This window comes from Theropithecus gelada, chromosome 2, assembly GCF_003255815.1.
Source record: "Theropithecus gelada isolate Dixy chromosome 2, Tgel_1.0, whole genome shotgun sequence".
In the NCBI taxonomy this organism is placed as follows: Eukaryota; Metazoa; Chordata; class Mammalia; order Primates; family Cercopithecidae; genus Theropithecus; species Theropithecus gelada.
The window spans coordinates 88,318,658-88,390,521 of NC_037669.1; the positions used below are offsets into that span (position 1 = coordinate 88,318,658).

Genomic DNA, 71,864 nt, shown 5'->3' on the forward strand with positions numbered 1-71,864 from the left:
AGATGGCGTTGAGCACCTGGCAGTATCGCCAGTGGACGCGCCACATACGGACCAAGGACTGGAGCTTGATCACTGCCCTCTCTCTGGTTGCGTAGGCGATCAGAGCTGCCCGCCGTTTCTTCTCCAGCACCCTGGACAGCGTCATCCGCCACCAGGACTGAATTATCCAGGCCCTGAGGGCTGCATGCAGCAGGGTCCTGCGCACCAGGGTGCCCCGCCACCAGGCCTGGATCTTTACAGCTGCTTTTGTTATTCTAAGTTTTCCCTAGGCAGAGACAAGAGAGATCACTCAGAAAACTTCCTGCCACTAACTTCTAGGATCTTCCTGGAAGGAGCCTGGATTTTCTCTCTCAACACACAGCCCTTCCTCAGAGTTCAGGGGAGTTAGCAGGACACTGACTAGGAGCCAGCGGACCTGATGGTGACCTTCCTCTGCCACTGTGGACACATCATCTCAATCTCAGAGTCACAGAGTCCTTCTCCAGACTATCTCTGCAGTGCATGGATCAAGGGAAAAACCATTAATAACTAGAAGGGTGCATTAGTGATGTGCAGGACCTTGTTAGTCACACTGGGTTTGGAAAGGTCTCATAACCTTCTGGCTGGTAATTCTCTGCTAATTCCAGCCCCAAACCACTACAGGCTGATTTCTGTCTGCCACGACCAATTTTTAATACTGTGGTAGATTTTCAATACCCTGACCACATGTTCTACTCCAAGTCTTTCCATATTTTGAACAGTCTACTCCCTAATTCTAAGTTCTCACATTCTCACCTCTCAGCCTCATGCATTTCTTGATGGTTTTCATTCTTTCCAATCACTCTCAATGTCTCAGTCAGGCCCAGATCCAGACAGCCCAGGCTGAGAAGGGGATGGAGGACAAATGAGCCAACATTGAGTTGACTCCTAATTAGACTCTGGATCCATAAGAGGCAAAGTCCCACACCTCATGATGTAGATATAAATGTTCTGGATTTCTCTCAACTACATGGAATTCTTCTCACCTTGACTTTATGCTGTTTTTTCTTCTGCACTGTCTTCCATTCAATGCTTTCTTCGACATCCTCAATTATAATTAAAATTAAATTGCCTTTGGTCTGTCATCAGAATTAAATGGGAAATACATAAATGAGTTAAGACTGTTTCTTTCTATGGCTCTATACAAAGACAATTACTACTTTAACATCCTCTCTTTTCTCAAGTCCTGTAAAGCCCAGGGAGATACCCACCCACCTCTGGTCCACCTAATAGATCTGGCCATGTCTCTTACACAAAATCGAACCCTCATGGCCTGTCCTTAGATGGTTCATTAGCCCTGATTTCTCTGCTCCCAAGGTCTGGCATGAGTAACATGAGTGAGGAGAGAGCTCTGAATTCACAATTGCATTGTGACATAGGGATTGGTGCATCTGCCACAGAGATGGGTCTCTGTCAGAAATAAACTCCAGGGGAACTTGTACTGTAGCAGGATGAGCTGCAGACAAAACCCCTCAGACACTGGTTTAAAGAAGGAAGAGGCTTTATTTGGCTGGGATCTTGGCAGACTTGTGTCTCAAGAACCAAGCTCCCCGAAGAAAGAGTTTCTGACCCTTTTAAGGGCTTTCAACTCTAAGGGGTCCACGTGAAAGTGTTTTGACAGATTGAGAACACATGTGGTTAGAGTAGGGGGGTTAATCTTTAAACCTCAGGCCTGGTCAGTGGCACTGGTTGGTCTTGCCACTGACTTCATTCCTGTTGTTCTTCAGCTTTTACTTCCTCCTCTTCAGAGACAGGAGACAGTAAGAGAAATGGCCTCTCTCCTCAGTACCACCTGTCTACTTGCCTACTGTCAGAGATGTGTCAGAGCTGAGGGTGGAAAAATAGAGCACTTGAGTGCCATTCCATAGCAGGGCTCTCCTCATGTGAAGTCCATCCACAGTCCCTTGTCATTATCAGCGGCATGGCAAAGCAGGGAGGACCATGACAGTGCAACCCCATATTGCTCTCCAGTGTCTGGTGAGATTTAGCACTTCCTGTCTTCCCTTGACTCAATGCCTCACAATGCCTTGGGAAACTAGAAAAAGATACACCAGATGAATCCAGAAAGCAGTCAAATAAAGATCAAAACTTAAATTAATGACATAGAAAACAAAGATGGGTAGTGGAAAATAAATTTAAAAGAGTGTTCTGACAAGACTAGTTTTAAAGATACACAGTTCACCAACCTGGGTAATCAAGAAAGAGAACGAAGTGGAATGAAAAAGGTGAAATAGCCACAGGGAAATTTAAATAAGTACAAGGAAATATTAATGGTGACAAATTTGAACACTAAGAGAAAAAGATTTTCTTTCTTTCTTTTTCTTTTTTTGAGATAGGGTGTCACTCTGTTGTCCAGGCTGGAGTGCAGTGGCACAACTTTGGCTCACTGCAGCCTTGACCTTCTTGGGCTCAGGTGATCCTCCCACCTCAGCCTCCTGAGTAGCTGGGACTACAGGCACATGCCACCATGCTTGGCTATTTATTGTTTTCATTTTTTGTTCTTTTATTTTTAAAAATATGTATTTATTTAGATATCGGATCTCACTATGTTGATTGGGCTGGTCTCAAACTCCTGGGCTCGAGTGATTCTCCCATCTCAGCTTCCCAAAGTGCTGGGATTATAGGTGTGAACCACCATACCTGGCCGATTTAAAATTCTAGGAGTTTTATAGCTTTAGCTCTTACATTTAGATCTTTGATCCATTTTAAGTTTTGTGCATGGAATGAGGGTAGGTTCAAATTCATTCTTTGATTGTGGATGTCCAGTTGTTCTGGCATAATTTGTCAAAAAGACAATTGTTTTCCCATTGAATGGGCTTGGCACCCTTGTCAAAATTAAATTGACCATAGATATATGGGTTTCTTTCAGACTCTCAATTCTATTTCACTGACCTATATGTCTGTCTTTGTGCCAGTACCAAACTGGTTGGATTACTGTTGCTTTGTGGTAAGTTTTGAAATCAGGAGGCGTGGGTCCTCCCACTTTATCTTTTTCAAGATTGCTTTGGCTATTCTGAGTCTCTTGAGTTTCCATATGAATTTTAGAACCAGCTTGTCAATTTCTGCAAAAGAAGTCTGCTGAATTCTGATAGGAATTATGCTGAATCTGTAGATCAATTTGGGGAATATTGTCATTTTAGCAATATCAAGTCTTCTAACCTACAGACACAGATGTCTTAATTTGTTTAGGTCTTCTTACACTTCTTTCAACAATGTTTTGGAGTTTTCAGTGTACAAATCTTGCTCTTTTTGTGTAAAATTTATTCCCAAGTATTGTACTTTTTTTGTTGCTGTTGTAAATGAAATTGTTTTCTTAATTTCATTTTTGGCTTTTTCATTGCTGATACAGAAATACAACCATTATTTGTTATTGATTTTATATCCTGCAACCTTGAATCATATAATCTGCAAATAGTGAGTTTTACTTCTTCTCTCCTAATCTGTATGTCTTTATTAATTTTCTTGACTAAGTGCTCTGACTGGAATCTCCAGTACAATGTTGAATACAAGTGGTGAGTGGACATTTTTGTCTTGCTCCTGATCTTAGGGAGGAAGCTTTCAGTACTTCACCAGTAAGTATGATGTTGTGTCTGGAACTGGTTCCTTCCAGTGGGTTCTTGATCTCGCTGACTTCAAGAATGAAGCCGTGGACCCTCACAGTGAGTGTTACAGTTCTTAAAGATGGTGTGTCTGGAGTTTGTTCCTTCAGATGTTCAGATGTGTCCAGAGTTTCTTCCTTCCAGTGGGTTTGTGGTCTTGCTTGACTTCAGGAGTGAAGCCGCAGACCTTTGGAGTGAGTGTTACAGCTCTTAAAGGTGATGTGTCCAGAGTTGTTTGTTCCTGCCAGTGGGTTCATGGTCTCACTGACTTCAGGAGTGAAGCCACAGACCTTCACAGTGAGTGTTATAGCTCATAAAGGTAGTGTGGACCCAAAGAGTGAGCAGCAGCAGGATTTACTGTGAAGAGTGAAAGAACAAAACTTCCACAGCATGGAAGGGGATCCAAGAGGGTTGCTGCTGCTGGCTCCGGGTGGCCAGCTTTTAGTCCCATATTTGGCCCTGCCCACATCCTGCTGATTGGTCCATTTTACAGAGTGCTGATTGGTCCATTTTTACAGAGTGCTGATTGATGCATTTACAAATCTTTAGCTAGACACAGAGCGCTGATTGGTGTGTTTTTACAGAGTGCTGATTGGTGCATTTACAAACCTTTAGCTAGACACAGAGCACTGATTGGTGTGTTTACAATCCTTTAGCTAGACAGAAAAGTTCTCCTAGTCCCCACCTGACCCAGAAACCCAGCTGGCTTCACCTCTCAATCCCCCCTGTAAACAGGACACCCCAACTGCTTTGGGAATTGGGTGATGACTATTCTAGTTACTTCCTGATGGATAGGGGCAAAGAAGGGGCCCTGCAGTTGTAAAGTCCTCCAGAGGGGAACTCTTTAGGCTAGTGAAAGGGCCAGCGGGTTGGTCCAGGGGTCCTTGGTAGAAGTTGTTAGTTGAGCTCATTTGGGGTTCCATTTGTAAAACCATCTGTAGCTTGATGGCCTTGATCCTAGAGGAAACGAATTTGACGAGGTTAAAACTGCAGGGCCTGAAGGTGAGTAATAGCAAGATGGCTGCTATGGGACCTAGAAAGGGGAGAGGTCATGTTGCCCAGCTCCAGAGGTTGGTATAAGTGTGTGAAAAGTGTTGCCTGATTTCAGAAGCCTTTTCCTGTAAACACTGGGCAGCATCTTGTACTATCCCTGACTGGTTAGTGTAAAAGCAGCATTCTTCCCTAAGAAGGTGCAGAGTCCTCCTTTCTCAGCAGTGAGGAGGTCTAGCCCTCAGTGGTTTTGGAGAGTCACTGCTGCCAAAGAGTCTATTTGGGATTGTAGAGTAACGATAGATTTCATTATTTCTTGCAAACTGTCTGAGAAATACTTTGAGACTGTGTGGTAGTAAGATAATGAAGTAGATAAACAGGCTATTCCGGTTCCTGTAGCAGTAGCCATTCCTAACCCTATAAGTAGGGGTATTAGTTGTATGACTCTGTGCTGACGGACTTGAGTTTTGAGGAGTAGTGATAGGGTCTGATTTCCACAAGATCAGAAGTTAGGATAATATATGTTTACACTGTTAACCTTTAGCAAACTTTACTTTTGTTGAAAACCTTGTAAGTTTGGGATTTCAATTATTCTTTGTTATTAATAAGGCCTTGTTCAGTCCATATTAACTTAGAATTGGTATAGATGGCTCCTTCCTGATTCTGTAAGTACTTTAAGGTTTGGCTGAGTGCAAACAGCTCTCACATTTTAGCAGACCAATTATTAGACAATTTTCCTAACTCTGCTTCTACAAGAGTTTCCTTATCATTTACTGAATACGCATTGTGTCTTTTTTCCTTAATCGCCTGGGAGGAACCATCTGTCTCCTGTCCTGAAGGGAGTTCCTCCTAGATCTGGTCGGACCTTTGTATGGTAATTAATTAAGATTTGGATCCCCTCTTATGAACTCTGCTGGGTTAAGGATTTTTGATAGGAAGGCTACGGGTTGTCAGTGGCCTCAGTGCTTTTGGGCTACACCTTTGTTTACACTGAAAACAAGGTGGTATTAGAGTGTTATAGGATTACAGAGAAGACCTTCAATTATCAATTACAGGTTTTAAATTTACCCTGGCTTTTAAAGGAATAGGGTACACTGTTTTTTCTTTACTACTTCTATCTCCCTTCTCTTTGACTTCTTCTTTGTCTCTCTCTTTCTGACTCCCTCTTTGTCTGTCTCTTCCTCTCTCTCTGACTTTCTGTCTCTTTCTCTCTTTCCTTTCTGCTGGTCTTTCCCTCCCTCTATCAGCTGCTTATGTTGCTGTTCTGTCCTCTTCTTTTGATGGCTTTGGCAGTGTAAGACTGCCACCTCCTTGGGTTTTTGCACTGCATGCAATAACTCCATGGTTTTCTTGTGGTATTTAACGGGGGTCCCCCAGAGGTTAGGAACTCCCTTTCTTTCCATATTGCAGCACAGGCATGTAGGATTAGATAAGCATACTTGCTATCTGTATACGCATTTATTCTTTTCCCTTTCCCAGTTCTAAGGCTCGGGTAAATGCCACTAGTTCTCCTAACTGGGTGCTGGTCCCTGGGGGAAGAGGCTTACTTTCAAGTACGGTTACATCACTAACTATGGCATAACCTGCCCTTTGCATCCCATTCTCCACAAATAAACTTCCATCGATATATAGGTTAAGGTCAGGATTAGCTAAGGGGACTTCTAAGAGATCATCTCGGGCAGCATAAATCTGGACTATAATTTGTTGGTAGTCATGCTCGATTGGTTCCCCAATCCTCTGGGAAAAAAGTGGCAGGGTTGAGGCCTGCACACATGCATATTTGAAGCATTGGTCCCTCAAGGAGTAGCGCCTGGTGTCTAAGCAGGTGGCTGTCTGATAGCCATAAACTTCCTTTGGCACCTAGTAAGCCATTTACATCATGAGTAGTCCAGACAGGGAGATCCTTTCCTGGTATTATTTTGATAGCCTCTGACACTAAGCCACCACCCCAACTACTCATAAACAGTGAGGCCAGCCTTTTGCTACTACATCAATTTCCTTACTTAGGTATGCCACTGATGTGGGGTTGTCCCACGAGTCTGAGTAAGGACTCCAAGAGCTATTCCTGCTCTCCCTGTGACGTATAAAGAGAAGTTATGTCCTGTGGGAAGGCTTAAAGCTGGAGCTTGAGTTCATTCCTTCCAATGCCCAGACTTCAGGGTTGATTCCCTCCTCAAGCAGGGGACAACAAATGGGTAACTTGTTCCCCATATTCATGTAGATAATAGCTCCATGTTTGGCTAATATATCCCTCCCTAATAAGGGTGTGGGGCTTTCAGGCATAACAAGAAAGGCATGTGAAAAGAGCAGTCTCCCAATTACAACTGAGAAGGTGGGAGAAATATCTGTTTACAGTCTGTCCCAGGATTCTTTGGATGGTAACGGACCTTGAGGACAGTCATCTGGGACAGGAGATTAACACTGAGAAGGCTGTGCCAGTGTCCAGGAGGAAGTCAATTTCCTGGCCCTCCATGGTTAAATGTACCTGGGGCTCTATGAGAGTGATGACATGAGCTGGCGCTTGCCTCAGGCACCCTCAGTCCTGTTGTTGGATCATCTGGTTGGTGGCTTCTGACCCAGAGAACCTTTGTTCTCTGGTGCAGTGTGCCTTCCAGTGATTGCCTCGGCATAGTGGACGTGGGTGAGGGGGCAGCTTGTTTCTCGTTGGACAATCTTTTTAAAGGTGTCCTTGTAAACCACACTGGTAACAAGCCCTACTGGGTGATTGGACTGCTCCATTTTCTGTCCTCTCTGAACCACCAAGGTTTGTTTGTCTGAGAGCCATGACTAAGGCTGCAGCCTTTCTCTGATCTCACTTTTCCTTTTGGGCCTGTTCCTCTTGGTCCCTATTATAGAACACCGAGGTTGCCAGGTTTAATAATGCCTCCAGATTTTGTTCAGGGCCCAGGGCTCAGAGCTGCTCGAGAAAGGCAGAAGGATTTTCTTCCTTTCCCTGAGTTATGGTAGACATCACTGAATAATTAATGGGCTTTTCCCTAATTTTCCTTAGTCCTTCTAGAACACAGGTCAACAGATGTTTACAACTCCAGTCCCCATGATCTGCGTTGAGGTCCCAGTGGGGATCCATAATGGGGATGGCTTGCTGACCAGTAGGGAATTTGTCCCTTTCTTCAGATGTCATTCTATCATTTACTTGACTAAGATACCAGGTATCACCGAACTCTCAGGCTGCAGCTAAAGCCGCATTCTTTTCATTAAAGGTCAGGGTTTGATCTAACAATAGCAAGACATCTCTCCAAGTGAGATCAAACTTTTCCCCTAGACCCTGAAGGACATCTATGTACCTATCAGGATCATCTGAAAACTTCCCCAGGTCTGCCTTGATTTGCTTTAAATCAGAGAGGGAGAAAGGGACATGTGCCCAGGTTGGGCCAAATTCCCTTCCCCCTACAGCTTGAAGGGGACATAACCGATAGCCCAGGGGTTTTTGTGGTACTTTGGAGATTTCTTTGCTTGTTTCCTTCTGAGTAAGGGAGATTAGAGGAGGCTTATCATTAATAGGAAGGGGAGCTATAGGGAGGCCAGGATATGGGGTAAGCTGAGAGGTCCTCCTGTGGGATGTAAATTGCAAGCTTTGCATAGTTGTATATTCTTCAGTGAAAAGAAAGCTTGGACATAAGGTATTTCACTCCATTTGCCTTCCCTCTTACAGAAAAGGTCAAGCTGCAGGATAGTATTGTAATTTTTACTTCCCTCAGGTGGCCACTTTTCCCCATAAAAGAGAGCATACTGGGGCCAAGCCGTAGTGCAGAAAAAAATGAGCTACCTCTTTTTCTGGGTTTGCAGGTCAAATCTGCCCCAATGGCTTAGGATGCATTTCAAGGGTGAGCCTGTTGATGCCTGAGTGTTTCCCATCTGAAAGACAAAACCACCTGTGGTTTTGGTTTGTTTGTTTCTCCCCCTGCCCAAGAACCTGCAATGGTCCCTGGACCCTGCTGATCGGAATAGTTGCGCTCACTGAAACAGCAGCAGAAACACCTCTTGCCCAAGAACCCGCAATGGTTCCTGGACCCTGCTGATCGGAATAGTTGTGCTCACTGATGCAGCAGCAGAAACACTAGTTTTCCTCCTAGACCACAAGGAGGACCAAGGAATGTCGGATTTAGTGGCCCTTACTGATGCATTCTTGAAAACCTGCACCCTTGCCTGTCATCCTAGACCATAAAAAGGACTGAGAAAAATTGGATTTAGTGGCCCTTACCAACGCCATCTCAAAAACCTGTTAGAGTCCTAAGTGTTCTGTTAGTATTGGGACCTTACCCCTGTCCTATAAAGATGTTATGCCCCAAAAATGAAGTGGAGGGCCATACCCTGAGGGAGGGGAGGGATCTCCAGATTTGGAAGAGTGATGCTTTTTTGTCCTCACTGATATGAATAGGAAGGATATCATTTCTGAAGCTCCCCATATCCTGCTTCTGGAATAGCTTTTGTTAGGCCTGTTAGTGTGAGGAGGGATCCTAAAATTCCAGATAAGATAGTCCCCTGCCCTGATGGGGCTTTGGGCAAAAATTATGTCTTTCTGACAGGTGATCCCAGGTACCTAAAGAAGGTAACAGAGTCTTGGAGTTTATCCTAGAAATCATTTTTATAGGAGAAACTAGAAAAGCACCAGAGACAGGGAGTGGTTTTTAGAAGCAGGACCAGCCTCAGAGAAGAGAGGTGAGAGGAAGTTTGTCTGACAAACATTAGGACCCAGGAGGCAAGAGTCAGCATAGATAGGATAGATGGGCGAGTCTCGCTTGGGCAACATGACTTTGAGAGTTCTGCTTATGGCCACAGGGTCAACCAACTTGTCAGGACCCTAGAGTTGAATGGCTTTCCTCTTTTGTCGACCCTTGGCTCAGCCCAGAAGTATAGGAAAAGTAGAAGCTGGTTCCAGGCAAACTAATGCTCCCAATTCCGAAGAGTCAGGGGTTGTTAGAGAGCCCTTTCCCAGAAAGCCTGACACCTGTGTCTTTAGTCCAGTGGCTGCACTAGTCGCTTTTAACTGGCTGACAGATGCCCAGTATTTAGTCCCCAAATTCTAAGGAACAACAAGACAGAATAGCAAGTGAAAGGGGTCCGTTGGTATGCACCACTTGGTGATAAGTGATAGCTCCATGTTGGGCGTCAAAATGTGTCTGGAATTGGTTCCTCCCGGTGGGTTCTTGGTCTTGCTGACTTCAAGAATGAAGCTGCAGACCCTTGCAGTGAGTGTTACAGTTCTTAAAGATGGTGTTTCTGGAGTTTGTTCCTTCAGATGTTCAGATATGTCCAGAGTTTCTTCCTTCCAGTGGGTTTGTGGTCTTGCTTGACTTCAGTAGTGAAGCTGCAGACCTTTGGAGTGAGTGTTACAGCTCTTAAACGTGGCACATCTGGAGTTGTTTATTCCTCCCAGTAGGTTCATGGTCTCACTGACTTCAGGAATGAAGCCGCAGACCTTTGCAGTGAGTGTTATAGCTCATAAAGGTAGGGTGGAACCAAAGAGTGAGCAGCAGCAACATTTATTGTGAAAAATGAAACAACAAAGCTTCCACAGTGTGGAAGACGACCTGAGCAGATTGTCGCTGCTGGCTCAGGTGGCCAGCTTTTATTCCCTTATGTGGCTCCACCCATGTCCTGCTGATTGGTCCATTTTACAGAGCACCAATTGGTCCATTTTACAGAGCACTGATTGGTCCATTTTACAGAGTGCTGATTGGTCCATTTTTACAGAGTGCTGATTGGTGCATTTACAAACCTTTAGCTAGACACAGAGGGCTGATGGTTGCATTTTTACAGAGTGCTGATTAGTGTGTTTACAAACCTTTAGCTAGACACAGAGTGCTGATTGGTGCATTTTTACAGATTGCTGATTGATGCTTTTACAAACCTTTAGCTAGACACAGAGCGCTGATTGGTGTGTTTACAATCCTTTAGCTAGACAGAAAAGTTCTCCAAGTCCCCACCCAGCCCAAAAGCCCAGCCGTCTTCACCTCTCAATGTTAGCTACCAATTTTTCACTGGTACCCCTCATCAGGTTGAGGAAGTTCCTTTCTATTCCTAGTTTGTCCAGTTTTTTTTTGTTTTTGTTTTTTGACAATAAAATGGTGATAGATTTTGTCTAAAGTTTTTTTCTAATGTATCAATTGAGATGATTAATGGGGTATTTTCTTTGTTTTATTAATACGGTGGCATAATAATTGTTTTTTTGTTTGTTGAACCAATCTTGCATCCTTTGGATGAATCTCACCTGGGTATGGTATAACAATTCTATTTATAAGCTGCTGTATTTGGTTTATTAACATTTTGTTGAGAATTTTTGCATCTTTATTCATAAGAAATATTGGTCTGTAGTTTCCTTTTCTTGTGATGTCCTTGTTCAAGTTTAGTATCAGGGTAATACTAACCTCATAGAATGAGTGGGAAAGTGTTCCCTCCTCTTGTGTTTTTTGGAAGAGTATGTGAAAAATTGGTGTTAATTGTTATTTAAACTTTGGTAGAAGTTACCAATGAAGCAATCTGGTTTTGGGTTTTTCTTTGTGGGAAGTTGCTTTATTGCTAATTTAGTCTCCTTACTTCTTTGATATAGATTTATTAATATTTTTTGATTGTTCTTGAGTCAGTTTTAGTAGTTTGTGTCTTTCTAGGAAATTGTTAATCTATTATAGCTATTGTTGGCATAGATTTGTCCATTTTATTCACCATAATATTCTTTTATAATTTTTTTTATTTCCTTAAGGTTGGTAGTAAGATTCCCCCTTTCTTTCCTGATTTCAGTAATTTGTGTCTTTTCCTCTTTTTCCTTGCTCAGCCTAGCTAAAGTTTTGTCAATTTTGTTTTCTTTTCAAAGAACCAACTTTTCATTTCATTGACCTTTTTTGATCTTAAAATTATCCTTTATTTATGCCTTAATCTTTATTATTTTATTTCTTTTGTTTGTGTTGGGTTTAGTGTGTTCTTTTCCCAGTTTTCTAAGGTAGAAGGTTAGGTTATTTATTTGTACATCTTTTTTTTAAAATGTAGGTGTTTATGGCTATAAATTTCCCTCTGGTCACTTCTTTTGCTGCATTCGATAAGTTTCGGTATGTTGAGTTTTTGTCTTCATTCATCTCAAAATATTTTCTAAATTTCTTTGATCCATTAGTTACTTGGCAATGTTTTGTTTAATTTCCAAATTTTCTTCCGTTATTTATTTCTAATTTCATCTTATTATTGTCAGATAACATATCTGATATTGTTTCAATTTTTAAAGAATGTATTGAGATTTGTTCTAACATATGTTATATCCTGGGGAATGTTCCATGTGCACTTGAGAAGAATGCATATTCTGCTCTTGTTGGATGGAGTATTCTATAGAGGTCTATTAGGCATAGTCGGTTTTTATCGTGTTTTTCAAGTCTTCTATTTCCTTGCTGATCTTCTGTCTAGTTGTTCTATCTTTTGTTAAAATGCAGTATTAAAGTCTCCATCTATGATTGTTGAATTATTTCTTTCTCTTTTTAATTCTGTCAGTTTTTGCTTCATGTATTTTGGTGCTCCATTAGATGCATATGTATTTATCTTCTTTTTTTTTTTTTTTTTTTTGAGACAGAATCTGGCTCTGTTGCCCAGGCTGGAGTGCAGTGGCCGGATCTCAGCTCACTGCAAGCTCTGCCTCCCGGGTTCATGCCATTCTCCTGCCTCAGCCTCCCGAGTAGCTGAGACTACAGGGGCCCGCCACCTCACCTGGCTAGTTTTTTATATTTTTTTTAGTAGAGACGGGGTTTCAACGTGTTAGCCAGGATGGTCTCGATCTCCTGACCTCGTGATCTGCCAATCTCGGCCTCCCAAAGTGCTGGGATTACAGGCTTGAGCCACTGCACCTGGCCGTATTTATCTTCTTGATGAACTTACCCTTTTGTCATTATGTAATCTCCTTGTTTGTCACTAGTAACAATTTTTGTCTCAAAATCTATTTTGTTTGATATTAGTATAGTTACTTCACCTTTGTTTTGGTTGCTGTTTGCAAAGCATATCTTCTTCCATTTCTTTATTTTCAACCCATTTATGTCTTTGAATCTAAAACCAGTTTCTTATACTTAATTATAGTTGGATCACATATTTTATCCATTCTGTCAATCTCTGTGTTTTACTTTTAATTTAATATAATTATCAACGAAAAAGAACTTCTTCCACTTTGCTGTCTGTTTCTATAGGTCGTGTGTGGTGTGTTTCCTATTCTTCCATCACTGCCTTCCTTTGTGTTAAGTAGATATCTGTTAGTGTACCATTTTAATTGCCTTATTGTTTCTTTTACTATGTGTTTAAAAATTATTTCTTTTAGGTTGCTCTGTCTGATATTATTCCAGAGATGTCTTAAATTTTGACATGGTCAAATGCATCTATTTCCCTTTACAATTCAGTTTTTGTAATTTTCTAAACAAATGCTTTCCCATCTAGGAGGATGTTTTTCTATTAGATTCCGCTCACAGAAGGAACTACCAGTTAGCAAACCTAGATGTGCTTCACATGGACCAACCCCCACCCCTGCACCTTACTGCTTTCTGTAATTTTTCCTTTCCCTGACTCCACTGAGTCCTTGCTTAGCCCCTTCCCTCATTCTCCCTTTAAAATGCCCAGTTATCTGTTTACAAATAGAAGTTGAGTTCGACTCTTGTTGGAGTCTGTTCTTTATTGCAATAGTTATTACTGATTAAGATCTGTCCTTATCACTTTAACTAGTGTCCAGTTTAGTTTTTCTTTGATAATATCACTGCCCAGATCCTAAACTGAGCCAAGGGTGGCACACATGCAGGATAGATTAGAAATGCATGTCAAAAGCTTTGAAAAAATAATTAACATTGAAACTATAGCCAACAAAAAAAAATGGGCTGTATCTCATTGGATTGACTGCCTGCTAAAACAAACAAACCAACAAGGAAAAAGGTTATAAGATGACCCAGTATCTTACAACATAGTATTCAAAATATTCAGAATACAATACAAAATTACTCAACCTACTAAGAATAAGAAAAACATAAACAGCTACCAATGGAGAGGGCAATCAAAAGATGTCAACCCCAAGATAACCCACATGTTAAAATTATCACACAGACTCCACAGCAGTTATTACAGATATATTTCAAGAAGAAAGACTGAATAATATTGAAACAAATGGAAATATAGAGCTCTTGGCAAAGAAATAGAAGCATTTTTTAAAAATAAAATTTTAGAACTGAAAAATTCAGTAATTAAATAAAAAGTCACTAGAGTGGCTCAATAGCATAATGGAGATGACAAATGAGAGTGAACTTGAAGATACAGCAACAGAAATTCTTAAATCTGAAGAACACAGAGAAAGACAAATAGAAGCAAAAGAAACATAGCCTTGGAGACTTATGGTACAATACACAAAGATGTAATATTTATGTCATTGGAGTACCATAAAACAGTGGAATAATATTTTTAAAGTGCCAAGTAAAAACAACTGTCAACCCAGAATTTTATATCTGTTGAAAACATTCATCAAGAAGGAAAAATAAAGACATTCTTAGTGAAGGAAAAATCACAAGAATTCATCTCCAGTAGACCTGCTTCAAAAGAAATACTAAAGTAAGTTACTCAGGCAGAAGGGAAATGATGACAAAGGGAAATCTGAAATGTTAAAATTAAGGAAGAGCATCCAAAATGGGAAATATCTTGGCAAATATAATAAACTATTTTCATCTTAAATTCTTTACCTATGTATGACTGCTGAAATACAAAATTATAACATTGTTAGTTAGGGCTGAGACAGCCAGGTGGGAAGGGCTCCCTGGTAGAACCTCCAACCAACCTGCACACTGGGAGGAGTGGGCACTGAGGCGGAGCCCACAGCGAGGAGGAGCCTAGCTCTTCCTCTTCCTGTGTAGAACCCGAGATTCAAACTGTGAGGCGGGAAGCCCACCAGCAGGGACTCTGGCTTTGTGGAGGGTCCCTGTTTCCCTTTTGTCCATTTTCACCCAATAAAATCCTGCCATACTCACCCATCAAATCATCTGCAAGCCTAAATTTTTGTGGCTGTGTGATAAGGACCCCATTTTTAGCTGAACTAAGGAAAAGTCCTGCAACATTTTTGGCATGCAGCATGGGGGCTCGAGAAGTGGTGAGTGAAATGGGGACTCAATCCTCTCGCTGTCATTTCTACGCCTTTTCATCCACAGACTTTTGAGCTTACGGGAAACCATGCCTCCACCCCTGTTGCTCCCGGGGGTTGGTAAGATTGACCTTGGTCTCCATGACCTTTTCCTCCCTTTTTCAGGACAGACGGGCAAGCAGCAGCTCCCCTCCACCCTTCCCTCCCTGCTGGGGCTGGAACATATGGCCCAAGGTGCCCCAGGCAGCTGGCTGGCATATTCTGCCACGTGCCCATGGAGTCTCTCCATCCGTGGACCAGGGAGGCCAGCTCTGACCCACAGCAATTAAGCTTGTCTCCCTGGTGGACTTGCCTAAGAATAAGAGGTTCTTCTCCAGACATTTTTTTTTTTTTTTTTTTTTTTTTTTGAGACGGAGTCTCGCTCTGTCGCCCAGGCTGGAGTGCAGTGGCGCGATCTCGGCTCACTGCAAGCTCCGCCTCCCGGGCTTACGCCATTCTCCTGCCTCAGCCTCCCGAGTAGCTGGGACCACAGGCGCCCGCCACCTCGCCCGGCTAGTTTTTTGTATTTTTTAGTAGAGACGGGGTTTCACCATGTTCGCCAGGATGGTCTCGATCTCCTGACCTCGTGATCCGCCCGTCTCGGCCTCCCAAAGTGCTGGGATTACAGGCTTGAGCCACCGCGCCCGGCCTCCAGACATTTTAAAACATTTTTTCTTTCCTTTTCTCCACCCCATCAGCAGTTAACTTTTAAGCAAGGTTTTTTTTCCCCCCCTTTTAGAAGACATTTTACTAGGCCAGCCCCTGAAACTAACACTGTTTATATTCTCTGTAAAGCTTTAATTGTGAAAAAGGATTTGTGAGGCTGGTCTTAAGCTGTAGCCAGTCTGGTGTGCTTTGCATGTCTGTATAGCTCATAGCAAACTTCCCTGCAAGCCTCCATCTTGTTTTACATACTGGGGGCATGGCTTGCAACTCTAGGGGCAAGGCTTTGTTTAGCAATCCTGCCTTAAGGAATAAGTTCCTTTCTGGCCCTGTTTCTTAAAGGGCCCCACCCAGCGACTGGGTTTTCTCCTGCCTGTCGTGTGTGTGTGTGTGTGTGTGTGTGTGTGTGTGTGTGTGTGCGCACGCGTGTGCGTGTGTGTGTGTGTGATGTCTGTAAAAATAGCTCTAATTAATTTGGCCTAAAGAAAAACAAATGCTTGGATCCAATTTTTTTTTAAAGGGAAGATAAAATATGTAGTACCTTTCAGTTCATGTGACTTTAATCTTTGAGAAATAAGAACAGCCTTAAAGATTATTGGTAAAATGCAGGTGTCGTTAAAATGTAAATAGGTGAACTAGATTATGCAGGTCAGATGCAAGGCTTACTAAATATTTTAAGGTTATAAACTGCTTTTTGGGTTTTGAAAACTATTTGACTTGCTGGCTTCACAACTGGTAAGGCCTAGGGACATATGGAACTAACCACACCCTTAATTAAGAAGGCAAACCTTGTCTGCACCTAGCACACAATTAAAACTATGTTCCAGATTTTACATTAAAGGTAAAAATTGCTAGGAGTTACCATTTTAACGTGTAATTGAGACTACTGGAAATAGATTTACATGTAAGGTGTGTAAGAACAATAAAATGTGTTTTTCAGCAAAAGGTTATTGTTAGGCAGGAATCTAGACCCAACATGGCAGCATTACCCGGCGTAGCAGGCCTTTTGTTAAAGACTCCCTTCACCCTTGTACACACCCGCAGACTTACATGCATCAGAGTTCCGGCTGGGCAACCACACTCCCCCATGACCTGCAGCTCACCTGCATTCCACAAGTTCGTAAACAGCAGTTTCCATTAACAGTTTCCAAAGACCCCTTCCTCATGACCCTTACTCAATTCCTGCCCTAGTAGTTTCAAGACCTCCCAGGCCCTGTTTGCACAACCAGCTTCCCTACCACAGTCATGGGAATTGATGGCACTCCCTCCACCTAACGCCAGACTCCTCCTCTGTCTTGCCACTTGGATGGCTCCCTCTTCTCGCACTCATTTCTTATCATTCCTTTGTGCCCAGTCCCCTTGTTAGGACGAGATCTCCTCTCCAAGCTAAGGGCCTCAGTTCATTTCCGGACCAACCCCTCCCCACACCTCGCGTTCCTCTTCCCCCTTCTCTCACCTGACAAACCCCGCCAGACTGACCCCCCACTCCCGTTTCCAGTCCCCATTAACCCTAAGGTGTGGGACACCTCCATCCCGATCATTGCCCAGCACCACACTCCGGTCTGCATCCGGCTAAAAGACCCTTCCAAGTTCCCCTCTAGACCCCAGTTCCCTATCTCCCTTGAACATCGACAGGGATGAAAACCTATCATTATACGCCTGCTCCAACAGCACATTCTAGTTCCAGCCAACTCACCATGCAATACTCCTATCCTGCCTGTACGGAAAAGCTCTGGGGCCTATCGCTTCGTGCAGGACCTATGCCTCATCAATGAGGCAGTAGTCCCTACCTTTCCAGTTGTTCCTAATCCATATACACTCCCCTCACACATTCCCCCAGACACCACTCATTTCACTGTCCTTGACCTGAAAGATGCCTTCTTTACCATCCCTCTACACCCAGACTGCCACTTTCTGTTTGCCGTCACAGGGGAGGACCCAGACACTCATGTTTCTTTCCAGTTGACCTGGACTGTCTTGCCTCAAGGGTTCCGAGATAGCCCCCATTTTTTCGGACAGGCACTGGCACAGGACATCCTCCTCTGCCTCCTAACCCATAGCACCCTTCTACAATACGTAGATGATCTATTACTATGTAGTCCTTCCTGGGAGTGCTCCCTTGCAGACACTGCTACACTTCTAAATTTTCTAGGCAACCGAGGTTATTGGGTTACCCCGGCTAAGGCTCAATTTTGCACCCCTTCTGTCACCTACATAGGCATACTCCTCACACTCACTACAAAAAGCCTCACAGCAGATAGAATAAGCCTCATTGAAATTCTCCAGCCTCCTCAGGATGTGGAAGAGATCTTGTCCTTCCTAGGACTGGTGGGCACAGTGAATCTTATCCCGTGGCCTGACTCAGGATCTTTAAGGCCTACATCAAGGTCGTAAGCAGCCTCGTCAGCCTGGCCTCTGACATCAGACAACAGGAGGAAGCCATCTCAGCTCTAGCCCAGGCAGCAAGCCCCAGGACAGCAGCAACCCTTTTTCCTGGCTAACCTTAGTCAGGGAAGGGGCTCAAGTGGTACACATGGCCGAGGTACACAACATCTCTTTGTTTCTTGTGTGCAGCCTTGAATAAGCCCCCACTGGTTGTGGTACCCTTACCCAGCCCTTTTAACTCCTCTAACCTAACCCCCTCCTTTCCCCTTCCCGGCGGAACACTACATCAATGAGTCAGTACTAGTAGAAACCAATCTCCTCACTCTAGAAAAGATTCAGGAAAGACTCCACCAGAAAAACCTCGGATCAAGGCCCTCACTTAGGTGGTGGCAGTTGTCTGTGGCCGGTTAAGTCCTACCCTTTCTAAGCCCCTTATTAATCACTGGCTTCTTGCTACTCATAGCTCCCTGTGTCCTCCGCTTCATCCAGGACCACATGAAAGAAGTCTCCCAGGTCACTTTCAATCAGATGCTGCTCCACCCCTATACCCGAGTTCTGACCTCCGAAGAACCCCACGACGACCCATATCAGCAGGAAGCAGCCAGATGAACACGTCGCCCCATTTTCTTATCAGAAAGAGTTCAGAATGTTAGCCAGGAATCTAGACCCAACATGGCGGCATTGCTTGGCGTAGCAGGCCTTTTGTTAAAGACTCCCTTCACCCTTGTACACACCCGCAGACTTACATGCATCAGAGTTCCGGCTGGGCAACCACACTCCCCCATGACCTGCAGCTCACCTGCATTCCACAAGTTCGTAAACAGCAGTTTCGGTTAACAGTTTCCAAAGACCCCTTCCTCATGACCCTTACTCAACTCCTGCCCTAGTAGTCTCAAGACCTCCCAGGCCCTGTTTGCACAACCAGCTTCCCTACCTCTCGGGCTATAAAAAGCCCCGACCCTCCTCCCTCAGCGCAACTTCCTCGGCCCGCACCTTTGGACCGAGGAACCTCGCCCGCGAGTCCTAATAAAGGCTATTCTCACTGCCATTTGCCTTGTGTCTTTGTTCCCGGTTTGTCTCCAGCCTCAGTTTACCTTTACAGTTATAATAAGGCTTGGAAATGTAAATTTTTGCCTAGGGTTAAATAATTGTTTTAAATTAGATAAGATAAAGCTGAAAGTTCAAACAAGTGGTGGAAGGATTGTGGAAATTAATCTTGCAAAGGAGTTCTCTGTGTGAACATACTGACTAAGTTCAAAAGAGTATTATATGGTTTTTCTGTAAGTGGAGCATTGAAATAAAAGCACAAGGTATTCTTAAGGCACTAATCTGCTCTTTGGCAAAATTTGTAAAGGGTTATAGAAGGTTTTTGCTTCTTTAAAATTTTGGAGTCATCATTTTGGTAAAATAAATAGTTTATGGTAATCTGGAATTCTATTTCAAAATATCAAGTTTTTATTTATTTATTTATTTTGACGGAGTCTCGCTCTGTTGCCAGGCTGGAGTGCAGTGGCACAATCTTTGCTCACTGCAACCTCCACCTCCTGAGTTCAAGTGATTCTCCTGCCTCAGCCTCCTGAATAACTGGGACTACAGGCGCATGCCACCATCCCAGCTAATTTTTGTGTTTTTAGTAGGGACAGGGTTTCACATGTTGGCCAGGATGGTTTTGATCTCATGACCTCGTGATCTGCCCACCTCAACCTCCCAAAGTGCTGAGATTACAGCTGTGAGCCACCAGGCCTGGCCAATATCAAGTGTTTCAAACTGTGAACATTTTTTTTTTGACAACTTTTAATGCATTTATATTTATTATATTTATTTACTAAAACTTTGAACATATTTAATAGCCTTCCCAAAATCAAACTTCAGTTTCAAAATTGTCTTTCCTGATGCCTGCCTTTTTGGATGGTTCAGAGAGCCCCTGAAACATCCAGAAAAGAGGTAAATGAATTATTTGACATATTTAGGTACATGGAATTGCCAAAATGATGTTCAGTCTTCTTTAGGTTATATTTTGGTGAATGCTAGTATATGTTCCAACATTATATGGGATGTCTAAAATTCTTGTGTCTGAGTATATGCCATCAATCATAATTAAGGTTGTTAAATTATTGTAAACCACAGAGAAAACCAAACTTCTTTGTCAATTGTGTTTCTAACTGTAACTACCCAGGACATTTTGTTATTCACAGACAGTTGTTGTCTTGTTTTAATCCTTTTCAAAAGATGGTTTATAATAAGCTATAGGACTCTGACAGGTGCTTTCAAATACAGATTTCTGATAACTTTGGAGATTGTGACATAGGGATAAAGAAAAAGTACAGGACTTAGGAAGAGCTGAAATGTTCACAAATATCATGCAAAACAAGAATTGACTAAATGGACCGAACTCAGAAAGCTGAAGCAATCTTTTTGACATTTGATTGGAAAATTGCTGATCCTTATTTTGTTTCTCAGAGCCAAGGAAACGTATTTTGAACTACTTACAGCCTTTAATAATTAAGCAAGGTATATTCCTGTAATCAAAATTTGGAGGATGTTTGTTTCTCTCTGCCTGGTTCCCCTAGAATTTGGAAACTGTCTGTGAGTATTCTTAACTTATGGCAATACAGTTGTTTGCATCAGTGCAATAAGAATCCACTTCTCTTTTGCAATAGGACACAATTGGAAAAAATGGTTATTTTACCAAGGATTTGACAGGGAAGGTATGCTTCCCTTTAAGGAACCAAGCTTGATTTGCAGAGTCAATAGAAGCCCAGTGGGGAGACCAGCTTCATACCCTCATCTACGCAGTCCCTGTACAGGGTTCCTGACCTGTGGTCAGTAAAGAATGTCACTTTCTGGCTGGGCTCAGTTGCTCACACCTTTAATCCCAGCACTTTGGGAGGTTGAGGCTCTGGATTACGAGGTCAAGAGATTGATGCCATCCTAGCCAACAGGGTGAAACCCCATCTCTACTAAAAATACAAAAATTAGCTAGGCATGGTGGCATGCACCTGTAATCCCAGCTACTCTGGAGGCTGAGGCAGGAGAATCACTTGAACCTGGGAGGTGAAGGTTGCAGTGAGGTGAGATCGCACCACTGTACTCCAACCTGGTGACAGAGCAGGACTCCATCTCAAAAAAAAAAAAAAAAAAAAAAAAAAAAGAATGTCAGTTTCTAACAGGTCCCAGAGCTCCAAGCTTATCTTGGGACCTTAAGAGGAGAGGATCAGCCAACTTGCAGGTATCTGAGGATACAAACCCATGGCTGGTGGCTGGGCTTGGCTTTAAAAGGTTTTATCTGAGATTCCTTGTGGAAGACTTCTATCAAAGCCAATCCAAAAAGCCTATGTAGAAATAGTTATTCTTGCTGCACTTTATGCAAATAATAAGGCTACATATAAAACTAAAGTCTATTTTGCAAACCACTCAGTCCTATGATCACTTGTTTCTTAACAAAAATGAGAACTGGAGAAGGAGAAATTATGTTCCAAAACTTATCATACATTTGTCATTAAATTATAAACTTACTAAATGTTTTTAAGTTTTCACCCACATTGTAGACTAATCCTGTTTTTTCCTGTGAACCAACCAGCAATCTCCAGCTGCAGTTCAGAAAGAAGAAGGGGATGGGTAATGTAAAAGTCTGGATCAATATTCTACTTTTGAGCAATTATCCTGCAAATCCTGCCAGGTGATGGGAATAAATAGGATGCCCATCACTCAGAGGTTTCCTTTTTGGGAAAGTAAGACCAAGGGAGCTAACCAAAGCCAAGCTCCATGCACCCAAATTCTAGAAAACATAACTTTAGTCTCCAGTTATCTGGGCATGTCATAAGACATCCTTTTCTCTCCCTTGTTGGAGAAGGACTCAGTTCCACAGTTGCACCTTAGCATTTGGCTTGTGATAAGGAGTCTATGCAACACTCCTGATCTACATTTTTGTCCCAAACTCAATCCCAAGCTTCCGGTCAAAGCCCTAGGAAAAAACAACTGGATCTGAGGAATCCAGAGGCAGATGATAATGGAAAACAAGTTAAAAGGCACAGCGGAGATAAGCATGGCTGATTCCTGCCTATTAAGCCAAGCTTTCAGTTTCGTGGATGGCCTGGTGCCTCTTCCATGATGGATACTCCCTGGCAGGTGCTAACATGTCTTACAAAGATCTTTACACTTTACTCACATTCCCATAGGCTCATTCACAGGCCTCTACTACAGAGCTCATTGTCCTAATCTTCCAATCTTTTACCTTCTAGGTCCCTGACCGATGGACCAAACCATTTACCACTGTCTATGAACCTGAATATATTTTAACTTCAGTTCCCCACAAACTGATGATAAAGTCCACTGCCCTAAGTTCTCTTCTTTAGGAGGACTTCTCCTCACTTCCATCTTTTAAGACCAGCCTTGAGTGAGACCACACTACAGTGTCAGGCCAGTTTTGCCTTGTACTCACATATTGAGTCAACCTATCTAGGAACCAACATCAATATTTTCCTCTCCCAATATCTGATCATAAGAGAATCCCCATGCACATGCACGTGTAAGCTAAGGGAGAGGCACTGATGGAATGGTGGTAGATGACACGGAGCTCTGGGCTACCTGCTAACGCAGCTTTCTTGTTTCCCCCAGCTCTGTTCATGTTCAGTCAGGAACATCCCACTTCCGTCTTATGATGGATTGATGCTGGGCTCACTCACCCTGTGGATATGACAAAAACTAGATTATGATAGACATTTCCAGTTGCATGATCACTTGGAGTTCCATGGTTGGGCACATCATCTCTATCATAGCCCAGTGTCACACAGGGAGCTATTTGACAAAAGGTGTATAATTTATTGTAGGTGGCATAGAATTGCTCCAGAATCCTAGGAACCTGTGCTATGATTCAAGCAATAAAGTTTGCTATTAAGTTTATATGGCGTCTTTTCCCACCACCACTAGAAGTATATTCTAAGACCTACCAGCTCATATGACCCAAGTGACAGAGCTACTTACACCATGACCCAGACCTGCTGCAAAACATTTCCTGCTGAGTCTGATTCAAAACTGACAGCCATTTATGAGTCTGATTCAAAACTGACAGCTCTCCATTTATTACCTGGTTTCCATATGACCTTACTCTAACATGGGGGCCCTTGATGATGCCTTGGATCCCCAGGTATCAATGTCAACTCAGACTCAGTGCCCTTTTTCCTTTCACTAGTATATGGTCACATAATATATACAGAAAAACTGGGTAAATCATTAGTTACTGTGTTGCAGAGTCCTTCCTTCTGAGGTCCCAGGCTCTCCTTTGATCAATAAGCATAATGTTTAAACTGGTTCAGATACAGAAACCAGATAAATGCTTGTGACTCTATTGGGATGGTGAATTTCAGCCTCCTGACAATCTATCTTTGATTTCTTCTGGTTGTATATATTGAGCATACGCTTGTTGGCTGCCTACCTGCTTTGCACCTAGATTTACCACATCCATCTCCAGATCTCTCTGTGGGTCAAGACCTGTGACTGCTACCCCACTTTTGCCATTCTTCACATTAATTGTACCTTTCTGGTTTATGATAGATGTATGCTTCTGCCTCTATCAATTTAGGATCCTATTATCTGCATTGCTTTCACTGACACCAGTTGTATAGAAGCATCTCTTACTAGTAGCCCTTGCCTACCAAGGAGATACCACATTGAGCTTTTCTCTCCTTTTTATTTCTTCCAGAATTCCTGACGATAGGGAAACACATTGTTGTGGGGTTTTTTTTGTTTGTTTTGTTTTTTGTTTTTTGTTTAGACAGAGTCTCTCTATGTTGCTCAGGCTGGAGTGCAGTAGTGTGATCTTGGCTCACTGCAACCTCTGCCTCCCGGGTTCAGTTGATTCTTGTGTCTCAGCCCTGAGTAGCTGAGATTACAGGTGAGTGCCACTGTGCTCAGCTAATTTTTGTATTTTTAGTAGAGATGGAGTTTCACCATGTTATCCAGGCTGGCCTCAAAATCTTGGCCTCAAGTGATCCGCCTGCCTCAAGCTCCTAAAGTGCTGGATTTGTGGGCGTGAGCCACCATGCCTGGCCCAGAGTAAGCTTTTTAAAATTGATGCTGGTGCTTTTCTCACTAGTACATTTTTTATTGATTCATAAAACAAAATGTCCTTTGGGTTTTCCACAGGATATAGTCAACTGGTGGGTTTTCTGGCTTTATGTATTTACTGTAGCATGCCCACTGCTTCTTTAAGCCTTTTTTTTTTTTTTTTGAGATGGAGTCTCACTTTGTTGCCCAGGCTGGCATGCAGTGGTGATCTCGGCTCACTGCAGGCTCCGTCTCCTGGGTTCACGCCATTCTCCTGCCTCAGCCTCCCGAGTAGCTGGGACTACAGGCACCTGCCACCACACCTGGCTAATTTTTTTGTATTTTTAGTAGAGACGGGGTTTCACCATGTTAGCCAGGATGGTCTCAATCTCCTGACCTCGTGATCTGCCCACCTCGGCCTCCCAAAGTGCTAGGATTACAGGTGTGAGCCACTGCATCCAGCCATAAGCAGATAAGGACTTTAAAGCAGCCATTATAAGTGTGCTCAGGGACTTCAGATGGGGAATCCCACTGGTGCCTGTAATCCTAACACTTCGGGAGGCTGAGATGGGAGGATCACTTGAGCCCAGGAGTTTGAGACCAGCCTGGGTGAGACCCCCATCTCTACAAAAAATTTTAAAAATTAGCCAGGCATGATGGCAAGCACTCGTGGTCTCAGTTACTTGGGAGGCTGAGGTGGGAGGATTGCTTGAGCCCAGGAGGTCAAGGATGCAGTGAGCTGTGATCATGCCACTGCACTCTAGCCTGGGTGACAGAGCAAGATCCTGTCTCAATTAAAAAAAAAAAAAAGAAAGAAAGAAAGAAAGAAAGAAAGAAAAGAAAAGAAAAAAGAAAAAGAATGTCCACAAACCCCAAATAAGAGAAATACAAAGAAATCTACATTCAGGCACATAATTTTAAAACTGCCAAAAATCAGAGAAAAAGAGAAGATCTTAAAAACAGCTAGAAAAAGAACACATTACATATAGGGACACCACAATATGAAGTTGGCTGACTTTTAATGAGAAACAATGGAACCAGAAGACAATTGAACAGCAACTCTAAAATGCTGGGGGCTGGGAGGAGCCCTTATGACCCAGAATTCCATATCTGGTTTAACTGTCTTTCAAAAATGAAAGCAAAATAAAGACAAAGACAGAGATAATTCATTGCTAGTTGATCTGTCTTACAAGAAATCTAAAGCAAGTCCTTCAGCCTGAAAGGAAATGACACCAGAAGATGATTCAAATCTGCAGAAAGAAATGAAGTACATTGTAAACAGTAAATATTTCAGTAACTATAAAATGCTGATAAAATATGTATTTTTCTTTTCTCCTTTTCATTTATTGAGATGACATAAGACTGTATAAAGAAATAATTAAAACACTGTATTTTGGGGTTTATAACATATATAAGAGTAGTATATATGACAATAGTAGCACAAAAATTGGGAGAGAAAATGAAACTATATTGGAGCAAATTCACTATATTTAACCAGAATTAAATTAATGTGGACATTAACTAACTAACTAATTGGAATAAGTTAAAATGAACATTGTAACACCTTGAGCAATCACTAAGAAAACAATTTAAAAATAGTTTAAAAATTAACAGAAATTTAAATGGCATGCTAATATTATTTAACACACAAAAAAGATGGTTAAAGAAGAAAGAAACAAAATGGGCATTAGACTTATTTGAAACAAATAATAAAATGACAGGTGTAAATATAATCACATCAATAGTTACATTTAATACTAATGGTCTAAAACGATACTGTCAGACTAAATCAAAAGGTAAGATCCAACTATATTCTCTTTGCCTTTAAAAACCTGATTGAAACAAAGCCCAAATGGAGCTCATATCCAAGGTTACCTGCATCTGAGTCTTCCAGGCAGCTGTCTTAACTTTGGCTCAAGTAAACTCTTTAAATTATATTTTGTGCCTCAGCCTCTTCCTTTTAGGTCAACACTTTTTACAGCTGAAGAGAAGTCTGTGATATGCATATACCACAGGTTGTCTAACCATTCACCCATTTGGGTTGGTCCACTTTTTTGGCTATTCTAAAGATATAGAAAAACAAAAAACTTAGTTTATCCTATCATACATCCAACTATACTCAGCACAGTACTTCACCTCTGGTCACCAAGAAGTGTGTGGGGATTTCTCCCCACGAAGCAATTCTCTGACAGATTCTTCAATGGACACCAGCTTGATGTCCCCTATCTCAATTCAGTTCTGACAATATCTATGTAGAGATAGAGTCAGATCCCATAGCTTGGGGGGGCTCAGTCCCACAAGACTGCCTCACACTTCAGATGCTAATCACAAGCACAAGTTGTTGCCCTAGAGGATAGAAGGCAACAACAACAAAAAAATCAGAGACCAGGGTGGTTGAAATGAATGCTGTTGCTGTAGTCACTGATGAATGATGACAAGGGCTAGGGCAATGCTACCCAGAGTGTGGTCTGTGGACCAGAACCAGCGTATGAGCTGTTTGTTACCAATGAGATCAGCACAGAGATTGAGGATAAGCATGGAGAAACTATTATAGCAAATTGAAATCCAATATTATGTGTTCTAATAAATAAAAATAAGGCTTTTGTTCTCTATGACTTTTCCATATATTTTTCTCATAATTCATTTTTAATGTTTTACATATGAACTGGTCTGTGATGAATTGGACATTTTTAAGAAGTGATCCTTCTCCATGGACAGTTTGGGAGACAATGATCTAAGGTGGGTGACTGAGATCAGAAGGAAGTCAAAATCACTGGAGGTGAAAAACAGGGGGTTTGGGAGCATCACAGTCCATGCCAAAGTCCCTGGTTATGGTGCCACACACAGGGAGGTGGTGATGGCGGTGGGAGCCCTGTTTGTGTTCAGGGTCCTGGGGAAGCAGGTGCTGAGGAGGCAGGAAGGAGTCAGAGCTCAGGTGCCTTAAGATCGTGGTATCAGCTGCTTCCAAAAGGGGCATTCCTGTCCATCAACCTCCAAGTTAGCATGAGGCTCACAAACCTTGTACCCAGTTGTCACTAAGGACAGCCTCCTGTGCTTTCCCTGGACAACACTGCTCCAAGGAGTGCTCCAAGGGCCTGATGGCCTGACTTCTGTCAGGGATTTGGCAAATAGAAACCCAACCTGTGCAAGCCCCAGTTGGCTTCTGATGGTTGAATGAAAGAGCATGGCCTCAGACACAACTGTCTTCCAAGAGGGTGCCCAGATTCTTCAGGAAGGTGAAGCCCATACCCTTCTGATTCCAAGCTCAGGAGACAGGAATGATGCCAGGGCTGTGGAGTGGGACATCTGGCTCTGAACACGAGGACAACCTTGGGCTGCAATTTCTAATTTGCATGTAAAGGCAGCAGCATATGGCCACCATCAGTCCTCACAGGGGCCATAGGCCCTGCTGGGGCAGGGAGAGGGGAAAGAGGAAGTACTTGCACTGAAGTCTTTCCTCAGGTAGAGAAGGAGAGAAAGAGTGGGACATGAATCCCAGGGGTCCCTGTGGTGAGGGGAATCACTGAGACTCACACAACCTGGTCAGACATTTATTGGGGGCAGTGGAGCTTGTTCACACCCCAGGCCTTTCAGATTGATAGGATTTCAATGTGGAACTCTGGCTGCTTTGAAGGGATTGCATATTGGACCTGTAAAAAGCTATCAGTCTGGAAGGCAAGGCTGCTCTCTGGGACCTGGAACAAGCGAAGAGAATTGCACATTTGGCGGTAACATTGCCGGCACTGCCACATGCGGATGCAGGACTGGAGTTTGACCACTGCCTGCTCCTGGATGACATAGACCCTCAACAGGGCCTGCTGCCGTTGATGGATCCGTCTCTGCACCAGCGTCCTCCACCAGCACTGAATCATCCAGGCCCTGAGGGCAGCGACCAGCAGGGTCCTGCGCACCAGGACCCCACGCCACCAGGCCTGGATCTTCCCAGCCGCCTTCACCCTTTTTCTGTGATGCAGTTGTGCAACAAGCAACTGGCCAAGCAAAGCAGAGGACTCCCAGTGAATTTATCACCATCAAGCACAGGTGGTTCTCTAAAGAATCAGCCCTCTCCCTGCCAGTTTTGAGGACCCAGGAGACCTGGGTGGGGTTTGTCCTCTACTTTTGTCCTGTCCATGGCTCTGGACACCCTCAGAGTCCCAGTGCCCTCATCTATGAAATTGGGATATGCTTGATCTGTGGACTTCTTGGGTTCATGGGACTAGGGGAGACACTTTCTGGTTCAGAAGACCTGACTGGAAGACCAGGATGTGAGGAACTGAAGGATTCTTATAAGAATCCATGAACCTCTGCATTTATGGCCTATGTCTTGGTCCAAACCCCAGCCACGATGCTGCCTCCTAATGTCTTGCAGCCCTTCAGGGTCTCCCCTCACCTCACTTTTGTGGACTTCCACTACCATGTCTCAGTCCCTCCTCATTCTCCTGGGCCTTTCCACTTCCTGTGCTGAGCCCCACCTATCATGGCTGTGCACACGAAGCTTCCTCCCCTTTTACCATCTATCTTCATACCTTACTCAGTTCACCCAGGAGAGGGAGGGCTTGAGGGGATAAGAGGGCAATGCTGAGCCAACCCCTGTGGGACCAGAGATGGAGCTCCATTCTAAGAACTCTGGAGTCAAAGAGTCAATGATCTGCAATTCTCTCACCCTCCTGGGCCCCACCTACCTTCCGCTTCCTCTGTCTTTCTACTGCATCTTCATCTGGACCACCTTTCTGCAATCAGAATGTGGGTGTGGGGGAGCATGGGTGAGGACCAGCCTGACTGCAAAGTCCCCACAGGTCCAGTTCCCCATTCTTTGCCTGGGTCCTAAGAAGTGGCCTGGTGCTTTCCTGGGCCATGGGACAACTCCCCACCTGTGGGGGACTGTGTGTGCCTGAGTCTTACACAGCATTTACTGCCCATGGTTTGGAGCAGTGGTTCAGGTGATCATCTCCCTCTGGTTGTTGTTCCCTGACCTTGGCAGGGGCAGGAAAGGTGGAGAAAGAGATGGCCATGATGTCACAAAGGCAACTATGACCAGGGGCCAGGGTGCCTTTTCCAGGCTCAAAATTGATGGATAAAGAGCAAATATCTGGCTCTCCTGTTGAATTCCTTGGGCAATTCTCTGTTGAGGAAAAATTGTGTAAATATCATTTCTCAGATTGTCATCTGCCTGTTAACTTTTTTCATGGTTGCCTTTCCTTCCACAGTTATCTTTAATTTTTGATATGCTTGAATCCATTGCCCCTTTACAATTCTGCTTTTGTAGTTTTCTAATAAAGTGCTTTTCCATCCAGCATCATAGATTTTTCTATTAGACTCTGGTCTACCTTTTACATTAAAGTGTTTTAACATTTAATGTAGATTTTTTATAAGACATTTACAATTAGAAATGACAAAGGGGATGTTATGTACCACTGACCCCAAAGAAATAAAAATAGCCATCAGAGACTACTATGAACATCTCTATGCACATAAGCCAGAAAACCTAGAAGAGATGAATAAATTCCTGGACACATACACCCTCCCAAGACTGAAGCAGGAAGAAATTGATTCCCTGAACAAACTAATAATGAGCTCTGAAATTGAATTAGTAGTAAATAGCTTACCAACCAAATAAAGCACAGGACAAGAAGGATCCACAGCTGAATTCTATCAGATGAACAAAGAAGAGCTGGTGCCATTCCTACTGAAACTATTCCAAAAAATGGAGGAGGAAAGACCCCTTCCCAGCTCGTTCTATGAGGCCAGCATCATCCTGATACCAAAACCTGGCAACACCAAAACTTTAGGTCAATATCCTTGACAAAGAGTAATGCAAAAATCCTCAACAAAGTACTTGCAAACTAAATCCAGCAGTCCATCAAAAAGCTAATCCACCATGATCAAGTAGGCTTCATCCCTGGAATGCAAGGTTGGTTCAACATATGCAAATCAATAAAATGTGATTAATCACATAAACAGAATTACAGATGAAAACCACATGATTATCTTAATAGAGGCAGGAAAAGCTTTTGATGAAATTCAACATCTCTTCATGTTACAAACTGTCAATAAACTAGGTACTAAAGGGACATACCTCAAAATAATAAGAGCCATGTATGACAAACCCACAGCCAACATCATACTGAACAGACAAAATCTGAAAGCATTCCCCTTAAAAACTGGCACAAGACAAGGATGGCCTCTCTCACCACTCCTATTCAACATGGTATTGGAAGTCATCGTGTAGCTTTAGAACATCAGGGAAAAAGAACATACTAAAAGTTTCCAGAAAAAAAAAAATAGGTCACATCCCACAAACAAAGGAATCAGAGTGATAGAAGACATTGTATTGGTCGATTCTTGCACTGCTATAAAGAAATACCTTTAAAAAAAAAGAAAAAAATACCTGAGACTGGGTAATTTATAAAGAAAAGAGGTTTAGTTGTCTCACGGTTCTGCAGGCTGTCCAGAATGCATAGTGGCTTAATAAACCAATGCAGGAACAGAAAACCAAGTACCACATATTCTCACTTAGAAGTGGGAGCTAAATAATGAGAACTCATGGACACAAAGGGAAACAACAGACACTGGGGACCACTTGAGGGTGGAGGCTGGGAGGAGGGAGAGGAGCAGAAAAGTAACTATTGAGTACTAGGTTTAGTACCTGGTGATGAAATAATCTGTAAAACAAACCCCTGTGACACGAGTTTATCTATATAACAAACCTGCATATGTACCCTGACCCTAAAATAAAAGTTAAAAACCAAAACCAAAACTAAAAACCAACAACAAAAAAGAACTTCATGTACCTTGTTTAAAAAAACTTACAATTATAAATTAATTATAAAAATTATGAATAATTATAATCTAGCATTTATAAAAATTATAAACAATTATAAATTAATTATAAAATTATAATTAACAAAAAAGGACAGTATGCATTTCCTGCCTTATTCTCTCCCAAAAGAATCTCCCATTGCTGAGACAACTATTTTTAACTCTTCTGTATATTTCTCCTATGATTTACCTCAATAACATGCTATATTGAAAATTCTTTATTTTCTCTTTTAGATATTACCTCTTGACTTCTTTTCATGAAGCAAAGATTTACCTGTTCCCATCCTTCTGCTCTCCTCTCAATATGATTATAGCATCACAGTTTTTTGTTCAGTAAGTATTCAGTACTTCCATCATTGTGATTATGTAACCTGTCCATGACTTAGCAACATGGCATATTGCTATGACATAGCCTTTCATGCATTTCCTGTCTGTTTTTCCTGGAGCTCTTGATTGCCATGGTTTGTACTAATTTATCCCCAACTTTTCATCAAAACTCGGATAATTCATCAACTCTGCTTTTTTCATGGACCCCTGCACCACTCTGTAATCTGGGTAGCTGCTCTTAAAGCCTGCTGCCTGGTCATTCTTCTGGGGTACCCTCTCCCCAGCATCCTAGGAATTTCCTTCCCCTCTTCCCTGTGAGGACTGTCCCACTTACGGATCCCACATGTTGCAGGCACAGTTTTACTGGGGATGCAGAACCACTCTGGATGCTATGGGATAAGGAATTCATAATAGGAATTAGAACATATGCAATTGTGCTAGCATCTGGGGAAAAGAGGGTATGACATTCTAGGTAGAAAATTATTTTTTGTTCCTTTCTTTTTTTCTTTTTTTTCTTTTCTTTGGTTTTTCTGAGCAAGGATCTCTCTCAGCCACCCAGGCTGGAGTGTAGGTGCACAATCACAGCTCACTGGCTGCGACCTCCCAGGCTCGGTGAACTCAGCCAATTTTTCCACCTTGGCCTCTGGAGTAGCTGGGACTACAGGTACGTGCCACTGTGCCTGGCTAATTTTCTTGTAGAGATGGAGTTTCACCATGTTGCCAGGCTTGAAAATTATTTTTCTCTCAGGATATTGAGGAATTTGTTACACTTTCTATTAGAGGTTTGGATCTGTGCCCTTGCCCAAATCTCCTGTTGAATTGTAATCCCCAATGTTGGAGTGGGGGCCTGGTGGGAGGTAATTGGATCATGGGGGTGGTTTCTCAAGGTATAACACCCTCCCCTTTGGTGTTGTCATGGCAGTAGTGAGTGAGTGAGCTAATGTGAGATCTGGTTGTTTAAGTGTGGCACCTCTCCCTCTCTGTCTCTTCCTCCTGCTTATGTAAGATGTGCTGCTTCCCCTTCACTGTCTGCAATGTTTGTAAGTTTCCCAGTGCCTCCTCAGAAGTCACTATGCTTCCTGGACAGCCTGCAGAACTGTGAGACAATTAAATCTCTTTTCTTTATAAATTGCCCAGTCTCAGTTATTTATTTATTTTTCCTTTTATTTTTAAAGGTATTTCTTTATAGCAGTGCAAGAATTGACTAATACAATGTCTTTTATCACTCTGGAATGTGACCTATTTTTTTTTCTTTCTGGAAGCTTTTAGGATCTCCTTTTTCCCTGATGTTCTGAAACTACAAGATGATATACCTAGAGATGTGTTTTAGTTTTGCTAACCGTTCATTGTGTTGGGCACTGGTTTAGCCTTGTAAATTAAAAATTCATGTCATTTACTGGGAAACTTTGTTGTATTTGCTTTTTTTTTTTTTTGATGATTTCTACCCCTCAATTTTTTTAGTTTTCTACGTTTAGAAATCCTATTAGTCAAATCATAGATTGATCCTTGAAGTTTCTAATATTTTCTACACTATATTCCATCTTTTTGTGTCAGTTTCTCCCTGTAAGGTGATGGAATATGTCTTCCTGGCCTTGAGTTTGACTATATGACCTGCTTTGGTCAATAGAAAAATGTAGAATGACAGTATGCAAGTTCTGGACTGGGCTTTAAGAGGCTTGTCCATTTACGTTTGCCATCTTAAACTTTTTGATCTACTTTCTGGTAGTTTTTGATATCTTTTAAAGAGTCATTCACATCCTCTGAATATTCTTTTTTTATAGTACACTATGCTTGTTTTATTGATTTGTTGTTATCTCTTATGGGTCTAAGAATACTAATGATAGCTGTTAGTGGGGTGTGTGTGTGTGTGCGTGTGTGTGTTTGAGACGGAGTCTTGCTCTGTCACCCAGGCTGGAGTGCAGTGGTGTGATCTTGGCTCACTGCAACTTCCGCCTCCTGGGCTCCAGTGATCCTCCTGCCTCAGCCTCCTGAGTAGCTGGGATTACAGGCACCCGCCACCACACCCAGCTAGTTTGTTGTATTTTTAGTTGAGATGGATTTTCACCATGTTGGTCAGGCTGGTGGTCTCAAACTCCTGACCTCTAGTGATTCGCCAACCTTGGCTTCCCAAAGTGCTGGGATTACAGGCATGAGCCACTGCGCCTGGCTTGTGTGTGGTTTTTAACCTTTTCTCTTGTCTCTAATATTTCTTCTAAGCCCTTCTCTTCTGTTTTTGTTTTTGTCTCAGTTTTCTCAGATAGAAATTCCAGAACCTTGGGTAAGAGAGTAGGATAATGAAACCTATCTGTAAGCCTTTGGGGAGCTGATTTGGGAGAGAGGGCTGGAGGCTTCTCTATTTAGCCTGTACAGTTGCACATACTCCCTTGGTTTTTGGTATGGTGCTTCACCACTGCCGCCAACTACGCCTGCATTCCCTGCATTCAGATGCTCTCTGGTTCAACTTATGTTGTAAATAAACCTGTCTTCTGCCAAGGTGGGGATAGAACTCTTGCCCGGCTATACGCATCAAGGAGGAGGATGGGGTGAACATACAATTTCATAAATAAATGTTTATTTCCCACTTAGAGTCTTAGTAGACAGTGCCTCAATTTCACACTAATCATTTTGTAACACATTTTAGTGTCTGTGAACACTTTTCTATTCTGTTTTCAAAATTGATTTAATGAACTGTGGAAATTAATTCTGCAATACGTTTTTTTTTTTTGCATTAGTTTGTCAAGTTCCCGTAAGTCATGATGAGATTTTGATTAGAATTTACCTTAATTTTATTGTATTGGAATGTGAGTTTCATAGATTACCGTGGAGACAAGCGACAATATTACAATGTTAAGAAATTCTATCAATAAATATACTATGTCTCTCCTTTGTTCAGATCTTTTTTTATGTTCTTCTGAGCTGTGGGCAAAGTGGCACTTGCAATGTCAGGGATAAGGAGTGCACTTTGCTTTTGCTCTTCCTTTCTTGTTGCTGGCTGGATTGTGAATGTAATTATTGAGTTTGAAACAATCATTTTTGAATCAATAATGACCTTGGAAATGGAGGCAAAACATAGCAGAGTAACACATTAGAGGGTCCAGGATTCCTCACCCTGTGGAGTGCCATATCAGGTCTGGATCACCTATACTGGACTTACATGGGAAAGAGAAAAAAATCTCATTTATTGAAACCACTGTTTCTTTGGTTGTGCTGTCACTCACAGCCAACTTCATCCTGATATATCTAGGCTCCGCCCCAGTGGTTCTTAGGGTGGGCGGCCCCAGAGCAGCAGCCACAGCATCACCAGGAGTCTTGTTAGAAACACACATCCTGGGATCCTGATACACTGAATCAGAAGTGCTAGGTAGGGCCCAGTAATCTGGGCTGTGACCTATAGGTCAAAGCTGTGACCAATCCACCTTTGATTTACCCTCTGGCCATTCTGATTCTAGGTATGAGCTGATTTATCCACAGAAGATTCCCTTTCACTGTAGTTTTCTGCATTACAGAAATGTTCTGGTCTTCTGTGTGTATAAATTGAGAGACAATTCCACGATTACTGTCAAGAACTCCCTAGGCACACCTTCTGTCAAGTTTCTCATTCAAAAACCAGTGTTTGAAACCACTTCCTGAAATGTTGCTCATAAAATATTAAGCCCTCTTTGTTTATTAATCCAATGAAATGTCTTACTCTTTAGATATCTGACCTGGCAAACTGACCTGAGTGAAAATGGAGGTGCCTTGATTCACAAAATTAAAATTTCCAGTAGGACAGCTAGGCAAGCTTTAGGCATGGCTAGGCTTAGTCCCTCCCTTTCCATCCCTTGACTGTACTTTCCTCGGTTGGCTTCATTCTCAGCAAGCTTTTTCTGTGTGGTGCCCTCAGCAGCTCTGCTTACATAATCTCTATAGTTAGCAAACCCAGTAGTTCCAAGACAGCACAAAAGCTGAGGCTTATTGGCCTGGTTTGGGTCTCGTGCTCAGCCCTGAACCAATCATATGCATTAAGTGACCATATGCATCAAGTGTTCTGGTATTCCTCTAAGCACTTGCACATTCTGGGTTGATGAGCCTGAGTGAGTCATGCCTCCATCATGCAGGAGCAACCATGTTGGTACCTTCTCTAAGGCTTCTCCATCCCATGGTTGTGGGGCCATTGGAGACAAAGGGTCATCATAATTTAGAAAAGCAAATTGATCGTCTGAGGACTGGCTGGTGAAATAATCATCTTTACCAGTCATTTACAGATCCAGAAAATCCAGTGAGTCCAAGAGATGGAAGGAGACACGACATCAGCAGAGAGTAGACAGAGGGAATAGAAGCCAATAGGGAAAGATACTGAGGAATGGAAGAGACAGAGTGAAAGACAACATTACAAGAGGTGGGCAGAGACAGAGACAGGCAAAACCCTACAGAGAAAGAGAGCAGCATGCACCCATGAAGTGGAGGGGCAACAACAGACCCTGCCCCACCACGCTGTGCACACAGACACACTCACACACTTGGGAACACTGCCAGAGAGAAACGATAACACAGACAGACTGAGGCTGAGAACAACATGCCTATTGGGTATGAGGGATCTAGGGTGGCTGGCTGAGAGAATCATTCAGGGATGGTGGGATAGTTGTTTCTAGGCAGTAGGATTTCAACTGTGCTTAAGTCACAGATCTAAGATCTGGATGGACTTGTGGATCGTGTATTCATTCATCAGATAAATATTTATTAAAACAACAAAAATACAACAACCACCCAATGAAAATTATTGCAAGGGACTTGAATATACATTTGTCCAAAGACGGTATTCAAATGGAGACCATGCACCTAAGTCAGCAAAATTAGTTATTAGGGAAATGCAAAATCAAGCCCACAATTAAACATCACATCACACCAACTAGAATGGTTATAATTTTTTTTAAAAAAGAGAAAATGGTGAATGTTAGCAAGGATGTACAAAAATCAGAACCCTTGTACATTGCTGGAGGGAATGTAAAATGATGTAGCTGCTAGATATTCACAACAGGTTTATTCACGAGAGCCAAAAGTGCAAACATCCAAATGTCCATCAACGATGAATGGATAAGCAAAGTGTGGCATATCCATACAATGGAATATTACTCAGGATAAAAAGTAATAATATATGCTACAACATAGATGAACCTTGAAAACATTATGTTCAGTGAAAGAAGCCAGACACAAAATATTGTATAATTCCATTTATGTGGAAAATCTAGAATAGGTAAATTCATGGAGACAGGTGCAGATTGGGGATGGCCAGGGGCTGGAGATAATGGAAAATGGTAGTTTAATGAATATGGGTGTATTAGTCCGTTTTCACCCTGCTGATAAACACATACCTGAGACTGGGCAATTTATACAAGAAAGAGGTTTGTTGGACTTACAGTTCCACTTGACTGGGGAGGCCTCACAATCATAGCAGAAGGTAAGGAGGAGCAAGTCACATCTTACATGGATGGCAGCAGGCAAAGAGAGAGCTTGTGCAGAGAAACTCCCATTTTTAAAACCATCTGATCTCGTGAGACTCATTTACTGTCAAGAGAACAGCATGGAAAAGACCCATCCCTATGATTCAATCATCTCCCACCAGGTTCCTCCCACAACACATGGGAATTATGGGAGCTACAAGATGAGATTTGGGTGGGGACGCAGAGTCAAACCATATCAATGGGATTTTCTTTTATTGTGATAAAAATGTCTGAGAACTTTATAGAGACGGTGATTGCTTAACATTGTGAATCTGCTAAATACCACCGAATTGTTAATTTTAGTTCAGTGGTTAATCTTACGTGGTTAATCTAAAAATGATTAGTCTCATTCATTGCATGAAGATCACTTCAAACTTACAGACCACACACACACACACACACTCTTCTTTTTCTTTTTCTTTTTGAGACAGAGTCTCACTCTGTCCCCCAGGCTGGAGTGCAGTGGTGTGATCTTGGGTCGCTGCAGCCTCCGCCTCCCATGTTCAAGCGATTCTCCTGCTCAGGTTCCTAAGTAGCTGGCATTACAGGCACGTGCCACCACGCCTGGCTAATTTTTGTATTTTTGGTAGAGACGGGATTTCACCATGTTGGTCAGGCTGGTCTTGAACTCCTGACCTTGTGATCTGCCCATCTCGGCCTGCCAAAGTGCAGGGATTACAGGCGTAGCTGCTGTGCCCGGCTCTGCTTCCTGTTTTTTTTTAATGAGTCAGGTGTGGCCACAAGCGGAGACAAAAAGAAACTCAAGAAAACTAAGTTTATTACACTCACAGGAGCTGGTTCTTACAGTGGGCGGCATGCCATGTAGGGTGACAAGGGAAGCTCCAGGCTTTGGTGAGGTGGCAGAGGAAGAAGCAAGGGGAGATCTGAGCTCATGGTCTTAATTGAGTTTCTGAGGGAAAGGCAAGGTAGGGCAGGGTAAAGCGTTAGGGTTGGCTGGTTGGCATAATGTGGTGAGTTCTAAGCTGCAGAGGTGGTCCCTAGTGTTCTGGTACCTGCCCAGGAATAACTAAGGGAGAGGAATGTTGCCTCCCGTGGTGTAAGAGCCAGATGCAGGAGGTCGGCTCTGGATTGGGTAGTTTGGATATCTAAATATATACAGATTGAGTACCCCAATCTAAAAATTCAAAACCCAAAATGCTCCTAAATCGGAAGTTTTTTTGTGTGCTGAAATGAAGCTCAAAGACAATGCTGTTGGAGAATTTTGGATTTTGATTTTCAGATGACGGATGCTGAATATGTAAGTAAAAAGTAAATATTCCAACATCCCCCAGAATCTGAACTCTGAAGCTATTCTGCTCCTAAGCATTTCAGATAAGGCTACTGAACCTGTACATATGTGTAGATACATAGAGAGGGAACCACAATGTTCCAAGTCCCATTCTAGGTCCTGGGAACACAGCACTGACCCCAGAATCCTGCTCTCCTGGAGGCAACCCTCTAGAAAGAAAAAGAAAATAGACAATAGGGTAAGACAAGCTCAAGTAGTGATGAGGACTTTGAAAACAGGAAGGCAGACTGAGGAGCTGGAGAGGGTGCCTTTGCACGGAGACAAACCTGCATAGAGTGGGAGCTCCATACAGAAGCCGATGAGCCTAGGAGAGCAGGCAGCAGGGCGAAGTTCTCAGATGGGAACATGCTTGGGATAGTTGCTAAATAGCAGAGCAGCCAGGGAGAACATAAAGAGGATGAGATGGCCAGGGCCAGACTATGCAGGGTTATGCAGACCCAGGGAGGGCTTTTGAACTTGCTCAAAGTGGTAAGGGAAGAGGCTGGAGGATTAAGAGCCAAGAATGGCACAGGCCTCCATATTGCATGGCCACAGGGGGCGCCATTATGCACACCACAGCAGGAACCAGTCCCCCTGGAGCTGACCTTCTTGGTGGCTCTGCAACCCCAACCCCCTCACCTATGGCCGACATTGCCAATCTATCACAAGCCCTGCTCCTCCAGCATGGGGCTGTCACATCCTTCTCCCCACAGGACCCCAGACAAGCCGGCTGACTACTCAGAGCTGACCTGTGAGATACCAGGTACCTGTCCTCATTTCCCTGACCCTTTGCTGAGACAAAGATCTCTCCGAGTTTGTTTAATAGAGAACTACGGACACATAGTTGGAGCAGACCTGGTCAGTTCTTTATTGGGAAGGGGATGCAGTCTGTAATTCGGCAAATCTGTGATCCCAGGAAGATGTCAAGCTCAAGACTCAGCTGGCTTGTTGTGAGCTCATAGCTGCCATGGAAAAAGCCACGGGTATGGCAACTTCTCCAGCGCCAGTAGACCTGGATGATGCGGACAGCATTGAGCAAACGACAGTAACGACGGCGGACACGCCACATGCGGACCCAGGACTGCAGCCTGACTGCTGCCCATAGCTGCCGTGTGCAGAGCTCCAGTGCCACCCGCCGCCTCTTCGCCTGCAGCCTTGCCAGCACCTGCCTCCACCAGCACTGAATGATCAGAGCTCTGAGGGCCGCGTGCAGTAGTGTGCGTCGCACCAGCGTGCCCCGCCACCAGGCCTGGATTTTCGTGGAGGCCAGTTCAATGTCACCAGGTGGCTTCTTTATTGGGGAGGGGTGCAAGGAAAAGGAAGGACACTCAGGAAACATTATCACACATCAGTCAGTCCCAGTCAGTCAGTCCCAGGGTGTGAGAGGAAGGGGCCTTGATCCTCTATGAGGAAAGGCCCTTTCCTCTAAAGTTCATGAATGGGACAAGAGCTGAACCTAGGAGACCTGATAGGTTTCCACTCTCTGCCACCCACAGGTTAACGGACATGGTCACCTCACCTTGACCTCTGAGTCTCAATGTCCCCAACTGCAAAATGGAGGTAGACTGCCCTGGCTACCTCACTTGAATTTCCATTGACCTTGTCAGCCAGTCTAGAGCAAGGACACTGTGTTTAAGAGGTTAAAGTGTTACCATGATCCACCTGGGCTGAACCACCCCTGACATCCATGACCCTTCCCTTCAGATCCTCCCACCAGCTGGTGTCCTTTGCTGGCCCTGCCCTCTCCTCCCCAGCTCCAGCTCAAATCCACAACCTGCTTTCTCCCTCTGTCATGTCATAGTATTAAAACTTTCCCCATTCCACACAGTTTGGGATCTTTCTCATTTATTTCTCACTTTGACCTCTTTTGACTTTCATACCTTAAACTTCAGTTACCCTACACACACATACACACATGTGCACACAGACATGCACACACACACAAATTTTAGACTTAGATTGATTTCCATTTGGCCATGCATTATCCAAACAGTGCTCATCACTCTACTCTTGAACTTTGCATGATCTTGTCCCCACATTTCAGGGTTTATCTGCCCTGCACCCAAGTCTCCATGTCTCAGTCACCCACCTTTTTCAGGCTGACAAGGAAATGGGAGAAGAAGATATCTCAGGATGAATCACTTGCTGATCATCCCTGCTGTGTGTATGGCAATTATTTGTCCTGGTTGCTTGGGATATTTTTAGTTTATGATGCTTATTCCTGAGAAATAATAGCACCACCTTCCACAAATGTATCTTGGTTTGGGCTGTAAATTTCATGGTCATCCCAAGCTATGAGCCATAGAGAAGATAACCATCACTACTGGGCGACGAGGGTCAGAGAAGTTGCCTGTCAGGGGTCTGTCCCAAAATTAAGGGCCTGCTGTGACCTACCTTTGTTTGGCGTGGAAGAAGAGGTTCTCGTATCTTACTCCTTTCCTCCTTCAGTTTCTGTTTCATCAATATGTTTTTTTCATCATCATTCATTGCGTTGTTTTTAAATTGTCCAGGCTTCTGCAATCAAGTAAAGAGGAGAGGTGTGGGTAGGTCGTTCTTTGTGGAACTCAGTGCCAAGTCCACCAAATCTTCAATCTCCTAGCTTACCCAGAGACCCTAGACACAGGGCTTGCACCTTGATTAACTGTGGGAATTCACCTTCCCCTGCCTGCAACTTTGGGTGAACTGGTGGTCTCTTACACCACAGCGAATGCCCATGATTTGGAGGTAGTTGGTTCAACCTCTTCAGGTCCGCAATCCCCTAAATTGCCCATAGTTGGGGGTTAGATGACTCCATCATGCTTGTGTGTACTCCTCTAGCCATATATGTGACAGGAAGAGTGGAGGAGGGGAGAATGATAATGATATAAGGGCACCTATGACTCTGGTTATACAGTCTGGTTGATAAAAACATAAAATTGAGGTAACTTTAAATCTCCATCAATAGAAAAGTCAATCACATGGATTTCAAATCAGTCAAACAATAGAGCCAAAGAAGGATGACAAAGAATAAGTTTGCAGCAAAATTCTTAATCAGGTGCTTCAGAAAACAAAGTTTATGTATGGCTAAGAAGCACACAAAAAGATGCTCAACATCATTAGTCATGGGGAAAATAAAAACGGGAACCCAAATGGCATACCCTTAGGCATCCTAGAGAATGGCTGAAAAATAAGGACAGCACTAAATATTGGCAGGGACACAGAATGGCTGGATCTCTTATAGACTGCTGCTGGAAAGGTGTAAAACAGTAGAACCACTTTTGAAAATGGTTTGTCACTTCCTAATGAAGTTCAACATGCATCTCCCTTATAGCTCAGCAGTTCACCCCTAAAAGTTTGCAGATAAAAAATGAAAACACGTATCTACAAAATATATATGCACAAATGTTAATAGCAGCTTTATTGAAATAAGTCAGAACTGGAAACAGCCTGAATGTCCACTAACAGGAGACTAGACAAAAAATTAGTGATATATTCATGTAATATAATAATACACAGTAATAAAAATAATTACATTCATAAAGAGTATACTATGTGTGCATCTCAGAAACATTAAGCTAAATGAAAGAAGCCAGATGTCCAGGCGCAGTGGCCCACGCCTGTAATCCCAGCACTTTGGGAGGCCGAGGCAGGTGGATTCACCTGAGGTCAGGAGTTCAAGACCAGCCTGACCAACATGGTGAAACCCCGTCTCTACTAAAAATACAAAAAATCAGCCGGGTGTGGTGGCAGGTGCCTGTAATCCCAGCTACTCAGGAGGCTGAGGCAGGAGAATCTCTTGAACCCAGGAGGCAGAGGTTGCAGTGAGCCGAGATTGTGCCATTGCACTCCAGCCTGGGCAACAGAGCAGAACTCCATCTCAAAAAGAAAGAAAGAAACTAGACATAAAGGAGTACCTACAAGATGATTCCATTTATATAGAATTATAAAACAGACAAAGTTAATATACAGGTAAGATAAATAAGAATGGAATTTACATTTAGTGTAGGGACAGAAGGCATGTTGCTTGCAAACAGTACAAAGGAGGAGGAATGTGCTGTCTCTTGTTTTGGGTGGTGGTTTCTGGGGAATATAGGATTGCAAAAACTCATTAAGCTGACCACTTAATGAAACCACAAAGAATAACTTTGTTCTGTCTGTACTGTAATGGAAGAGTATAAGGGAAACAAATGGAACTGAAGATAACATGTTCCCTGTCATTTATAACACATGCATATAAATATCCAAGATTTGGAGGTAGTGCTCATGTTATAAATGTTTTCTTGCAGTAGTTTCATAGTTTGAGGTCTTAGATTTAAGTTTTTAATCCATTTTGTTCTGAAAATAAAAGATGATATACCTAGAGAGGGGTTTTGGTTTTTCTAACCATTGAATGTTATGTCTAACCATTCACTGTATTGGGCACTGGCTTAGTCTTTTAGTCTAAAATTTCACACCATTTACCTCTGGGAAATTTTTTGCATTAGTTTTTTGATAATTTCAATCCCTTAATTTTCTTCGTTTTCTACTTTTCGAAATCCTATTAATTAGATCACAGCATGATCCTCTAATTTCCTAATAGTTTCTATTCTATCTTCCTTCTCTTTGTCTTTTTGTTCTACTTTCTGGAAGAGTTTCTGTTTCTGAAATGGTCTTTACCACCCTCTGAATAGTGTTTTCTTTTAGGGCACACTGCTCTTCCATCACTGATCTGTTATCATCCATATGGGACTAACAATATGAGTTACAATCGTTAGGGGTTTAAAACATTTTCCCTTCTGTCCCCAATAACATTTATTTTAAGCACCTTTCTTCTGTTTTAGATTTGGTCTCAATCTTTCATTTGAGAAATCTTTTACCAATGTTAGTGGTCCTTGGTTGGCTCTCCATGTATCAGATTGGGACACTGATAATTCAGTGGGAAGCTCAGTGTCCACGGGTGGGGCTTCTTATCTGGTGCTATTCAGTATACGTTGCTAAGGCAGAGTGTTGGGTTTGGTGTCGGTGAGGGGCCCCAAAGATCTGTATTCATTAGTTTATTTCTTTGCAGCTTGTGGTAGGTTGCGCTGGTGGCCCTACATTTTAATCCTTCGCTACAGAATTTTGTGATTTCTCCCTGTAAGGGGATGGGATATACCTTCCTGTGCCTTGGGTTTGGCTATATGACTTGCTCTAGCCAGTAGAATACTGTGGGAGGACGATATGCAAGTTCTGGGCTTGGCTTTCAGAGGTTTGCTCGTTTACATTTGCCTCTTGCATTCTGCTATTACCAAGAGTAGAACATATCCAGGGAGCCTCCTGGTAGGTGCAGGGTGGGAAACATGGCGCTGAGCTTCCCCAGCCAAGCAACCCTGGCTGCTTGCTTACTGTTTTTTGACGCTGAGTCTTACAGTTGGTTAGGCTGCATTAGTGCAGTAATCATTGACTGAATCCCCAGAGCCAGATTCCCAGAGAAGATTCCCAGAACCTCAGGTCAGAGAGTAGGAGAACAAACCTCCCTGCAGGAAGCTGAGTTGGTACAGAGGGCTGGAGGCCTTTCTATGCAGCCTGCACACTCTCCCATGCTCCCTCTATTTTTAATATGGTGCTTCACCCCTGCCATTAGCCATGGCATGCCTGAATTCTGCTGACTCCAGATGCTGTCTGGTCCAACTTGTCCAGGAAATAAACTTGTGTTCTGCCAGAATGGGGAAGAAACTGTTGCCTGGCTGTATGCATGAAGAGGAGAATGAGGCAAAGCCAAGACATTCTTTCTTTCTTTCTTTTTTTTTTTGAGATGGAGTGTCACTCTTGTTGCCCAGGCTGGAGTGCAATGGCGTGATCTCGGCTCACTGCAACCTCTGCCTCCTGGATTTAAGCAATTCTCCTGCCTCAGCCTCCTGAGTAGCTGGGATTACTGTCATACGCCACCAGGCTTGGCTAATTTTGTATTTTTATTAGAGATGGGGTTTCTCCACGTTGGTCAGGCTGGTCTCAAACTCCCAGCCTTAGGTGATCTGCCTGCCTCAGCCTCCCAGAGTGCTGGGATTACAGGCATGAGCCACCACGCCCATCCACCCAACAAATTCTTAATCACATTTTCTTTTCTTTCTTTTTTTTTTTTTTTTGAGATGGGGTCTCACTCTGTCACCCAGACTGGAGTGTGGTGGTGAGATCTTGGCTCACTGCAATGTCCTCCTACCAGGCTCAATCGAGTCTCCTGCCTCAGCCTTCTGAGTAGCTGGGATTTTATAGGCATGCACCTCTACTGCTGGCTTTTTTTTTTTTTTTTTTTTTTTTTAATATTTAGTAGAGATGGGGTTTCATCGTGTTGGCCAGGATGGTCTTGAACTCCTGACCTCAAATGATCCATCCACCTTGACCTCCCAAAGTGCTGGGAATACAGGCATGAGCCACGGTGCCCAGACTTAAGCAAATGTTTGTATACCACCTTAGTTCTTACTACCTAATGCCTCAATTTCAGACTAATTGCTTTGTAACACATTTTAATGTCGGTAAGCATGTTTCAACTCCTTTTCTCTTTTTTCCCAAATTGACTTAACTAATTGTGGACATTTGCTCTATGGTATTATTTTTTGCACTAATGTGTCAAGTTCCCATAAATCACAAGAAGATTTCAATTAGAATCAGCTTTAATTTTGTGAGTGGAATATGATTTTAATAGATCACTTTGGAGATAACTGACAGCCTTACACTATTAACACATTTTTTGAAAGAATATAGCATATCTCTCCATTTGTTCAGGTCTCCTTTTATGTCCTTCTAAGCTGTGGGCAAACTGGAACCAGAAATGTCAAGAATACACCCTTAAAGAGAAGGAGCATGCATTTCCCCTCCTTTTTTTCCTGCTGCTACATTGTCAATGTAATTATTGAATTTGTAGCACTCATTTTTGGATTATTGACGACCTCGGGAATGGAGGCAATACATAGCAGAGTAATACGTTAGACGGGGCCAAGACTTCTCACCCTACGGAGTGCCATACCAAGCCTGGACCACCTCTGCCAGACATACATGGGAAGGAGACACAATCTTCTCATTTATTGAAACCACTGTTCTTTTGATTATGCTAACATTCAGTTACCTTCCTCCAGATATCGCTATGCTCTACCCCAGTGGTTCTCAAAGGACGGGGCCCCAGAACAGCAGCCATAGCATCACCTGGAAAATTGTTAGAAACATACATTCTGGGACCTCGATAACACTGAATGAGAAGTGCTAGGTGGGGCCCAGTAATCTGCTTTACCAAGCCTTCCACAGGACTGTGGTGTGTGCTGAAAGTTGGGACGTACTGCTCTTACTGTTTCTCTCTTAGTTCCCATACCCACAATAGGCTCTCTCCATGGGGAGATTGTCCACTTTCTTTAGGAGACAGAGATGAGAGGTTTTCCTGGAAGCGAAGGCTACCACACACTTGCTTTGTATAAGCAGAATACAGGGCAAGAGAAGGGAAGGCCTTGACCAGCTCATCTATTCCTGATCCAGTTGTTTCATGAGTGGCTGATGAGTGTGCCTGGCTCCCTGCTACTGACTTGTTGAATTAGGCAAAGTGTAAAATCCCAAATAAGGCTCGTGGGTGACGAACTCATGTTCCATTCACCCTCTAGCCATTCTGATTCTAGATGTGAGCTGAGTTATCCATTAAACCACAGCAGCTTCCCTTTCACTACTCTCCTCAGTATCAGAGGCATGCTATGGTCTTCTGTTTGTATTAGTTGAGAGATAATTCCATGTTTACTGTCAAGATCTCCCTAGGTACACTCTCTGTTGAGATTCCGATTCAAAAACCAGTGTTTGAAAACCACTTCCTCAAAAGTTGCTCACATAAAATTAAACCCTCCTTTGTTTAATAATCTGTTGAGGTGCCCTACTCTTTTGCTATCTGTCTTGGCAAACTGAATTGAGTGAAAACGGGGGTTTCTTGACTCACTGACCAAATATTTCCTATAGTAGAGCTCATAATAGCTCAGGCATGGCTGTGTTAAAAGACAAATTTAGAACAAATTGTATTTAGAGTTCTAATTGGCTTTCTTTTGTGATTTCAGAATTGGGTACTACATCATTCTATAAAACAGAAGAGTGTTAAGATGAGCTGAACAGAGGTGTTGGCTTTATAGGCAGAAAAGGGCTGAAAACAGCAGAAACGGGAAACAAAATGGAAATTGCTGTTTGAAAGTTACTTTCCTTATAGGGTTAAAACAGAGGGAACTTCTTTATCATGATCATTCAGGTGAACTGGGTTCCTTCTGATTGATTGCTGTAAATCTGGGTTTTTTTGAAAACTGGCCCATTTCAGATTTCAGTCTGACTTCATAGCACCTAGTATGAGTGACTCCGTTCTGGTTTGGGCTAATGTGCTGGGACCTAGTGCAGGAGGCTAGTCCAAAGCAATGGCCTCCCATAAACGTTGTGTAGCAATTTCCCCTTTTGTTCAGTTTCTCGTCTACCTGAGAGTCTGACTAAAACTTAGGGCATCAGTGCTACTCTCAGGAGCCATCTCTTTGTGTTTTTGGTCTGAACATGTCATTCATAGGTTAGCATGTCCTTGTTTTCATGGTTTCCTTGAGTTTTCATCATTCCAGATAGAGAGAGACCATTTAGCATTTGGCAGATGGCTGCCTGTGAACATTTAAGACCTTTTGAGAGAGTATAACACACCAGGGACAGTACTATCATGACTATCAGGAGGATAATACCAAGTGTTTGGAGTATGCTCCTCATCCAGGCTTCCCAGGAGCCAAACCAACTAAAATTTACTAGATAAAGAACAAGCCAGACCAGAAACCTACTACTTTTAACAAGGAAGCCTTCTCTTTAATGTTGTTTTGCAACTGAGTCTAACAGTTAATGTGCAACAAGAAGTGTTAGCAACTGCACAGTTACCTCCTTGATCAGCCAGTAGGTAGCCATTCCATAATCTAGAATCCCATGACTGTGCAAAATTAAAACAGGGAGTGAGAACAAGTGATTCTAGAAGTACGACTCTATAAAAAGGACCACCAGTACAGTCTGAACAGAGTTGTGGTAGGAATGCCTCTAGAGTTAGCCACTGTGTGGATTAAAGGATCTCTTAGGTCATATAAAGATTTGGGTTTAGCATAACAGATCTAAACTCAGCCAAATTATCTGTAGAAGCTACTGATTGTGAAATTCTAATGACGGCAACATTCTGTCATGTGAAAGAGGTAAGCATAAGCAAGGAAAACATTAAAGGGATGTCTCGTGATGGGCAGTCTTGTTCTGACTTCTTGGGAAAAGCTGCCCACAGCATGAAGTCATCAACTTCTCATTCTGCTTTGAAGTTTGAATGTCTCTGGGCATAACACTGGGTATTTCAATGACCTGTCTGAGTGGCCCACACATCAGGCATGAGGGTTGTCCAAGTTGTCCAGCTTCAGCTTACAGGTCTTCATGAGCAAAGCAGTTTCTGTCCTTAGTTGAAGAGTGTATTAGTGTATTCTCATACTACTGTAGAGAACTACCTGTGACTGGGTAATTTATGAAGAAAAGAGGTTTAATTGACTCACAGTTCCACAGGCTCTACAGAAGGCATGGCTGGGGAGGCCTCAAGAAACTTACAATCATTGCGGAAGGGTGAAGTGTAAGCAAGCACCTCTTCACATGACAGCCAGACAGAGAGCAAAGAGGGAAACACGACACACTTTTAAACAACCAGATTGCATAATAACTCATTCACTCTCATGAGAACAGCATGGGGGAAGCCTGCCTCCATGATTCAGTCACCTCCCACCAAGTCCCTCCACCAACACATGGGGATTACAATCCAACATGAGATTTATGTGGGAGCATGGAGCCAAACCATATTATTCTTCCCCTAGGCCCTCCCAAATCTCAAGTCCTTCTCATATTTCAAAACATAATCATGGCTTCCCAACATTCCCTCAAAGTCTTAACTCATTCCAGCATTAACTCAATAATCCACAGTCCAAAGTTTCATCTGAGACAAGGTAAGTCTGTTCTGCCCAAAAACCTGTAAAATCAAAAACCAGTTTGTTACTTCCAAGATAACAATGAAGGCAGAGGCATTGGGTAAATGCTCCTGTTCCAGATGGGAGAAATTGGCAAAAACAAAGGGGTTACAGGTCCTATAAAATCTGAAATCCAACAGGGCCGTCATTAAATCTTAAAGCTCCAAAATAATCGTTTTTGACTCTATGTCTCTATACAGGGCATGCTGATGCAAGGGGTGGACTCCCAAGGCCTTTGGCAGCTCTGTCCCTGTGGCTCTGCAGGGTACAGCCCCCTTGGCTGCTTTCATGGCCTGACATTGAGTGCCTGTGCCTTTTCCAGGTGAACAGTGCAAGCTGTCAGTGGATCTATCATTTTGGGGTCTGGAGGATGGTGGCCCTCTTCTCACAGCTCCACTAGGCAGTGCTCCAGTGGGGACTCTGTTTGGGGGCTCTGACCCCACAATTCCACCCTGCACTGCCCTAGTAGAAGTTCTCCATTAGAGCTCCACCCCTGCAGCAGACTTCTGCCAGGACATCCAGGCATTTCCATGCACCCTCTGAAATCTAGGTAGAGGCTCCAAAATCTCAACTCTTGCCTTCTGCACACTCGCAGCCCTAACACCACGTGGAAGCCATCAAGGCTTTGGGTATGCCCTATCTGAAGCCATGGCCTGAGCTGTATCTTGGTCCCTTTTAATGATGGCTGGAGCTGGAGTGACTGGGATGCAGGGTACCATGTCCTGAGGCTGCACAGACTAGCTGGGCCCTGGGCCTTGCCCAAGAAACCATTTTTCCCCTCTAGGTCTCCAGGTCTGTGATGGGAAGGGCTGCCATGAGTGTTTGTGAAATACCCTTGAGGCATTTTCCCCATTGTCTTGGCTATCATATTCAGCTCCTCTTATGTGAATTCTGCAACCTTGAATTCCTCACCAGAAAAATGGGTTTTTCTTTTCTACCACACGGTCAGGCTACAAACTTTCCAACTTTTATGCTCTGCTTCCCATTTAAATGTAAGTTGCAATTTCAGACCATCTCTTTATGCATATGAGCATACACATTTGGAAACAGCCAGGTCACCTCTTGAATGCTTTGCTGCTTAGAAATTTCTTATGCCAGACTCCCTAAATCATCTCTCTCAAGTTCATAGTTCTTCAGATATCTAGGGCAGGGGGAAAATGCTGCCAGTCTCTTTGCTAAAGGATAGCAAAAATGAACTTTACTCCAGTTCCCAATAAGTTCTTCATCTCCATCTGAGACCACCTCAGCCTGGACTTCACTGTTCATATCACTACCAGCATTTTGGTCCCAACCATTCAACAAGTCTCTAGGAAGTTCCAAACTTTCTCACATCTTCTTGTCTTCTTCTGCGCCCTCCCAAACTGTTCCAACCTCTGCTTATTACTCAGTTCCAAAGCTGCTTCCACATTTTCAGGTATCTTTATAGCAGTACCCCACTCTTGGTACCAATATTCTGTATTAGCCTGGTCTCACACTGCTATAAAGAATTACCTGAGACTGGCTAATTTATTTTTTTTAAAAAGAGGTTTAATTGACTCACAGTTCCACAGGCATAACAGGAAGCATAACTGAGAGGCCTCAGGAAACTGACAATCTTGGCAGAAGGCGAAGGGGAAGCAAGCACCTTCTTCACAAGACAGCAGGAGAGAGAGAGAGAGAGCAAGAGGGGAAGTGCCACATACTTTTAAACCATTAGATCTTGTGAGAACTCTCTTACTAGCACAAAAACAGCATGGGGGAAGTTCGCCCCCATGATCCAATCACTTCCCACCAAGTTCCTCCCCTAACATTGGGAATTCCAATTCAAGGTGAGATTTGGGTGGAGACACAGAGCCAAACCGTATCAGCCAGCCTGACCACACATATTTGTCTTTCAAAATTTCCTTTTCACAAACCTTCTACAAATTTGTTATATCCATTTAGTTTGTCCTATACTCTTCCTCTTTCCATTGTGGAAAAGTGAGTGACTACTCACTTTAGGACAAAAATTACTGTCTTTTTTTCTTACCTCTTACCTTATAACTTCCTTTACAAAACATCTTATTTTTCCTCACATACAGAGTTGTTTCTCTTATTCTCTAGTTTCAGTTAGCACATATTAGAGTTTTAATCCCTAGTATTCTTAATTTTTGATGAAAACTAATAAGCCTTGTGAGCTGTTTTATGTCAGCATTCTGTAGATGAGCAGCATTTTCGTAATTTCTAGAGACATGTTTACTTGTAATATAATTTTTCATGTTTATTAACAGACCCAAATATATTTACCTTCTCTATACCACACAAAAACTGGATGCCAGAGTATATAAACTTTAAATTTATGTTCAGTAATTAATGTTTTCATATTTTAACTTTCTTAGAAATAACTTAGCCATTTAATAAATATTTATTACTTAATTTAATGTAACTTTTAGATTTCAAGTTACTAAAGATATTTTTGAAAGTGTAAATTTTTATCCTGCTTACATTTACCTAATTCACTCCTAGCAATTGTTCAAATTGCTCATTAAACAAAGCTAGCCATTGAAGGAGTTCATGAAATGCCACTCCAAAATATGCTGCTTTGGTGTACTGATTACTTCAAGCTGAAGGCACTTGAAAAACAGCAGAATTCAAAAGGAGACTTTCTCTGAATTCCCCTTATCTGCCTAAAGACAGATCCTCCAAAAGGAACTCAATTATTTTTAATCCTCTCCCTGGGAGTTTCATCAACCTGGGAAGACTAACTCCTATAACAGGAGTGGAGACTAGATGTCAACACTACACCCAGATAAACTTTGTCACAAATCATCATCTATTCTTTCAAGGGCTCACTTGTCTTTAACAAAAGTCATTTACTCTGAAGATATCTCTCTTCTTTACCATATGAACATTTTACCCATGTTATAAATAAACTTTCAGTGCTACAAAAGAAATAGCACTCGAGCATACATTTTCTCAGCAAGGCAATTTACTTCTATAGAAGGGTGCATCTCACAGATGGAGCAATGGTGACAGCACAGCTGAACAAGGGAGGGGAAGGGGTTCTTATTCCTGATGCAAGTAGCCCCTACTGCTGTGTTGTTCCCCTATTGGCTAGGGTTGGACTGCACAGTCTTAAGCTAATTCCGATAGACTATTTTAAAGAGAGGGGGGTATGAGTTGGAGTGGCGAGGTGAGTAGTTTGATGGGGAGGACAGTTACAGAACAGGTGACTCAGGATGACTCAGGTCAGAGCGGTGACCAGGGGTGACTCAGGACAGAGCAGGTGACCAGGGGTGACTCAGGACAGAGCAGGTGATAGAGGCTAGGAGGGGACTGTTTACTGAAACTAGGGGCAAGGAGATGAAGAGAACAAGGAAGTTAAACTTTAAAATGAAGAACAAAGAACAGGGGAGCTGAATGTACTGATACATTGGTTCTTTCGAGAGGATCTCAGAACTCATTGTACTTAACAATTTACAAGCTAAAATCTTTGAAGAAGAATTTATTATATCCTACACCTATCCCAGCATGGGGTTGAATCAAAGAATCTTTGCCCTATTGTCAATTCTTATCTTGATTTACCTATCTGGTCATTGCCCTAAGCATGTCAGATCAGATTTCTCATTGTAATCTTTGACTTCTGGTTTTAAAATTTTTCCAAACTGGAATAGGTACAGCAGACTGAATTGGGGTTCTGTAATGTTAGGGGACCAGCAGAGTCCCTCTGGCCCATACAATCTCTGGTATATTAAACCTTCATTTTAACTTTAACAATGTCCATTTTATTTATTCCATTTGTAATAATCATCTAAAATTTTTCTACCCTAAACTTGCATTTTCCTAGGGCTGACGCTTAGGTAAAACAAGGAAGAAAACTTACATACCAAAGTCATAAAACTTAGATCTCAAGCTTAAATACTGTTATTTGCCAAGACAAGGAATGGTATAGGTAGAAAGTTCAGTTAAGACAAGGCAGTCAGCAAAGGTGAAGCTCGTTATGTAGATTTATGCCAAAGCTTTCTCTCATTACAAAAATTTTTAGTAATTTTCCTTTATAGGTATCAATTTTTACAAGAGTTTCATTTTTGCATTTAAAATTTTTATTTGTATAAATTTATGGAGAACAAGTATAATTTTACTACATGCATAGATTGCATAGTGGTGATGTCAGGGCTTTTAGGCTATCCATCACCTGAATAATGTACATTATACCTATTAAGTAATTTGTATTACTTTTATTTAAAAAATTTCATTATTTACATTTTTTTCTTTATTTCTTCAAAAAAAAAAAAAAAAAGAAACAGGATACATGTGCAGAACGTGCAGGTTTGTTACATAGGTATATGTGTGCCATGCTGGTTTGCTGGACCTATTGACTCATTCTCTAAGTTCACTCCCCTCACCCCCCATCCTCAACAGGTCCTGGTGTATGTTGTTCCTCTCTCTGTGTCCCACATGTTCTCTATGTTCAACTTCCACTTGTGAGTGAGAACATGCTGTGTTTGGTTTTCTGTTCCTGTGTTAGTTTACTGAGGATGATGGCTTCCAGCTATTAAGTAATTTTTCATCATACACCTCCTCCCACTCTCTCACCCTCTATCATTCTACACTCTACATCTATGTGTACCTTTTGTTTAGCTCTCACTTATAAGCAAGAACATGCAGTATTTGTCTTCCTGTTTCTGACTTGTTTTACTAACTCACCTCCAGTTCCATCCATGTTTCTACAAAAGACATGATTTCATTCTTTTTTAGGCTGAATAGTATTCTATTGCATATATAAACATGTTTTTTAATCCAATAATCTGTGGATGGACACTTAGGTTGATTCCCTATCTTTGCTATTGTGAATAGTGCTACAACAGAGATAGAGGAACAGGTATCTTTTTGATATTAATGATTTCTTTTTATTTTGAGTAGATACCAGTAGTTCTACTTTGAGTTCTTTGAGAAATCTCCATACTGTTTTCCATAGACATTGTGCTAATTTACATTCCCACCAACAGGGTATAAGAGTTCGCTTTTCCCTGCATCCTCATCAACATTTGTTGTTATTATTTTTTAATATAATAGTCATTCTGACATATGTAAGATGACATCTCATTGTTGTTCTAATGTGCATTTGTCTGATGATTAGTCATATTGAGCATTTTTTCATATGCCTATTGGCCATTTGTACATCATCTTTAAAAAAAAGTCGGCCAGGCGCAGTGGCTCACTCCTGTAATCCCAGCACTTTGGGAGGCCGAGATGGGTGGATCACGAGGTCAGGAGGTCTAGACCATCCTGGCTAACACAGTGAAACCCTGTCTCTACTAAAAATAAAAAAAAACTAGCCTGGCGTGGTGGTGGGTGACTGTGGTCCCAGCTACTGGGGAGGCTGAGGCAGGAGAATGGCGTGAACCTGGGAGGCGGAGCTTGCAGTGAGCAGAGATTGCACCACCACTGCACTCCAGCCTGGGCTACAGAGCGAGACTGTCAAAAAAAAAAAAAAAAAAAGAAAAAAAAAAAAAAAAAAAAAAAAATAAAAACAAAAACACTAAAGGAAGTTTTTTTTTTTTTTTTTACCTTTTTGATAACTCACCTAAAAAAATGAAGACTTTATGTTTTATCAAGCTAATTCCTGAGTTGTCTTTATTATGTTTTTGATTATTTAAGAAATAATCAAAGAGATCACGCCACTGCACTCCAGCCTGGGCGACAGAGTGAGACTCCATCTCAAAAACAAAAGTCTATTCATGTCCTTTGCCCACCTTTTAATGGGATTATTTGGGTTGTTTGTTGTGAGTTATTGAGTTCCTTGTTTCAAAATAACTAGCTGGGCCAGGTATGGTGGCTCACACCTGTAATCCCAGCACTTTGGGAGGCTGAGGCAGGAGGATTGCTTGAATCCAGGAGTTCAAGACCGGCTGGGCAACATAATGAGATACCATTGCTACAAAAAATAAAAAATTAGCTGTGCATGGTGGCACACATGCACAGTGTCCCAGTGACTCATGAGGTTGATGTGAGAGGATCACTTGAGCCCAGGAGGTCAAGGCTGTAGTGAGCCACAATCATGCCACTGCACTCCAGCCTGGGTGACAGAGCAAGACCCTGTTTCTAAAAAAATTTTTATTGAAATAAAAATAACCAACTCAATGCCAGAAAAGAATGCATTGGAGACTAATTTAGATAGCCAGCTTTTTAATTTAGCTTCTGTTTCTTAACTAGATTGCTAAATACAGGGCAAAGCCCATTAGTAATAGAGCAGACAGAGCATTTCTTCTTCTCCTTCTCCTTCCGCCTCCTCCTCCTCCTCCTCCTCCTCACTTCTTCTCCTTCTTCTTTTTCTTCTTTTGAGACAGGGTCTCACTCTGTCACCCAGGCTGGAGTGCAGTGGTACCATCTCAGCTCACTGTAACCTCTGCCTCCAGGGCTCAAACAATCCTCCCACCTCAGCTTCCTAAGCAGCTAGGACTACAGGCACACGCCACTATGCCCAACTAATTTTTGTATTTTTTTTTTTTTATAGAGACAGGGTTTCACCATGTTGCCTAGACTGGTCTCAGACTCCTGGGTTCAAGTTAACTGCCCGCCTCAGCCTCCCAAAGTGTTGGGATTACAGGTGTGAGCCACTGTGCCCAGCCCAGACAAAGCATTTTCTATGCCTGGACTCATCACAGATAACTATAAACTCAAGAATCTTGTCGGGGCATATTGGTGGTTAGAGAAGCATACATGGTGACCTGAGGATTTAACTCTTATAAACATTTTTTTCTAGCTTTCTTTTCATCTTTGAGGTGGGATGGTAACTAATTGAAAAGGTTAGCAGATTCCAATTTTCTTATCAATTAGTTACTTAAGCTATTCCTTTTCCCTTGGTAAGGAGTCTTTTTAAAAAGGCAATTAAAAAAATCTTTTTGGAAGCTTCTGCATATAATTAAAATAGACATCCCTGAGTGGGCCTAATTTTGGAGCCCTTATTTTAAATGCACTTCTTAGATGAATAGTCTTGTTTATCTAGAACATTCTACAAATGACCATTATAATTCCAAATTATTTTTAATAAGATTTCATTGTTTCTGTAAGTATAATCATGCATCGTTTAATGATGGGAATACATTCTAAACCATCACTAGGTGATTTCCTCATTGTGTGAACACCATAGAGTGTACTTACACAAACCTACAGCCTACACCTATGCTGTAGGATAGAGCTTATATCCCCTAGGCTACAAACCTGTATTACCATACTGTTACCATACTGAATACAATAGGCAATTATAACACAATGATAAGTATTCGTGTATCTAAACATAGAAAAGGTGCAGTAAAAATATGGTATAAAAGATTTTAGGCCGGGCGCGGTGGCTCAAGCCTGTAATCCCAGCACTTTGGGAGGCCGAGACAGGCGGATCACGAGGTCAGGAGATCGAGACCATCCTGGCTAACACGGTGAAACCCCGTCTCTACTAAAAAATACAAAAAAACTAGCCGGGCGAGGTGGTGGGTGCCTGTAGTCCCAGCTACTCGGGAGGCTGAGGCAGGAGAATGGCGTCAACCCGGGAGGCGGAGCTTGCAGTGAGCTGAGATCCGGCCACTGCACTCCAGCCTGGGCGACAGAGCGAGACTCTGTCTCAAAAAAAAAAAAAAAAAAAAAGATTTTAAATGGTAGACCTGTATAGGGCACTTACCGTAAATGGAGGTTGTGGGACTCAAAATTGTTCTAGGTCAGTGAGTTAGTGAGTGGTAAGTGAATGTGAAGGCCTAAGATGTTATCATGTACTGCTATAGATGATGTTAACACTGTACATGTGGGCTAGACTGAATTTATTTTAAAATTTTCTTTATTCAATAATAAATTGACCTTAGTTTAATGTAACATTTTTACTTTATAAACATATTAATTTTTTAAAATTTTGACCCATAATAACACAGCTTAGAACATAAACATACTATATAGCTGTACAAAAATATATTCTTTATATACTTATCCTATTAGCTTTTTTCTATTAGAATTTTTTTGTACTTTCAAAACTTTTTTGCTGCATATTACGGAACAAACATACATTAGCCTAGGCCTACAGAAGTTCAGGATCATCCATATCACTGTCTTCCACCTCCACATCTTGTCCTTCTGGAACATCTTTAGGTCAAAAACATGCATGGAGCTGTCATCTCCTAAGATTACAATGCCTTCTTTTGGAATTCTTGGTTTATGGTGGTTGTTCTTGAGTAAGGATTAATAGCAACACCTTTCACTCACAAATGTTTCCTAGTTCAGACAAGAAATTCCATGATTAACCAATTCTATGAGCCACAGAGAAGACAACCACCACTACTGGGTGGCATGGGTCAGAGATATTGCAGGTGTGGGGTCTCTTCCAACCTTGAGGGCCTGCTCTGACTTACCTTTGGTTTGCGGGAAGGAGGCATTTTCTCCCGCTCCATTTGTTTCGACAGTGTGGTTTCATCATCATCTTCCGTTATGGTTTGGTGAACACGGCCATCCTTCTGTAATCAGATTTTAAAGAGGAGAGGTGTGGGTAGATAGTTCTTTATAGAACTCAGGGCACACTCCCTCACTGTGACTGAATCCCCTGTGTCTGTCCTGTCTGCAGGATACCCAGTTTTCAGCCAAGTTCACCACATCCTTAACCTCTTGGCTTTCACAGAGACCATAGACACAGGGCTTGAATCCTGATTAACTGTGGGAATTCACCTCCCCCTGCCTGCATCTTTGGGTGAACTGGTTGTCTCTTACACAAAATTGAATGCCCATGACTTGCAGGTAGTTGGTCAACCCCTTCAAGTCTGCAATCCCCTTCAGTGCCCATGATTAGAGGCTAGAGGTCTCCATTATACTCAGGTCTGTACTTCTCTAGCCACCACTGTGGCAGGAAGTCTGAAGGAAGAGAGAGTGTGATGATGTCATAAGGGCACCTATGACTCTGGCATCAGAATGGCTTCCAACAGCTAAGTCTTTTCCAGTGAATATGTGGAACTCTTGTCCATTCTTTTTTGCAGACATGGCCACAATTTGACTACAAAAGCAAGCCACTGGAAATACTGGCTAATTAGCACAAAGAAGTATATAGCTAGTGATTTCAATCTAGTTAATAAAAACAAAAATTGAGACAACCTAAACCTCCATCAAAGACAAAATTCAGTCACATGGATTTCAGTTCAATGAAACAATTGAGCCATATAAAGATGAGAAAGAATGAATTAGTAGAAAAATTCTCAAACAGGTGCTTCAGAAAAGGAGATTTAGGAATGACTAAGAAGCACATGAAAAGATGCTCAGTATCAATAGTCATGAGGGAAATAAAAATGAGAACCAAAATGAAATACCCCTAGACACCCTAAGAGAATGGCTAACACAAGAAATCTGACAGTACTAAATCCTGGCAGGGATTCAGAATGGGTAGATCTCTTATACACTGCTGATAAAAAGGTGTGAAACAGCAGAACCACTTTGGAAAATGGTTTGGCACTTCCTAATGAAGTTCAACATGCACTCGTCCTGTAACTCAGTAGTTTCAGTCCTAAAATTTGCAAATTAAAAATGAAAACACATTTACAAAGACATGTGCATGGATATTCATAGCAGCTTTATTCAAATAGGTCAGAACTGGAAACAACCCAAATGTCCACCAACAGGTGACTAGACAAAACTTTCGTGATATATTAGTATAATGGAGTAATAGTAACAAAAATGAATATATTCATACACGGAATAACATAGATGACTCTCAGAAACTTGGTGCTAAATGAAAGAAACTAGACTACCTATAGGTTCTTCCATTTATATAAAATTCTAAAACAGGTAAAACTAACAGGTAAAATGAACCACAATAGAAAATGAATCAGATGAATTCCTAGATATAGGGGTTTTGCTTGCAAACAGCAAATGGAAACAAAGAGGAATGTGCTATATCTTGTTTTGGGTGGTGGTTACCAAGGAATATGGAACTGTGAAAATTCATCAAACCAAGCACTTAATGAAACCACAGAAAAGAACTTTGTTCTGTCTGTACTGATATGGAGTACAAGTGAAACAAATTGAGTTGATGGACAAATACTTATAAGCATATCATAATAGTACTATGAAAACAAGGGAATTAGGAAGACATACACAACCAAAATTTATCAATGATTATCTTTGATGAGGCCAGTAGAATTGGAGGGACAGGGCACACTCCCTCACTGTGGCTGAATCCCCTGTGTCTGTCCTGTCTGCAGGGCACCCAGTTATCAGCCTCCTGGGAGAACAGGACACACACAGAGAAGGATATCTCTGAGGCCCCAGCTATGGTACAAATGTCTTTGCTCTCTTGTCACAGGCAGAAGATGAGTCAGCACAGCCACTGCAGAAGCAGGCACCATCTCTGCCTGAACCTAACCACTGAAAAGCCACCTGGTGCCACAGGTCAATGCTCAGTAGAAGGTCCTCTGGCCACGGCCTGAGGAGTCAGCATCAGGCCCTGGTCCCCCTCAGAGTTTCTGCCCAGGGGTCACTAAAGAGTACATTTGAAGTGTTTAGGGTGAGTACTGGGGAGGCTGCAGTGGGGCTCTGGGGGGAATGTAGGGAAGAGGAGGAGGCCAGTTAAAGCTGGGAGTGGATATCAAGGTGAAGATAGTAGGACGAGGGGCATGGAAAAGACAGGTGCTAGGTGGAGGGCAGGATAAGTGGTGAGACGAACCTGTGGGACCAGGAAGGTGCAGAAAGCATTTTTTGATGAAGTGATTGGACAATACCCACAGGGCCAGATTTGCATTTCTGAGTGCCTTTCTTTGGATCATGGCCTAGTGATTTTTTTTTTTACTGTATTGTTTGTTTTCAATTTCTTCAAGCAGAAACTTAAAATGTTTATTGATTAGCTTTTCTAGTTACCTTCAGCAAAAGGACCATTCCAGCTCCTTAGCATGTCATTACTAGAAGCAGGAGTCCGTCCATGCTGTATCCTTACCCACTCCTTTATTTTCAAATTCCCATCTCCTTCTGTGCACAAAATACATGTGTTTCTTTTTTGATCCAGCAAGAAAGTCTCTGTATTTTGATAGACACTACTACAAATTCATGGTTATTTTCATTTCTAATATGCTTTGACTTACTGCCATATTGCTTCATAATTTCCAGCTGTCGTTTTTTTTTTCTTTCATTTTCACTTTTGTTGTCTTTTGTTGAATTGGCAAGGAATTGTTTGGATTTTTATTCTTTTTCCACTATAGAAGTTGAGGCAGACTGCACTTGCCCAGCCGGTATCCATTTTCCTCGTCTTTCTAACTAATGGAACCATGAATATTTGGAGTAGCAATATCTCCAGCCTGGTGGCACCTCCAGGGATTTGTCATGCAGAATTCCAGAAACAACCACCTTACAAAGCAAGACATGCAAGAGTAGGCATGGCTTTCATCAGTGATGGCAGAAAGTTGTTCTCTTACTGCTTTGGGAGGAGGAGGAGCTTCTGAAGAAAAGATCCCCTTAGAGAAGTGAGGCACAGGCCAAAGGCAATAGGTCCTGAGCAGAATCTTTGCAACCCGCCCTTGCCAATGGCGTTGGGCACCAGAAGGAACCCTGGACCTGAAAATATACTATAGCTGCTCTGCAGATCCCCACTCCCACACCTTCCAACATACAGAAGGGACTTGGGGCTGAGGGAAGCATCACCCAGCTGCAAGGCATGAAGACCCCTGCATACCTCTCCACTGGCCCTCCCACCGCTCATGCAGGGCCCACCATGGAAAGACCCTACAGAGGGTTGCAGACCTCAGACTTCTGGGATGAAGGTTCACACAAACATCTGCGAGACACAGGTAGAGAGTGAGGGGCCTTGGGCATGGATGACAAAGCAGAGACAGTGAGAGACCACGTGAGAGATGGTTGCACCATAGGTGCCCAGAGACAGAGGGAGACTCAGCAAAGCAGTGGCCCAGCAGCACCCACCCAAGGCAGGCCCAGCAGAGGATGAGGCAGCCTGGGGGTAGGCCGGAGAGGGGACATGGGAGTGGATGAGGAGCACAGCTGCTTCTGAGGACATGGTAGGATTTAGAGGCTGTGTGCCCAATGACCTGCACTGGCGGAGGGACAGCCCTTTCCCCTGCCTACCCCTAGTTGTTTACCTACCCCCATGCCACCCCCATCACCATCCTCCCACGCCCCCCGAGTCCCTCTCCCTTCCCAGATCCCATGCCTGGTTCTCCCAGGAAGTGCTGAGCAGAGGGGAGGGAAGCCTCGTTGTTCAGCCCCAGGGTGGGGAGGCAGTAGGCACAGCTGCTGCCCTGCTCCTGCTCTGGCTTCCCCAGGGGCTGGCTCTGACTGGCTGCTCCCCAACTGTATCCCCCACCATAAGGCACAGCGTCTGTCCTGCCGTTGCCCAGCTGAAGTGCCATGTCCTCCTGGCTCCTTGCTAAGCACTCTGCCGGCCCTGAGGGCCCTGCCAAACACAGGCCTGTGGAATCCTGGTCTTCCTAGCTGGCCCTGGCTGCAGCCGGATTCTCTGATGTCTTGCTCTGAATGGAGATGCCTGGTCAGGGGCTGCGAAAAATAAAGCCCAGTTTTTACACTCTCTGGGGAAAGGGGTTGAAACAGTCCTCCTGCCTCTGTTGGCATCCCAGTCAGCCTTAGCACTAGGGCCTCTTTTAGAGACAAGTTTCATCAGATCTGTTGTCAGGGGCAGCAGCCAAGGGTCAGCCTGGGCCAGGCCTTCTTTTATGCAACAGATCTCCCACAAGTGGCCATCAGATGGCAAATCTGGGGTTAGCTAGGTTTTCCTACAGCCAGGCCTATGTCATTGCATTCTCTATTTCAAGTTCCATCTGGCTTGCTGTGACTTTGCAGACCGGGCAGGTGTGATAGGAAGTGAGGAAGGGCCTGGTAATACTGTCAGGGGTTCCGAATCCAACTACAAAAAATGGGCCTTCTGGTATGCTGACAAATGGGCCTCTAAAAGGTATGCACATGAAATCCCTAGAATCTGTGACTGTTATCTATGACAAAAGATGTGATTAACTTAAGGGTCTTGTGAGGAAGGATTTATCCTGGATTACCTGCGTGGGACCTAAATATAGTCATAGGTACTGTATTTAGGTACTGAATGGCAGAGGAAGTTTTAAGAGAGACACACTTTAGACAAGGTGATGTGAAGAGGAAGGCAGGGACAGGAGGGATGTGACCTCAACCCAAGGAATGCTGGGAACTACCAGAAGCTGGAAGTGACAAGGAAGGAAATCTCCCCTAGAGCTTCCGGAAGGAGCTTGGCCCTCCTGACACCTGGATTTCAGCCTCTAGCCTCCAGAACCGTAAGAGAACGTATTTCTTTTCTTTTAAGCCACCAGGTATGTGGTAATTGTTACAGCAGCCACATAAACAAATAGACCTCTTAATTTTTTTTTGTTTTTTGAGATGAAGTTTTGCTCTTGTTGCCCAGGCTGGAGTGCAATGGCACGATCTCAGCTCACTGCAACCGCCGCCTCCTGGGTTCAAGCAATTCTCCAGCCTCAGCCTCTAGAGTAGCTGGGATTACAGGCACCTGCCACCATGCCTGGCTAATTTCTGTGTTTTTAGTAGAGACGGGGTATCTCCATGTTGGCCAAGCTGGTCTCAAACTCCTGACCTCAGGTGATCCATGTGCATTGGCCTCCCAAAGTGCTGGGATTACAGGCATGAGCCACCGTGCCCAGCTTAGACCTCTTAACTTTTAAAGAAACCAATAAATTCCCTTTTTTGGCTTCCAAGTCTATTTTCTGTCATTTGCAACCAAAAGAGTCTTAATTTAGACAATAACTTAAAAGAAGGGAGACAGGCAAAAGAAAAGGATGGATTGTTATATAGGAATCAGTGGATGAGAGAAGGACACTTTCAGGGTAGAGGAAAGGAAGACGATGAGTGTGTGCCAGTGTGATGATGTGGACACTGTTGTGGGAAGTGAAAGACTGGTGGAAGTAGCAATGGAAATTTTATCCAGGCCACAATCGTGACAATAATAATTGACAGAGCTGCTGTGGTCAGAATGTTTGTGTCCTTTCAAAATTCATATGTTGAAACCTAATCTCTAATGTAATAGTATTAAGAGGTGGGGCTTTGGGAGGCTGTATCCTCATGAATGGGATTCGTATCTTTATAGTAGCACCTTGAGGGAGTCATTTTGGCCTTCTATCATGTGAGGACGCACATTTGCCCCTGTAAGGACAGAGCAACACGGTGCCGTCCATAAAACAGAGCAAGCCTTCACCTTCCTCTGCAAACACATTGATCTTGGACTTCCCAGTGTCCAGAACTGTGAGAAATAAATTTCTACATCCCATGCCTGGATCTCCCAGGAAGTGGCCAGGGACACAGGCTGAGAGTGAGGGACTATACGCTGTGCTATAAAATTACCCAGTCTAGGGTATTTTTATAGCACAGCATGAATGGCCTAAGACAAGAGCCATTCTAGTAATAAATTAGGGAGTAGGAACATCATGACATTCTCAACTGTGTGTGTGAGTGTGTGCATGCGTGAGGTGTGGAGGAGTCAGAGAGAGACAGAGAAACAGAGACCGAGAGAGATTAAGCTAATCTGAGACGTGATGTAGGAATTGTCCACCTAAGGTTGCCTGAAAACCTAAATGATGGGGCATCAGCTTTTTGAGAGGAAAGAGGAACACAAATGATGGTAAGTCAAATGCCAATAACTTATAGAGCAAAAATAGAACCTACTCATTTATGCAAAGACATAGAGACCCTGGCTGTATACTAAGGGGAGACAAGGTAACACAGAGTTGGAGGCAGAGGATTAGAAAATGTAGAACTTGCCCAAGGAAGGAAGGAGAAAGTAAAAGGAGAAGAAATGAGTGGCTTCCTCTCAAATCCAAGAAGTTGCTGAATGTGCAGACAAACCCTTTATCGGTGAGCGGAAGGGCAAGTGTCCAGCTATAGGGGATGTTCAGTCATGAGGGGGGATCCAGCCATGGGTGGGGATGTCTAGTCATTGGTGATTATGTTCAGTCAGGAAGGGGATGTCTAGCCATGACTGTGAATGTCCAGACACAGGAGGATGTAAGCCACAGGAGGAGATGTCTAGCCATTGGTAGCATGTCCAGTCATGGAGGAATGTCCACACATTGGCAGAATGTCCAGCCATGGAGGAAGCACTCCCAGCCATGGTGAGGATGTCCAGCTATGGTTGGATGTGCAGTAACGGGAGGAGGTCCAGCCACTGGGGCAATACTCAGCCATGATTAGGATGTCCGTTCATGAGTAAAAAAGTCTGTCAAGAGCTCAGCTGAGCTAAAGAGAGCTGAACTGAGAGGCATCACAGGAGGTGATTAAGACAACAAGCCAAAATGAAAGTAAGGGTGAAGTTGTTAATTACCTGCTGCAATACAAGCAAGAGGCTAAACTAGAGCCAGTGCCCACTCTCCCATATTCCTTTTCCCTCATACTGGAAAAAGGATACCGGTACAGCATACCGGTTGAGGGTCAGGTGGATCAGCATAGATGCAGGGATGGGCAGTCTTACTGCCAAAGGAGCCCTGAATAAAAGGCGTCTGCAGTTTTATGAACCCAGAAGCTGGGAAAAAGGAGAGAATGAAGGGCTAGGGGTGGAAACATACTGAGTACGAAGTCAAAGCAGTGAAAAATATCTTTAAGCACACCGCAACCCACCCACTTAAGGATATATTGGCAGAAGCACTTAGAGAAAGCCTCAGCTGAAGGTCCGCAAGAATGAGGCCTCCAAATGAAGCTGCCTGGACTACAATGAGATAAGTACTATATGAGTAAGAGCATAGCAAGCCAGAGGGGCCTTATTCCTTAACTGTAACTCCTTTCAGAGATTGCAATGCTTTGGTTGCACACCAAGTCTGATGCAGGGAGGGCAGCCTTCTCCCATGAGGCCTGCCAAATAATGCTTTTGTCGTTGCCTGTGTTTAGGCCTGAAAAGTCACAGGAGCTGGACTCTTCAATGTCCATGCATGAGTAGGGATGTCCAGCTATGAATGGGAATGTCCACCCTTGAATGGGGATATCCAACCAATACATCAGGGTAACCAAACATGTGAATATGCCTAACTATGTGTAGAGATGTCTATTCAAGGACATAAACAACCATGCACGGGGACGATCCTCCCAGCAGAGGGAATGTCTAACCATGTATGAAGATTTGTCCGATAATGTGAGAGAATGTCCATCCTTGAACAGAAATATCTAAACCTCATACCAAGGCTGGACACTTGGACTTTGGCTCTGACATACATCATGTCAGCCTTGGCCTCTGTTTCTAATTTACAGAGTGTATCAGTGGAATATGGTCATCGTCAGCATGGATTGGAAGTCCTTGGAGTCTGAAGACTTGAGGAGTTTGTGAGACGCAAAAACACAGGCCAGATCTTTATCAAAAAAGGGAGCCAGTTTTCCTCACAGGGACTCTTCACACCAAGATTTCAATGTGGAACCCAGCTGGTTGGAAGTGATTTCATATTGTTCCTGGAAAAGGCTGTGGGTCTGGAAGATGTACTATCAACAGTGGGCCTGGATCATTCACCATAGCACTTGACAGAGGTGTGGGTGGATATACCACATGCAAAGCAAAACTGCAGCCTGGTTTATATAGAATCCCTGCCTCCACCTCTAAGCTGCCAGCCATTTCTGTTCCAGCAGCCTTGCCAGTCTTGGCCTCAACCAGCACTAAATGATCAAAGTTATGAGCACAGCATACAGCAGCATATCATACCTAAGCCAAATCTTCATGGTTGCTTTGTTCTGCTGTGTGTTCTTTAGTTTTAGGAAGCATAGGTACTTAGAGACATATAACTACCCACACCTCACCCCCAGTGCCTGCCAAGAAGGGGCACTGGCTCACTCTTAACAATCCACCCTTCCTTGGGTAGTTCCAGAGAAGCGGGCGGGTGCCAATATAAATCTGGAAGTTTTGAGTTTATGTCCTGCTTCTCACAGATGATGACCTACATTCTCATCTGAGAGACACATCTGTCCTATTCTCCTCAGAGGTGCGGGATCTAGGAGAAAGCATATGATGGACGGGAGTATACCGTGTTAGTATGAGGAACCCTGTTCATGATACCAAGACCTTTTAGATTTCTTGGACTTTATTATTTTTTTCCTTGATCTTTTATTCCCTTTTCATTATTTTCTGTCCTTATCTCTATTATTTTTCTCCTACTTTTACTGGGTTTAAATTGCTTTTTTAATTTTAAGATGGATAATTACCTCATGGTTTTCTACCTTTCCTAATGCATACATTTGAAATAATAAGTTTCCCTCTAAGCAAGTTTTAGCTGCATCCTACAATTTTGAATATGTAGTGTTTTGTTATCATTCAGTTTGAAATATCTTCAGTTTAAAGTATCTTCTAATTACTATTTTGATGTCTTCTTTGGCTTCTGAGTTGTAAAGAAGGATGTTGCTCAATTTCTAAAGATTTGGAAATTTTCTAGTTGTTTTTATTGTTATTGATTTCTGGCTTAATTCAATTGTGCTCATAGAACATAATCTCTATGACTTATATTCATTAAAACTTGTTGAGGCTTTCTTTAAGGCTCAGCATATGGTCAATTTTGGTAAACATTCAATATGTACTTGAAAATAATGATTCAACCACAGCAGTTGGGTGCGGTATTCTATATATGCTGATCAAGTCAATGCTGTTAATTGTGTTGTTTAAATATTCCATATGCTTACTTACTAATTGCTTTTCTTCTTATTCTATCAGACACTGAAGGAAGTATGTTAGAAAGGCCCACTACATTGTAAGTGTACATATTCCTCATTGTGATTCTGTCAGTTCTTGATTTATATATTTTATACCTATATTATTAGGTGCACACAGATTTATAATTAGTATATCAACCTGTGGGTGAATATTTGTCACTATAAAGTGATCATCTTTATTTCTAGATGCTTTTTGCATTAAAATATGCTTTGTATGATATGATTAATTAGACCAAGTTTCTTTGGTTAGTGTATTTGTCTGGTTTATAATTTTCCATCTTTTTACTTTCAATCTTTCTAAAATCTTTGTATTTTAGAGATGCCTCTTATAAGCAGCATGCTCTTTTGTTTAAAATCCAGTCTGACAATCTTTATCTTCCAATTAGAGCCCTTTGTCCTTTTACGTTTAATGTAATTATTGGTGTATGTTTCAATCTACTGTCTTACTTATTTGCTTCATCCGTTATATATGTTTTCTCTTTCTCTCTCTCTGTCCTTTCTTTCCTTCTTTTGACTTGATTTTTTAAATTATTCCACTTCCCCCACTACCCTCAACTCCATTAACTTGGGAGTTAAACACTTTTTTTTTTTTTTTTTACTATTTACTTAGTGATTACCTTAGACTAGCACTGTCCAATAGAAATATAATGCATGCTGCAAATATAATAATATAATCTGTGAGCCATATATGTAATTTTAAATTTTCTAATAGCCAAGTAAATAAAGGAAAGAAAAAGGTGAACTTAATTTTAATAATACAATTAATGTAAGATATCAAAATATTATCATTTCAACATGTAATCAATATAACATTAATAATGGTATCATTTTCCTTTCTTTTTTTTTTTTTTTTTTTTTTGAGACGGAGTCTCGCTCTGTCGCCCAGGCTGGAGTGCAGTGGCCGGATCTCAGCTCACTGCAAGCTCCGCCTCCCGGGTTCACGCCATTCTCCGGCCTCAGCCTCCCGAGTAGCTGGGACTACAGGCGCCCGCCACCTCGCCCGGCTAGTTTTTTGTATTTCTTAACAGAGACGGGGTTTCACCGTGTTAGCCAGGATGGTCTCGATCTCCTGACCTCATGATCCGCCCGTCTCGGCCTCCCAAAGTGCTGGGATTACAGGCTTGAGCCACCGCGCCCGGCCCCATTTTCCTTTCTTTTATTCTCCTTTTTTTATTTTCTTGCCCTAAGTCTTTGAAATCTGGTGTATATTTTACATTTACAGTATATCTGAAGTAGGACTGATCACATTTCTAAGTGCCAATAGCCACATGTGGCTAGGGGCTACCATAGTTAACAAAACAACCTTGTAATACAATACGCATCCTCAACTTATCAAAGTCTAAATATAAATGTAGTACTTTTACCTTACCACTTCTCAGACATTCAAGGAGCTCAGAATATTTTTATTTTATTTAATTGTCTCCCCAAATTATATAATTATTGCTTAATGTAGCATATTCATTTGAATTTTTCCAAATATTTACTATTTTCATTGATTCTTAATCTGTCTGCCATTTAGGCTCATTTTCTTTGCACCTGAAGAATACCCTTTCATATTTCTTTAAGTGTGATTAATTTTCTCAACTTTTGTTAAAAGTTCTGTATTTCACCCTAATTATTGAAGAATGGTTTCAACAGGTAGGTCAGTAGTTATTGTTTATTGCTTTCAGTACTTTAACAATGTGATTTCACTGTCTTCTTGCTTTCATTGCTTCTGTTAAAAAGTCAGCTATTAGTCTAATTATTCTATATATTTTCTCCTAACCTATCTTCCAGTTCAATAATTCTCTCTTTGTCTAATCTGCTGAAACTTACCCACTGAATTTTTAATTGAGTTATTGTGTTTTTCTGTTCTAAAATTCCCATATGATACTTTCTGAAAGATTGTAATTTCCTGCTGAATTCTCATTTTGCCTTCTATTTTCTTTAACACATTAAGGTATAGAGTGCTCACAAATTTTAAAATGTGTATAACTTCATGACCTGGTTCCTCTGTGAGTCTGTTTTTGTTGTCAATTATTTCTCGTGTTTTGGGTGGGGTTTTTCTGTTTTGTTTTTAAGTTTGGGTTTTTTTTTAATGGAGTGCTGGGTGGTTGTATAAAAAACATTTTAAAAACAAGTTGAGGTCTGAGATTATGCTACCTTCCTTCAGAGGCAATGTACGTTTGCTTCTGGTAGGTGACTGGAGCATTAACAATCCTGGATCACTTTAACCCAGTTTCAGAGATTAAGATGTGAAACAGGGCGTCCACCATGGGAAATGGGGGCATGTTTTAAATCCACCTTTCTTCTGGTATGGTATAGCCCTGTTGGCTCTCACTGCTAAATATTGGGGATTTACTAGTGTGCCCCCATCCTTAGCAGGCCTGGTCTCCAACTTCAGAGCCTCCTTACACAGAAACTGTCAAAAATTCTGCCTAAAATTTCAGCTCCTTGGCTTTTCAACTGCCTTCTCACCACCCCTCCCACTCCCTCTACCACTACCCAGGAAGATGAGGAACGAGATGCCAGTGTTTACTGATCAGGGTGACCCTTTTTATTTTTGGGTTCTGGATCCACACAGGAGGCACAGTTCAGCATCCTCAGGACACTTAAGTTTCTGATAGTAATAATCTGGGTTTCTCTTTTTTATATGGAGTACCTACTTACCTTCTGCTTCCCTTAAAATATTTCTTCAACTTTCTGGGTCTCAATTATAGTTGCCTATGCATTTTTGTAGAGTTGATTTTATAGAGAAAGAGATAGGTTTGCATAAGATATGATTCTTTCTCCTTTTGGCTTATAACAATGACATCCACAACCCTAGCTTCCTAATCAGTCTCAGAGTCTATGAATTTCCAGGGTCCCTCTCATCCTGGGATAGTCATGGGATACTTCTGCCAACTGGGTGGATACAGTTATGTTTCCTATACAATGGCAAATGCCCAAAGCTTGTTTTTAGATGGTTTAGTCACCAGGCATGGGTGAAGGTGATGAAAAATTAAGATGGAAAGTGACTACAGCCCAGGGATTAGGGTGCTGGCCATATAACCGAGTCTTCTTCAGGGAGAGGCTCTGTGGACAAGAATGTAACACTTGTCTGTTTCCCTCCTGTCAAAGATAGGGACATAAGTAAAAATACGTGAAACCTGAATCCCATCACTCACCAAGTTCTCCTCCTGTGTGGTCCGGGCACAGTTCTTTCCTGATATAGTCTTTTATGAAAACAGAAAGTCCGGGCTTGGTAGCTCATACTTATAATCCCAGCACTTTGGGAGGCCAAGGCAGGTGGATCCTTTGAGCCCAGGTATTCAAGACCAGCCTGGGCAACATGGCAAGATCTTATCTCTATAAAAAATTTAAAAATTAGCCAGGGCATGGTGGCACACACCTGTAGTCCCAGCTACTCAGGAGGCTGAGGTGGGAGGATTGCTTGAGCCTAGGAGGCAGAGGTTGCGGTGAACCAAGATTGCACCACTGCACTCCAGCCTGGGCGACAGAGTGAGACCATCTCAAAAAAAAAAGGACCAAGACCACATTGCACCTTGAGGGCCCTCTCTGTACCCTCTTCTCAGGCCCTAACTGGCCCTGGACATGCTTCCCTTGGCCCTGATCCTTTGTCCTTGGTCTGTTTTCTTTTCTGTGCTTTTGTGGGTACTTGAGGATTTCTCTCACATCAAATCTAGATGCTGCCCAGCTCTTCAGCTTTCCTCAATGCTTCCCAGAGAGGCACACTATTCCTCTTTGTTTTCAAGGTTTCATACAGGGGAACACACAAAAAAGTGGGGATTGTAACAAAGTTTACAGCATTCATATAGTACTGATTCCCAAACCCTTGCTCCTTACTGCACATGAGACAGTATAGGAAACCCAGGTATTCACATGCTTGTTTTGACATCTCAGGGCTGATGCATCTATTTCCTTCCAGAGGAAGCCAGAAATCTCAAGATTAGCTGTGACAGTTAGCATCAGGTGGAGGGACAAGTCCCACTAGGACTTCCTGGCAGACCAGGTTCTCCTGGACTTCACCCACCCATCTATGTGTCCACCATGGCACTGTGTCATAGCTGTGGCAAGACATTCAAAAGGAGATTTTACTTTATTTCCCTTTATTACAAGAAGGATGACTTTTCTTGGGCTAGCTCACATGATGGACAGCCAGTACAAGATCAATACAACAAAGAGGGTGTTCTGGAGATACAGGTTTAAAAAGTCATAAAATGGACCGGGCGCAGTGGCTCGCACCTGTAATCCCGGCACTTTGGGAGGCCAAGGCAGGTGGATCATTTGAGGTCAGGAGTTTGAGAACAGCCTGGCCAACATGGTGAAACTAAAAATACAAAAATTAGCCGAGCATGGTGGCACGCACCTGTAATCCCAGCTACTCAGGAGGCTAAGGCAGGAGAATTGCTTGAACCAGGAGGCAGAGGCTGCAGTGAGCTGAGATTGCGAGATTGCTGCACCCACTGCACTTCAGCCTGGGTGACAGAGTGATACTCCGATACTCCGTCACAAACAAACAAACAAACAAACAAGTCATAAAAACGAGCATCTGAAAGACTTGAATGGAATGCAGGGTAGCTCTGGGACTCCTCAGAACTTTAGTGACATTCACTCTGGGCTGGTCTCTCCAGTTTGGTTAACTTTTTTATGCTCTAATTGTTCTTGTTACTACCATGTTTTAGTGATTTCTATTGTCTTTGCTTTCTCTGCCTTGTAACATTGATGGCTTCATAATTTTGGCTGGTCATGACCACTATGACCCCTCACGCATCTATGCATATGATCCTCAGCTCTGCCACTCTCTGTCCAATCGTCTCCATTTACCACAATTCAGACCTGTGTGTATGTGTATGGACTGGATTTTTCAAATATCCTATTATCATTTTTCTGTCTCCTTGATACATGAGTGTCTGAAATAGGTATAAATGTAGAACTATCTACTTTGTAATTCTATCAGCCTTTTTATTTTTATATTTTGAAGTTTTGTTGCATACATACAAATTCCCAAGTATTATAGCATCTTAGAGTAGTGTTCCTTTCATTGGTTTATAACTAGAGTTGGCAAAGCTTTTCTATAAAGAGCCAGGTAGTAAATAGTTTAGGCTTTGACAACCATTCAGTGTCTGTCACAACTACTCAACCCTGTCATTGTAACTCAGAAGCAACCACAGACTATATGTAAACAAAGGGGAGTGATGTGTTCCAATAAGATGTTATTTCTAAAAACAGCTGGTGGGTTCAGCTGGCCTGCAGGCCATAGTTTGCTGATTCCTTCATTCCTTTTAAGGTTTAAATTATATTTTGTTGTGATAGTTTTCTTTGATTGGAAATTTGCCTGATATATCTTTTTTCTATCCTTTTGTTTTCAAACTTTCTGTGTTACTTTGTTTTTGATATATACCTTATGAACATTATATAGATCTATTAAATGTAATCTATCAAACTGCTTTTTAATTATCAAGTTTAACTCATTGAACTTATTGTGATTACTGATCTATTTGGACTTATTTTCATCCTCAGTCTGAAGATTCAGGTCTGTCCCACCACTGGGAGGGTAGGCTAGACTTCAAATTCAAGACATGACAGACTTTAGCACTAAGTTTCCTTAGCCTTGTAGAAGATACAGGTCAGGAAATCAGCTTCACTCTCCTCAGGAGTCCCAGCAACTACTCAGAATGCAGATTCTGATTCCTCCCTAACCCTACTTCCACCCACAAGGGGCAAGGAGGGGTGCAAACATCCACCAGGAACGAGGTCCAAGTGTGTGCAGTTCCCCTTGCCACAGGGAACCACTGCCTCATTTTTCCACTGGTCTTTTCTATCATGCTAGTCACACGGGCACATCATCAGCATTACAACTTACAGCTCTCCCAGTTCAGAGGCTTCACAGTAACTGTGACAGATAACTGACCCCCAGGACGTGGCCTTTCTGTCAAGCACACACAAGGCACACAAGAGAAAACCAAGGCCCAGGTCTAACCGATCCAATCGAGCCACTTCAGACTGATTGTTTGTTACTCACATAGACAGAGAAAGGAAGATTAGTCAAAAGTGCCAGCTCCCTGTGGTTCTTTTCTCACATAGCAAAAGGAACAACACAAAAGGGGATCGATGACTACAAGGCAAGTCGTGGAATACCCTGTGGCTGTTGAGCCAATTCTAGACTGCGGCTATGTAGTTTTATATTCTGTAGCTCTATTCTGAGGGGCACGAGGCAGAAAGCCCCACACCTCATCAGGACTAGGGAGGAGATAGAAAACTGTCTCATGACAGCCTCCCAAAGGAGACAAGGGCCTCAGAGCATGCCTTACAAGCCTCCCATCGTCTTCTGTTCCAGAGGGGATCGAGAAGTGTTCTGCCAAGACTCAGATTAACTGTGGTTCAAGCCTTCACCTTTGCAGGGGGTGTAGATATATGCAAGGTTGCCATGGCAAAGTCATTCCCCTACAACTCCATCCTTTGACGTTCATGTATCCTACTAAGAATTCTCAGGAGCCTGGGTCACCCCAT

The 71,864-nt window shown here is 42.6% G+C and overlaps 3 protein-coding genes across 3 annotated transcripts in view; all 3 read right to left on the reverse strand.

Annotated features, from left to right (window-relative positions):
* Positions 1–1,327, reverse strand: part of IQCF2 (IQ motif containing F2) — a 1,497-nt gene extending 170 nt beyond the window's left edge. Inside the window, exons 1-3 of the mRNA XM_025376504.1 lie at positions 1,271–1,327; positions 1,005–1,097; positions 1–265 (exon numbers count right to left, since the gene is read on the reverse strand). The exon at positions 1–265 is cut by the window's left edge and continues 170 nt beyond it. Coding sequence (XP_025232289.1) covers positions 1–265; positions 1,005–1,097; positions 1,271–1,288 — 376 coding nt within the window. The 5' untranslated portion in view covers positions 1,289–1,327. The remainder of the gene's footprint in view (positions 266–1,004; positions 1,098–1,270) is intronic.
* A 26,043-nt stretch (positions 1,328–27,370) lies between these two features.
* IQCF3 (IQ motif containing F3) lies at positions 27,371–28,796 on the reverse strand. The gene is made up of 3 exons (XM_025376505.1): positions 28,738–28,796; positions 28,518–28,565; positions 27,371–27,824 (listed from the first exon to the last, which is right to left on the reverse strand). Exons 1-3 carry the CDS (start codon positions 28,753–28,755, stop codon positions 27,426–27,428), a joined length of 465 nt encoding a protein of 154 aa, XP_025232290.1. The 5' UTR covers positions 28,756–28,796; the 3' UTR covers positions 27,371–27,425.
* Positions 28,797–38,593: 9,797 nt separating this feature from the next.
* Positions 38,594–56,538, reverse strand: LOC112618884 (IQ domain-containing protein F5-like). The gene is made up of 3 exons (XM_025376503.1): positions 56,379–56,538; positions 56,069–56,170; positions 38,594–39,037 (listed from the first exon to the last, which is right to left on the reverse strand). The coding sequence occupies exons 1-3, from the start codon at positions 56,436–56,438 to the stop codon at positions 38,609–38,611; spliced, it is 591 nt and encodes a 196-aa protein (XP_025232288.1). The 5' UTR covers positions 56,439–56,538; the 3' UTR covers positions 38,594–38,608.
* Between the last annotated feature and the right edge of the window lie 15,326 nt (positions 56,539–71,864).

Bases quoted from the DNA above. Each gene is read 5' to 3' on its own strand.
- LOC112618884 (XM_025376503.1), bottom strand. From the start codon at position 56,438: ATGGGCATTCAATTTTGTGTAAGAGACAACCAGTTCACCCAAAGATGC. The intron at 56,171-56,378 runs GTGAATTCCCAC...ATCTGATTACAG, and splicing joins AAAGATGCAGGCAGGGGGAG to AAGGATGGCCGTGTTCACCA. The intron at 39,038-56,068 runs GTAAGTCAGAGC...CCAATAAAGAAG, and splicing joins CTCCTTCCCGCAAACCAAAG to CCACCTGGTGACATTGAACT.
- IQCF3 (XM_025376505.1), bottom strand. The intron at 27,825-28,517 runs GTAGGTGGGGCC...TTGCTTGGCCAG, and splicing joins AAAGACAGAGGAAGCGGAAG to TTGCTTGTTGCACAACTGCA.